Source organism: Oncorhynchus mykiss, chromosome 17, assembly GCF_013265735.2.
Source record: "Oncorhynchus mykiss isolate Arlee chromosome 17, USDA_OmykA_1.1, whole genome shotgun sequence".
In the NCBI taxonomy this organism is placed as follows: Eukaryota; Metazoa; Chordata; class Actinopteri; order Salmoniformes; family Salmonidae; genus Oncorhynchus; species Oncorhynchus mykiss.
Window position 1 is genome coordinate 55597858 of NC_048581.1, and position 64508 is coordinate 55662365.

The 64508-nt window shown below is 44.5% G+C and overlaps 2 protein-coding genes across 2 annotated transcripts; one reads left to right on the forward strand and one right to left on the reverse strand.

Annotated features, from left to right (window-relative positions):
- Positions 1-24056: 24056 nt before the first annotated feature.
- Positions 24057-27611, reverse strand: LOC110493219. The gene is made up of 6 exons (XM_021567492.2): positions 27435-27611; positions 26160-26295; positions 25816-25996; positions 25483-25584; positions 25089-25208; positions 24057-24313 (listed from the first exon to the last, which is right to left on the reverse strand). Exons 1-6 carry the CDS (start codon positions 27552-27554, stop codon positions 24223-24225), a joined length of 750 nt encoding a protein of 249 aa, XP_021423167.2. The 5' UTR covers positions 27555-27611; the 3' UTR covers positions 24057-24222.
- Positions 27612-35349: 7738 nt separating this feature from the next.
- On the forward strand, positions 35350-54683 carry LOC110493220 (cysteinyl leukotriene receptor 2-like). Its single transcript, XM_021567493.2, has 4 exons — positions 35350-35356; positions 37912-38049; positions 53359-53749; positions 53894-54683. The coding sequence occupies exons 1-4, from the start codon at positions 35350-35352 to the stop codon at positions 54681-54683; spliced, it is 1326 nt and encodes a 441-aa protein (XP_021423168.2).
- Positions 54684-64508: the final 9825 nt, after the last annotated feature.

Consider the following 64508-nt stretch of genomic DNA (forward strand, 5'->3'; position numbering starts at 1 on the left):
GTCTGACAGGAAGACCGCTTCGTTTTCCCTCTTTTACAACGTCTTTGTTTTGGGTCGCAGGCTGGGATCCATTCCGTTGTCCTGGGTGAAAGGCAGAACACAGGATCCGCTTCGCGAAAGTCATATTCTTGGTCGTACTGATGGTGAGTTGACGCTGCTCTTATGTTCAGTAGTTCTTCTCGACTGTATGTAATGAAACCTAAGATGACCTGGGGTACCAATGTAAGAAATAACACATAAAAAAAACTAAAAACTGCATAGTTTCCTAGGAACGCGAAGCGAGGCGGCCATCTCTGTCGGCGCCGGAAGTAACATCTGCAAGGGCAAAGGATTTTGTGGAGCAATGGGTAGCGATGCTTCGTGGGTGTCAGTTGTTGATGTGTGCAGAGGGTCCCTGGTTTGAGCCCAGGTAGGGGACGAGGAGAGACGGGAGCAATACTTTTTCATAGATGCTGTTGACCCGGATCACTGGTTGCTGCGGAAAAGGGGGAGGTCAAAAGGGTGAGTGTAACTGGTGTGAAATGGCTAGCTAGTTAGCGGGTGTGTGCTAATAGTGTTTCAATCAGTGATGTCACTCACTCTGAGTGCATCCTTTGAAGCATACCCTTCTCATTAACCTGTGGTGAGTTATTCACATTTTTCGATTAACAAATAATGTTGAAAAAGTAAGACGGTTAAATAAAAAGCAAAATGATTGATTGCTATTACATTATTATTTATGTCCCGGTCTTATAAGAGCTCTTTGTTTACAACCCGGCTCACGGGAAATGACAAACTCACACTCATTCTTATGTTTAATAAATGTATCGTACAGTGTGTGTGTGTGGCAGAATTACAATGAGGCAAAAAACATTTGAAAATGTGCTGACGCTGGTGCTAGAGGGGGTACGTAGCTGGAGTTTGAATGTTTGAAGGGGTACGGGACTATAAAAACTTTGGGACTCCAATTTGCCATACCGCCCCAACAGATCCACAGATGACACAATCTCAATCGCACTCCACACTGCCCTTTCCCACCTGGACAAAAGGAACACCTACAGGTGAAGTCAGAAATGTACATACACCTTAACCAAATACATTTAATCATAGTTAAAATTCCCTGTATTAGGTCAGTTAGGATCACCACTTTATTTTAAGAATGTGAAATGTCAGAATAATAGTAGAGAGAATGATTTATTTCAGGTTTATTTCTATCATCACATTCCCAGTGGGCCAGAAGTTTACATACACTCAATTAGTATTTGGAAGCATTGCCATTAAATTGTTTAACTTGAGTCAAACGTTTCGGGTAGCCTTCCACAAGCTTCCCACAATAAGTTAGGTGAATTTTGGCCCATTCCTCCTGACAGAGCTGGTGTAACTGAGTCAGGTTTGTAGGCCTCCTTGGTCCCACACGCTGTTTCAGTTCTGCCCACAAATCGTCAATAGGATTGAAGTCAGGGCTTTGTGATGGCCACTCCAATACCTTGACTTTGTTGTCCTTAAGCCATTTTGCCACAACTTTGGAAGGATGCTTTGGGTCATTGTCCATTTAGAAGACCCATTTGCGACCAAGCTTAACCTTCTTGACTGATGTCTTGAGATGTTGCTTCAATATATCCACATAAATTTCCTTCCTCATGAAGCCATCTATTTTGTGAAGTGCACCTGTCATGTATTGTCATATTATGTCTTGTTCCTGTTCTTTCTCTTCACTCCGTCTCCCTCTGCTGGTCGTATTAGGTTACCTTCTCTTCCTCTCCTTCCCCCAGCTGCTCCTCATCTTCTCTAACTACCTCGTTCACCCTTTTCCCACCTGTTCCCTTTTTTCCCTCTGATTAGGTCTCTATTTCTCTCTCTGTTCCTGCTTCTGTCTTTGTCAGATTCTCGTTTGAGTTTCTCATGCCAGAACCAAACTATCGTCTCGTTTGCTTCACCCCTGTCCTGTCGGAATCTGCCTGTTCATCTGAGGCTACGTGTGATCAGGTACCTCTGTCCTCTACAACCCAGCTATTCTCCTCTGCTGCTAGAAGGGGAACTCTTCTGTGATATTCAGAAGGACTTTATGTTTCATTTGTCGCCCTCTCTGCGGGTTGTTTATTTTGCCATCATATACATTTGAAGAGGATCTATGTCTTACCTGTGTTTTGACATTAAAGGACTCTGTTTTTGTTAAACCGCTTTTGGGTCCTCACTCACGTGCATAACAGCACCAGTCCATCCTGCAGCAATGCACCCCCACAACATGATGCTGCCACCCCCATGCTTCACGGTTGGGATGGTGTTCTTCAGCTTGCAAGCGTCCCCTTTTTTCCTCCAAACATAACGATGGTCATTATGGCCAAACAGTTCTATTTTTGTGTCATCAGACCAGAGGACATTTCTCCAAAAGGTACGATCTTTGTCCCAATGTGCAGTTGCAAACCGTAGTCTGGCTTTTTTATGCGGTTTTGAAGCAGTGGCTTCTTCCTTGCTGAGCGGCCTTTCAGGTTATGTCCATATAGAATTTGTTTTACTGTGGATATAGATACTTTTGCACCTGTTCACTCCAGCATCTTCACAAGGTCCTTTGCTGTTGTTCTGGGATTGATTTGCACTTTTCGCACCAAAGTACATTAATCTCTAGGAGACAGAACACGTCTCCTTCCTGAGCGGTATGACGGCTGCGTGGTCCCATGGTGTTTATACTTGCGTACTATTGTTTGTACAGATGAACATGGTACCTTCAGGCATTTGGAAATTGTTCCCAAGGATGAACCAGACTTGTGGAGGTCTACAATAATTTTTCTGAAGGCCAATTTCTTTTGATTTTCCCATGATGTCAAGGAAAGTTTGAAGATACTGAGTTTGAAGATAGGCCTTGAAATACATCCACAGGTACACCTCCAATTGACTCAAATTATGTCAATTAGCCTATCAGAAGCTTCTAAAGCCATGACATAATTTTCTGGAATTTTCCAAGCTGTTTAAAGGCACATTCAACTTAGTGTATGTAAACTTCTGACCCACTGGAATTGTGATACAGTGAATTACATGTGAAATAATCTGTCTGTAAACAATTGTTGGGAAAATGACTTGTGTCATGCACAAAGTAGATGTCCTAACCGACTTGCCAAATCTATAGTTTGTTAACAATAATTGTGTGGAGTGTTTGAAAAACAAGTTTTAATGACTCCAACCTAAGTGTATGCAAAATTCTGACTTCAACTGTATGTGAGAAAGTTGTTAATTGACTACAGCTCAGCATTCAACAGCATAGTGCCCACGAAGCTCATCACTAAGCTAAGAACCCTGGGACTGAACACCTCCCTCTGCGACTAGATCCTGGACTTCCTGACGGGCCTCCCTCAGGTGGTAAGGGTAGGCATCACTATGTTTGCTGATGACATAACATTTACAATGATGAGACAGCCTATAGGGAGGAGGTCAGAGACCTGACAGTGTGGTGCCAGCACGACAACCTCTCCCTCAACGTGAGCAAGACAAAGGAAATGATCATGGACTACAGGAAAAGGCGAGCCGAACAGGCCCCCATTAACATTGACAGTGCTGTAGTAAAGCGGGTCGAGAGTTTCAAGTTCCTTGGTGACCACATCACCAACGAACTATCATGGTCCAAACACACCAAGACAGTTGTGAAGAGGGCAGGACAACACCTTTTCCCCCTCAGGAGACTGAAAAGATTTGGTATGGGTCCTCAGATCCTCAAAAAGTTATACAGCTGCACCATCGAGAGAACACCGTCTGGTATGGCAACTCCTCGGCATCTGACCGCAAGGCGTTACACAGGGTACTGCGTAAGGCCCAGTACATCACTGTGGCCAAGCTTCCTGCTATCCAGGACCTATATACTAGGCGGTGTCAGACGAAAGCCCAAGAAATTGTAAAAGACTCCAGTCACCCAAGTCATAGACTGTTCTCTCTGCTACCGCAAGGCAAGCGGTACCGTAACACCAAGTCTAGGACCAAAAGGCTCCTTAACAGCTTCCACCCCCAAGCAATAAGACTGCTGAACAATTCATCAAATGGCCACAGGACTTTTTACATTGATCCCCTCCCCCATTTGTTTTTTACACTGCTGCTACTCGCTGTTTACTATCTATGCATAGTCACTTCACCCCTATCTACATGTACAAATTACGTCGACTAACCTGTACATATAGCCTCTTTATTGTTATTTTATTGTGTTACTTTTTTACTTTAGTATTTTCTTAACCAACAGTGCAGTTCAAGAATTTGTTAAGGGCTTGTAAGTAAGCATTTCGCGCTAAGGTGTATTTGGCGCATGTGACAAATAAAGTTAGATTTTAAATATCTGTCAGAAATGTTATGTTTTTCTCTAACACATGCTGAAAATGGTGTTGCTTATTAGGATAAAAAAAACTAATGATAGTATTTCTTAAATGGAATTTGGGACAGTCTGGAAGGATCTTTGGGCATATATTGTTACACACACTGGTATGTCACAGTCAAGTTCACTCCATCTTCATAGCATCTTAAATTATGGATTATTTCATTATTTCCTGCTCAAACATTAATTGAATACCTATTTTTTCAAGACCTTTCTAGGATGCCTGAAATATAAAGACATCATATTTAGTTATGGATATGATATTACAAGAGAGACACGAAATTGAATGGATAGTTTGTTAATTGAAACTTTAGTAATTAAGTAATTAAGCTTCAAGCACTCAAAAATACATGTCTAATAACCTACTTCCATGTCAAGGGGTGCATCCCAAATGTCATCCATGATGTCATACTCCAGAGGATGTTGAGAAGGCCAATCAGACTACTGTTTCCTATCACTGGTGTGCTAACAGGTCCGTATCTCCTCCTCCTTAGATCATGAGTCTAAGTCCAGTGCCAGACCTGTCATTCAATATTTAAAGAAGAATGATCAATTACATACTGTATCACATTTCTTTGCATTCAAATCTCAGGCTATATTTATGTTAGAGCAGTTAACTAATGATTAGAGATTCTCTGGTACTTTGGAATACTTTTTAGCCAGTAGTTCCGGATGAGCTCATGAGCCAAAATTGCTCCCCCAAAATTGAGTACTACGTCATATGTGCACCACTTCATTGCTCCCCCTCGCACTCTGCTGTGTGTACATGATATGCCTCTTGCTAACTCTCACTAAAATGGTGAGGGGCTGAAGCTCATTAGTTAAACTCAATTTGCTAGGAGGCTGGCCCACATGGGGGAAAATGTAGGGGAAATTACTTGATCAGGCAAATATTGTTTGCCTGATCAATAGACCCCGCCTGGTTGCGAATGATGTAGCCATCCTTGTTGAGGTCCAGAAGTTCTGTCTTGAGTAGTTCAGCCTTGCGCAGAGAACCAATGTAATAGCACGATGTGGTCACTGCAGAAATCTCCAGCACCAAGCCTAGGATGCTTACTACAACTAAGGGCCGAGCGTCCCTTTTCAGTTTCTGTTTGATGGGTTTAGCATTTGTACATGTTCCCCCTGCACCGTACATTTTGGTCATTGTCAAATCAAAACAAATCTAATTTTATTGGTCATACACATGGTTAGCAGATGTTAATGAGAGTGTAGCGAAATGCTTGTGCTTCTAGTTCCAACTGTGCAGTAATATTTAACATGAAATCTAACAATTTCAGAACAACTACCTTATGCACACAAGTGTAAAATAATTAATAAGAATATGCGCATATAAATATATGGATGTGCAATGGCCGAACGGTATAGGCAAGATGCAGTAGATGGTATAGAGTACAGTAAATATATATATACAGTGCCTTGCGAAAGTATTCGGCCCCCTTGAACTTTGCGACCTTTTGCCACATTTCAGGCCTCAAACATAAAGATATAAAACTGTATTTTTTTGTGAAGAATCAACAACAAGTGGGACACAATCATGAAGTGGAACAACATTTATTGGATATTTCAAACTTTTTTAACAAATCAAAAACTGAAAAATTGGGCGTGCAAAATTATTCAGCCCCTTTACTTTCAGTGCAGCAAACTCTCTCCAGAAGTTCAGTGAGGATCTCTGAATGATCCAATTTTGACCTAAATGACTAATGATGATAAATACAATCCACCTGTGTGTAATCAAGTCTCCGTATAAATGCACCTGCACTGTGATAGTCTCAGAGGTCCGTTAAAAGCGCAGAGAGCATCATGAAGAACAAGGAACACACCAGGCAGGTCCGAGATACTGTTGTGAAGAAGTTTAAAGCCGGACTTGGATACAAAAAGATTTCCCAAGCTTTAAACATCCCAAGGAGCACTGTGCAGGCGATAATATTGAAATGGAAGGAGTATCAGACCACTGCAAATCTACCAAGACCTGGCCATCCCTCTAAACTTTCAGCTCATACAAGGAGAAGACTGATCAAAGATGCAGCCAAGAGGCCCATGATCACTCTGGATGAACTGCAGAGATCTACAGCTGAGGTGGGAGACTCTGTCCATAGGACAACAATCAGTCGTATATTGCACAAATCTGGCCTTTATGGAAGAGTGGCAAGAAGAAAGCCATTTCTTAAAGATATCCATAAAAAGTGTTGTTTAAAGTTTGCCACAAGCCACCTGGGAGACACACCAAACATGTGGAAGAAGGTGCTCTGGTCAGATGAAACCAAAATTGAACTTTTTGGCAACAATGCAAAACGTTATGTTTGGCGTAAAAGCAACACAGCTGAACACACCATCCCCACTGTCAAACATGGTGGTGGCAGCATCATGGTTTGGGCCTGCTTTTCTTCAGCAGGGACAGGGAAGATGGTTAAAATTGTTGGGAAGATGGATGGAGCCAAATACAGGACCATTCTGGAAGAAAACCTGATGGAGTCTGCAAAAGACCTGAGACTGGGACGGCGATTTGTCTTCCAACAAGACAATGATCCAAAACATAAAGCAAAATCTACAATGGAATGGTTCAAAAATAAACATATCCAGGTGTTAGAATGGCCAAGTCAAAGTCCAGACCTGAATCCAATCGAGAATCTGTGGAAAGAACTGAAAACTGCTGTTCACAAATGCTCTCCATCCAACCTCACTGAGCTCGAGCTGTTTTGCAAGGAGGAATGGGAAAAAATGTCAGTCTCTCGATGTGCAAAACTGATAGAGACATACCCCAAGCGACTTACAGCTGTAATCGCAGCAAAAGGTGGCGCTACAAAGTATTAACTTAAGGGGGCTGAATAATTTTGCACGCCCAATTTTTCAGTTTTTGATTTGTAAAAAAGTTTGAAATATCCAATAAATGTCGTTCCACTTCATGATTGTGTCCCACTTGTTGTTGATTCTTCACAAAAAAATACAGTTTTATATCTTTATGTTTGAGGCCTGAAATGTGGCAAAAGGTCGCAAAGTTCAAGGGGGCCGAATACTTTCGCAAGACACTGTATATAAGATGAGTAATGTAGGGTATGTAAACATTATATAAAGTGGCATTGTTCAAAGTGACTAGTGATACATTTATTACATCCAATTTTTTATTATTAAAGACCCACTCCAATTAGCTTACCGCCCCAATAGGTCCTGATTTGCCTAGTCAAATAAAGGTCAAAATAAACATTTAAAAATGATGACGGAAGTGAGAGCTCAGTTACCTTAGCTTTCTTGCGAACAGAAACAATGGTGGCCCTCTTGAAGCATGTGGGAACATCAGACTGGGATAGGGATTGATTGAATATGTCCGTAAACAAACCAGCCAGCTGGTCTGTGCATGCTCTAAGGACGCGGCTAGGGATGCCGTCTGGGCCGGCAGCCTTGTGAGGGTTAACACATTTAAATGTTTTACTCACGTTGGCTGTGGTGAAGGAGAGCATGCAGGTTTTGGCAGCGGGACGTCTCAGTGGCACTGTATTGTCCTTAAAGTGAGCAAATAAGTTGTTTAGTTTGTCTGCGAGAAAGACATCGGTGTCCGTGATGGGGCTGGTTTTCCTTTTGGAATCCGTGATTGACTGTAGACCCTGCCACATATGTCTCGTGTCTGAGCCGTTGAATTGCAACTCTACTTTGTCTCTATACCGACGCTTAGCTTCCTTGATTGCCTTGCGGAGGGAATAGCTACACTGTTTTGTATTCGGTAATGTTTCCGGTCGCCTCGCCAAGATTAAAAGCAGTGGTTCACGCTTTCGGTTTTGCGTGAATGCTGCCATCAATCCACAGTTTCTGGTTGGGGAAGGTTTTAATAGTCACGGTGGGTACAACATCACCGATGCACTTGCCAATTAACTCGCTCTCCGAATCAGCGTATACATCAATGTTGTTGTCTGAGGCTATCCAGAACATATCCCAGTTCACGTGATTGAAGCAATCTTGAAGCGTGGAATCAGTTTGATTGGACCAGCATTGAACAGACCTGAGCATGGGCGTTTCCTATTTTAGTTTCTGTCTATAGGCTGGGAGCAACAAAATGGAGTCGTGGACAGATTTGCCGAAAGGAGGGCGAGGGAGGTCTTTGTATGCATCGCAGAAGTTAGAGTAGCAATGATCCAGAATTTTGCCAGCCCGGGTCGTGCATTCGATATGCTAATAATATTTAGGGAGCCTTGTTTTCAGATTAGCCTTGTTAAAATCCCCAACTACAATAAATGTAGCCTCAGGATATGTGGTTTCCAGTTTACATAGAATCCAATGAAATTCCTTCAGGGCCGTCTAGGTGTCTGCAAGTGGGGAATATACACGGCTGTGATTATAATCGAAGAGAATTCTCTTGGTGGATAATGCGGTCAGCATTTGACTGTAAGGAATTCTAGGTCAGGTGAACAAAAGTACTTGAGTTCCTGTATGCTGTTATGATCACACCACGACTCATACGATACACCCCCGCCCTTCTTATTACCAGAGAGATGTTTGTTTCTGTCGGTGCGATGCGTGAAGAAACCAGGTGGCTGTACCGACTCTGAATAACGTATCCCGAGTGAGCCATGTTTCCGTGAAACAGAGAATGTTACAACCTCTGATGTCTCTACAACCTCTGTCTACCTTGTTGTCAAGAGGCTGGACATTCGCGAGTAGTATACTCGGGAGCAGTGAGCGATGTGCCTGTCTACAGAGTCTGACCAGAAGACCGCTCCATCTGCCCCATCGGCAGCGCCGTTGTTTTGGGTTGCCTACTGGGATCCGATCCATTGTCCTGGGTGGTGGTCCAAACAGAGGATCAACTTCGGGGAAAGTCGTATTTGTGGCCATAATGTTGGTAAGTTGACGTTGCTCTTATATCCAATAGTTCTGCCTGGCTGTATGTAATAAGACTTAAGATTTCCTGGGGTAACAGTGTAAGAAATAATATATAAAAAAACTAAATGCTGCATAGTTTCCTAAGAAAGCGAAGCGAGGCAACCATCTCTGTCGGCGCCAGGTGTACAGTGACAGTCCGCCAGTGAAATGGGTTGTCAGGAATCCCTTAACTTTGTGAAAGTATCCTTAAAGTAAAACAGGAGTTCCCTGATTGGCCCTCACAATGCATGTATGTAGAGACGTGTATGAGGCATGACCTTGGAGACTGCCGAGGGAATTTGTCTTGAAATGTTCTTCTTTCAGTAGACATTGCCCCCACTCTTTTCATCTGTTTAACTGCCTGAATGAAAAGAAAGAACCAGCTTTTAGATCAAAGTCTCAAGGCAAAGTTAGTTTAGCAATCCAATCAGTTCTTCAGATCTAAAATCACTGAGAGGGGGAAGGAAAGAGAGAGAGACAAAGAGAGTTTACTTACTGCTGAGTCCCTCTATAAATAATCCAAAATCCACTCACCCATTGTTTGAAATCACTAAGAAACCTTCCAGAAGAGAAGATATAATCACTATATCTCTACAATCATTTTAGGAGATTGCCCTACTGTAACGGGGTGAGTAACTGGTTGCCGGGAAGTCAGGCGCAGGAAAGCAGAGATGGGTGATAACAGGAGAACTTTAAAATACACCCTGGCCCAAAGGCACAGGCGAGGCAGCACAAAGCACAACCACGGTAACATGAACCAGATTAAACAAAACAAACAAACCAAGGTTTGAAACAAACCTAGCGCAAGCCAGCCTGTAGCGTAACACCCTACACAAAGAACAATTCCACACACAGACATGGGGGAAACAGAGGGTAATTGTAACGACGTTCGTCTGTAGGAGGAGAAGCGGACCAAAAAGCAGCGTGGTGGTTATTCATGTTCTTTAATGGAAAACTGAACGATACATGAAATAACTCAAATCTACAAAACAACAAATGGAACGTGAAAACCTATACAGCCTATCCTGTGACAACAAACACAGTGACAGGAACAATCACCCACAAACACACAGTGAAACCCAGGCTACCTAAGTATGATTCTCAATCAGAGACAACTAATGACACCTGCCTCTGATTGAGAACCATACTAGGCCGAAAACATAGAAATGCCCCAAACATAGAAAAACAAACATAGACTGCCCACCCAACTCACGCCCTGACCATACTAAATAAATACAAAACAACGGAAATAGAGGTCAGAACGTGACAGTACCCCCCCCCAAAGGTGCGGACTCCGGCCGCAAAACCTTGACCTATAGGGGAGGGTCTGGGTGGGCGTCTGTCCGCGGTGGCGGCTCTGGCGCGGGACGCGGACCCCACTTCACCATTGTCGTTGTCCGCCTCCGTGGCTTTCTCACCATGACCACCCCTCTCAATGACCCCACTGGACCGAGGGGCTGCTTGGGACAGAGGGGCAGCTCGAGACAGAGGTGAAGCAGCAGCTCGGGACAGAGGGACAACTGCTCGGGACAGAGGGACGATAGCAGCTCGGGGCAGAGGGGCGGCTGCTCGGGACAGAGGGGCGGCTGCTCGGGACAGAGGGGCGGCTGCTCGGGACAGAGGGGCAGCTGCTCGGGAGGCCCCTGGCTGACTGGCGGCACTGGCGGCCCCTGGCTTACTGGCGGCCCCTGGCTTACTGGCGGCCCCTGGCTGACTGGCGGCACTGGCGGCCCCTGGCTGACTGGCGGCACTGGCGGCCCCTGGCTGACTGGCGGCACTGGCGGCCCCTGGCTGACTGGCGGCACTGGCGGCCCCTGGCTGACTGGCGGCACTGGCGGCCCCTGGCTGACTGGCGGCACTGGCGGCCCCTGGCTGACTGGCGGCACTGGCGGCCCCTGGCTGACTGGCGGCACTGGCGGCCCCTGGCAGACGGGCGGCACTGGCGGCTCCTGGCAGACGGGCGGCACTGGCGGCTCCTGGCAGACGGGCAGCACTGGCGGCGCTGGGCAGACGGGCGGCGCTGGGCAGACGGGCGGCGCTGGCGGCGCTGGGCAGACGGGCGGCGCTGGCGGCGCTGGGCAGACGGGCGGCGCTGGCGGCGCTGGGCAGACGGGCGGCGCTGGCAGCGCTGGGCAGACGGGCGGCGCTGGCGGCGCTGGGCAGACGGGCGGCGCTGGCGGCGCTGGGCAGACGGGCGGCGCTGGCGGCGTTGGGCAGACGGGTGGCGCTGGCGGCGCTGGGCAGACGGGCGGCGCTGGTGGCGCTGGGCAGACGGGAGGCTCAGCTGGCGCTGGGCAGACGGGAAGCTCAGCTGGCGCTGGGCAGACGGGAAGCTCCGGCAGCGCTGGACTGAGTAGCTCTCGTAGCGCCGAACAGGCGGGAGACTCCGGCAGCGCCGGAGAAGAGGAAGGCCCTGGTAGCGCCGGAGAGGCCGGAGACTCCGACAGCGCTGGAGAGGAGGAAGGCTCCGGCAGCGCCGGAGAGGCGGGAGACTCCGACAGCGCTGGAGAGGAGGGAGCCCCTGTAAGGATGGGCCGGAGAGACAGCCTGGTACGGGGGGCTGCCACCGGAGGGCTGGTGCGTGGAGGTGGTGACGGATAGACCGGGCCGTGAAGGCGTACTGGAGATCTTGAGAGCAGGGCTGGCACCAACCGCCCTGGCTGGATCTTCACCCTAGCCCGGCAGATGTGGGGAGCTGGGATGTAGCGCACTGGGCTAAGCACGCGTACTGGGGACACCGTGCGAACAACTGCATAACACGGTGCCTGACCAGCACCACGCCCGCCACAGTTAGCACTGCTAGGAGCACTGTAGTGCTGAGATGGCACAGGACGTGCAAGGCTAGGGAGATGCACAGGAGGCCTGGTGCGTGAGGCTGGCACAGTCTTCACCAGACCCCTCGCACGCACCTCAGGATGAGTATGGAGAGCTGACCCCGGTGCCATTAAATCCCTGACACGCTCCGTCGGGCGAATGTCGTGCCTCATGCACCAAACCAGCATGTCCCTCATATCACTCTCCTCCAATTTCCCCATTAACTCCTTCACAGTCTCTGCTTCGCTCACCTCCAACACCAGCTCTGGTTCTGAGCTCCTCCTTGGCTCCTCACGATAAACGGGGGGAGTTGGCTCAGGTCTGACTCCTGACTCTGCCACACTCCCCCTGTGCCCCCCCCCCAAGAAATTTTTGGGGCTGACTCTCGGGCCTCCATCCGCTCTGCCGTGCTAGTTCCTCATAATGCCGCCTCTCTGCTTTTGCTGCCTCCAGCTCGGCCTTGGGGCGGCAATATTCTCCTGGCTCTGCCCAGGGTCCTTTCCCGTCTAGAATCTCCTCCCAAGTCCATCTCTCCAAGTAGTGCAGCCTCTCCCACTGCTGATTTTGCTGCTGCTGCTGTTGCTCCTCCTGCTGCTGCTTTTGCTGCTGCTGCTGTTGCTCCTGCTGCACCAGTCGCTTCTCCTGCTGCTGCTGTTGCTGCTGCCTCTGTTTACCACGCCGCTTGGTCATTGGTGGGTGGGTGATTCTGTAACGACGTTCGTCTGTAGGAGGAGAAGCGGACCAAAAAGCAGCGTGGTGGTTATTCATGTTCTTTAATGGAAAACTGAACGATACATGAAATAACTCAAATCTACAAAACAACAAACGGAACGTGAAAACCTATACAGCCTATCCTGTGACAACAAACACAGTGACAGGAACAATCACCCACAAACACACAGTGAAACCCAGGCTACCTAAGTATGATTCTCAATCAGAGACAACTAATGACACCTGCCTCTGATTGAGAACCATACTAGGCCGAAAACATAGAAATGCCCCAAACATAGAAAAACAAACATAGACTGCCCACCCAACTCACGCCCTGACCATACTAAATAAATACAAAACAACGGAAATAGAGGTCAGAACGTGACAGTAATATACATTTAGTCTGATGAGGGAATGTGAACCAGGTGTGCGGGAAAACAAGACAAAACAAATGGAAAATGAAAGGTGGAGCGGCGATGGCTAGAAGACCGGTGAGGTTGACCGCCGAATGCCGCCCGAACAAGGAGAGGGACCGACTTCGGCGGAAGTCGTGACACCTAAAGCAATACCAACGTGTTTGTTTTGTTCATACATACCTGCTTTTTATGCAAGAAAGGAAATGGCTACACAGACTATTTGTATTGATCCCCCCTTTTTTTACACTGCTGCTACGCGCTATTTATCGTCTATGTATACCCTTTACCCCTACCTACATGTACTGTACATATTACACAAATTGGCTCGGTACTGGTACTCCCTGTGTATAGCCTTGTTATTGTTCTTTTATTATGTTATTTTTAATTTAGTAAATACTTTCCTAACTCTTATTTTTCTTAACTGCATTGTTTGTTAAGGGCTTGTAAGTAAGCATTTCATGGTAAGGTTGTATTCGGCACATGTGACAAATACATTTGATTTGAGGTAGATTTTGCAATAGAGCTGCAATATGAATTCAGGCCTACTCTGGGTGTTTTGTTTCAAAATTCAACAAAGCCAAAGAGTGGCACACATACAAAACTCTGTGTCCCGCTAAGTCCTTAAAAAGATGGGTGGGGCTAATGCTTAAGAGGGTGTGAATGATGCCGAATGTGTGTAGACAAAGAAGAGCTCTCCATTAGGTTTGCCAAAACTATTCAAGGGCCATTTTCTCAAAAGTGGGGCTACAAGTTGATCGACTTTCAAAGCAGATTTATTTTCCCATTGTTCTTCAACCGCAGTGTATGCTATACTGTTTTCTAGCTCTGAGTCTCCACTGTTATCCAATGTAAAAACACAACTTCACATTTTGCTGCATAAGACCAAATTGAGGCAGTCAGTCACATATAATGGCCATCATGGAACCTTTGCCCACATTAGTGCAACTTAAGGGAAATGTGTAACCAAAGCAACAACTCCAATCAGCAATGGGGGTATGGTGGGAGGAATGATCAAACCAGGAGACTGGGAGCTTGGCAATGTGCCAACTCATCTGTAAACACACAGAAGCTTCAAACAGACACACACCTATACACACTCACTTACACTAGAAACCGCAAGGGTCTACTGAGCTAGGCCAATACAAAGCAGGGTGGTTCTGGGTAATTACATGGCTGATGTTAGTTATCAGGGCAAATCAGGAGAGAAATTCAATTTAAGATGCACCAGGCCCAGGGATTTCTGTTCCCTGCCTCTCTCTGAAACCTCTTGCGTGCTGACTTTTATTCCTAACTGCTCTGGGCCTTCATAGCCTGCCTTGGCTGCTGTAGGGTCGATAATGAAGGATGCTTGTAGTTAATTAGCAATCTAATGGTCTAATTCTGTGTTCAACCAGCCTTGCTATAGATTTTTCCCTCAACGGCAACGCTAACCAATCTTGAAGGGTAAGTAGTGGATTTTACATCAACAGGCTGTGGCTCCCAGACACAACATAGCACAATTATTAGCATACAATTAGGCCTACATGTGATACCAAAGGTTATAACAAAAAAATGCATGAAGTCATGTTTTTTAGTCAATGGCCTGTGAAGGTTCTGCATATTAGTTATTTCAGCTGATTTACTATCAGCTAGGCTTGTGCAAATGTCTGCGTGAAATAAAGAAAAAAGTCCTGACACGAAACCTGAATGTTTCACTAGATATACAGTGCCTTCAGAAAGTATTCATACCCCTTGACTTTTTCAGAATTCTGTTGTGTTACAGCCTGAATTTAAAATTGATTAAATGTAGATTGTTTTTGTCACTACATACAATATCCCATAATGTCAAAGTGGAATTATGTTTTTAAATAGTTTACTTATTGATGAAAAGTGAAAAGCTGAAATGTCTTGAGTCAATAAAGTATTCAACCTATTTGTTATGGCAAGCCTAAATAAGTTCAGGAGTAAAAATGTGCTTAACCAGGCATATAATTATACAGTGGGCTCCAAAATTACTGGCAATGCACAAACAATACTTAAAAAATATAAACAATGTAATTCTAGAAACTCAAACTACCAACGTGAGAAATACTGTGATTTAATGTTTCAATGGAACCCACCAAAATCATACAATTATTTAATACAAAATACATTTCACCAAAATCAAGGTTTAATAATTATTGGCACTCGTCATATAGTGCAACCACCTCTGGCAAGGATAACAGCGTGGAGTCTATTCCTGTAATGTTTTACAAGGTTAAGGAACACATTTGGAGGGATTTTGGACCATTCCTCTATGCAGATCCTTTCAAGATCCTTCACTTTCTTGGGTTTGCGCTTATCAGCTGCCCTTCTCAACTCAGCTAACAGGGTTTTTGATTGGATTGAGGTCCGGCGACTGAGATGGCCATGGCAGAACATTGATTTTGTTGTCACAAAACCATTTCTGTGTGGAACTTGAGTAATGTTTTGGGTCATTGTCTTGTTGGAAAGTCCACCTATGGCCAAATCCCAGCCTTCTGGCAGAGGTAACCAGATTGTCAGCCAAAATTGCCTGATACGTGGGGGAATTCATTATGCCATCAATCTTAACCAGTGCCCCTGGACCTCTGGAATTAAAACAGCCCCAAAACATCACTGATCCACCAACATATTTCACTGTGTGTATGAGGTGCCTCTCCTTGAATGCATCTCTGTTGACGCCAAAGATGCCAAATCTGACCAAAACGTTCAATTTTGGTCTCATCTAACCAGAGCATCTGTCTCTTTTGAGCTGCCAGTTCTTTTGTTTTCATCATGGTGGTTATTGCATGCGTGTTACCCCATTTTTATACCCTAGTGAAACAGGAAGTGATGTAATGGCTCAATATAGTTCCTTAAGATTTATATAAACTTAAATAAGTGACATTTAATTCCTGGTTTAATTTTGGAAGATGTCATTTACAATAATCTTTAAGGGTGACATTAATTGTGAAACCTTGATTTGGAGGACATTTATTTGTTAATTAAATCAATAAATTATTTTGTTGGGTCCCATTGAAACATTAAAGTATATTTGAAACCAAATATTAAGTTCTGCTTTTCTGATGTATCAAATATTTATGTCATGCAATAAAATGCAAATTAATTACTTCAAAATACTTAAAAATCATACAATGTGATTTTCTAGATTTTTGTTTTAGATTCCGTCTCTCACAGTTGAAGTGTATCTATGATAAAAATTACAGACCTCTATGAGCAGGAAAACCTGCAAAATTGTCAGTGTATCAAATACTTGTTCTCCCAACTGTGTATATAGATATATATATATATATATATGTATTTTTTTAATTGAATCTTTATTTAACTAGGCAAGTCAGTTAATAAGAACAAATTCTTATTTACAATGACGACCTACACCGGCCAAACCTGTACTACGTTGGGCCAATTGTGCGCTGCCCTATGGAACTCCCAATCACGGCCGGTTGTGATAGAGCCTGGATTCGAACAAGAGTGTCTGTAGTGACACCTCTAGCACTGAGATGCAGTGCCTTAGACCGTGTGTTTAACAAGATTTTTTAACAACTACCTCATCTCTGTACCCCACACATACAATTCTCTATAAGGTCCCCCAGTAGAGCAATGAATTTCAAACACAGACTCAACCAGGAAGGTTTTCCAAAGACTCGCAAAGAGCCCCTATTGTTAGATGGTAAAAAAGGCAGACACTGAATATCCCTTTGAGCATGATGAAGTTATTAATTAAACTTTGGATGGTGTATCAATACACCTAGTTACTACAAGATAGAGGCGTCCTTCCTAACTCAGTTGCCAGAGAAGAAGGAAACAGCTCAGTAATTTCACCATGAGGCCAATGGGGACTTTAAAACAGTTACAGAGTTTAATGGCTGTGATAGGAGCAAACTGAGGCTGGATCACCAACATTGACAGAGTGAAAAGAAGTCTGTACATAAAACAAATATTCTAAAACATGCATCCTGTTTGCAACAAGGCACTAAAGTAATACTACAAAGAATGTGACAAAGCAATTGTCATTTTGTTCTGAATAGAAAGTGATATGTTTCAGGAAAAATCCAATACAACACATTACTGAGTACCACTCTCCATATTTTCAAGCATTGTAATGGCTGCATCATTTTATGGATATGCTTGTAATCGTTAAGGACTGGGGAGTTTTTCAGGATTAAAAATGAATGGAATGAAGCTAAGCACAGTCAAAATCCTAGAAGAAAACCTGCTTCAGTTTGCTTTCCACTAGACTCTAGGAGATGAATTCACATTTCAGCAGGACAATAACCAAATACACAAGGCCAAATCTACACTGTAGTTGCTGACCAAGAAGACAATGAATGTTCCTGAGTGGCCGAGTTACCGTTTTGACACAAAACTACTTGAAAATCCTGACAATGGTTGTTTAGCAATGATCAAAACCAATTTGACAGAGCTTGAAGAATTTTGAAAATAATAATGGGCAAATGTTGCACAATCCAGGTGTGGAAAGCTTATAGAGACCAGAAAGAGTAACAGCTGTAATCGCTGCCAAAGTTCCTTCTACAAAGTATTGACTCAAGGGTGTGAATACTTACACTATCGTTCAAAAGTTTGGGGTCGCTTAGAAATATCCTTGTTTTTTAAAGATAAGCTCATTGTTTTGTCCATTAAAATAACATCAAATTGATCAGAAATACAGTGTAGACATTGTTAATGTTGTAATAGACTATTGTAGCATAGGCGTACAGAGGCCCTTTATCAGCAACCATAGGAACACTGTATATAGATTTTTCTGTTGTGTTATCGACTGTCCTTTTGTTTATCCCATGTGTAACTCCGTGTTGTTGTTTTTTGTAACACTACTTTGCTTTATCTTGCCCAGGTAGCAGTTGTAAAGGATAACTTGTTCTCAACTGGCCTACCTGGTTAAATAAAGGTGAAATACATGTTTGTTTTTTTAAACATCCCTCCTATGTTCCAATGGCTCATTGTGTTAGCTAATCCAAGTTAATCATTTTAAATGGCTAATTGATCATTGGAAAACCTGTTTGCAATGATGTTAGCACAACTGAAAACTGGTGTGCTAATTAAAGAGGCAATACAACTGGCCTTCTTTAGACTAGTTGAGGATCTGGAGCATCAGCATGTCACGTATACTCCCTCTTCGGCCTCTAGGTCATCAGGCTGCTGATTATCCCGCACACCTGTCACCATTTTCTCGCTCACCAGCGCCTCATGATACTCACCTGGACTCCATCACCTCCTTTATTATTTTACCTATATCTGTCACTCCCCTTGGTTGTTTCCTCAGGTGTTATTGACTGTTTTCATGTCGGTGCATTGTTTGTGGTTCGTGTTTATTATTTATTTTATTTATTAAAACACTCACTCCCATTACAAAATAACACCTCACCTAAGGGAAGCATCAGGGAGTGTTTTTTTAAAATTGTGTCAGAGTAATGATGTTGGGTCCGGGAACTGCTACAGGCTCTCATGCCTCAACCAGATCGCCAGGCTCCCCTGCTTCTTCCGATCTGTCAGGTTCCCGCGTGACAGGTTCTCGTGCATCAGCAGGGGTGACCGGTCCGCTCCTGATCCCTGGGTTTGTCCCCTTTGACAGCGTCCTGTGGCTGGAGCCGCGCGTCAGGGAGCGGGTACTGTCACATATACTCCCTCTCCAGCCTCTAGTTCATCAGGCTGCTGATTATCCCGCACACCAGTAACCATCGTCTCCCACACCTGAGCCTGATGACACTCACATGGACTCCATCACCTCCTTGATTTTCATCCCTATATCTGTCACTCCCCTTGGTTCTTTCCTCAGGTGTTATTGACTCTGTTTTCATGTCGGTGCATTGTTTGTGTTTCATGTTTATTGTTTCTTTTATTTATTAAAGCAATCACTCACTGAACTTGCTTCCCGACTCTCAGCGCACTCGTTACACAGCATTTGTCGGTTCGATTAGAGGCTCAAAATGGCCAGAATCAAATACTTTCTTCTGAAACTCGTCAGTCTATTCTTGTTCTGAGAAATGAAGACTATTCCATGCAAGAAATTGCCAAGAAACTGAAGATCTCGTACAACGCTGTGTACTACTCCCTTCACAGAACAGAGCAAACTGGCTCTAACCAGAAGAGAGGACAAGTACATTAGAGTGTCTAGTTTGACAAGTACATTAGAGTGGCTAGTTTGAGAAACAGATGCCTCAAGTCCTCAACTGGCAGCTTCACTAAATAGTGCCCACAAAACACCAGTCTCAACGTCAACAGTGAAGAGGCGACTCCGGGATGCTGGCCTTCTAGCAGAGTTGCAAAGATAAAGCCATATCTCAGACTGGCCAATAAAAGATTAAGATTGGCAAAAGAACACAGACACTGGACAAAGGAACTCTGCCTAGAAGGCCAGCATCCCAGAGTCGCCTCTTCACTGTTGATGTTGACACTGGTGTTTTGCGGGTACTATTTAATAAAGCTGCCCTGCAAGTGTATACTTGTCATGATACGTCCTCAGAATTGTCCACTTAATTTGACGACTGATGGGATAGGGTGTCTATTTTAAGTGTTTGGAATGCAGCCCTGATCGTGTCTGGTGTTGGCGGACAAAATCAACATGCGCACGTGAGCGGTCTGGTCAGCATGTTAGGTAATTCAAGCGTATGAAATGGTTGGATGGAAACCTGGTTACGATTATCCAAATAACTATCCTTCCTCTGTTACTAAAATCAGACAATACTGTAATTGCCCCCCACCACAAAGTATCTTGCCCCAGAGGGAACAAACAAAGTCTCTGAACCGATCCAGAGGTCTCCTTTGCCTGCGTGGCCATGATGTTCGCAGAGTTTCCAGATGTGAAACAGGGGGCTTAGTATGTGGCTGGGGGCTGCCCCTCTGGGGCCCAGGGGATGAAGGCAGGGACATGGGGGACAAGGATGAGGGAACAGGGAATACAATCTGTAACTCCGGGGAATCATGCAGTGACACAGGGAGGGAGACTGGTGAAGTGGGCTGTCTGGAGCCTTGTCTGCAGCATCTGGGGAATGTAATTGCCAGAGAGGGGAATTGTGGGAATCCCTGGGGTTTGGGGAGAAGAAACCTCTCTATATAGGTCTAAACTGTCCCAGTGTCTCCCCCTGGGAGAAATCTGTACCCGGTAAAAAACCTCCCTTCCCCTCTCCAGGATTCTGCAGGGCCCCACCCAGTGGCTGTCCAACTTGGGGCATCTGCCTTTCTTTCTCAGAGGGCTGTAGACCCAGACCAGCTCCCCAGTCACAAAGTACCTTCCCCGGGTGTACACGTCATAGTTCCTCTTCTGCCTCGCACCTGAAATCACCAGCTGCTCTCTGGTGAAGGTGTACTCTGGAATACTCTGACCCCAGGGGAACAGGAGGGCTATCTAGGGGCCTACCAAACGCCATCTCTGCAGGGGTGCGGATCTCTCTGCCCAGCATGAGAAGAGCAGGCGTGCAGGAGGTGGAGTCTTGGACAGCGGAGCTGCACGCCATGAGGACCATAGGCAGGTGCTTGTCCCAGTCATGCTGGTGTTTGGCAGAGATGATGGCCAGCTGCTGTCCAAGCATTTTGTTGAAGCGCTCCACAAGGCCATCACTTTGAGGATAGAGAGGAGTAGTACAGGTGCATACCCAGCCTCTCACACATGGTGGCAAACACACAGGACTCAAAGTTTCTGCTTTTGTCTCTGTGGATGGACTCCGCAGCTCCAAACCTGCTGAACGTCCCCGCTGCCAGGGTGTCGTCGATGGTCTTTGCCTCCTGTAGCATGCCATCAGCCAGCCGCAGTCTCTCAAACTTTGACCACAACTCTTTGGTCGCGAGTGAGAGCGCTGCAGCACTGTAGCACTGGCTGTAGGTCTGTGTCCCGTCCCTGCTTCTGCCCTCATTCATCCACGTCGACAGTCTGCAGCTCACAGCAGACAGGCCCGCTCACCCGACACCCCCTCCTCCTCACACAGCTCTCTCTCACAGCCCTCTCTCGTCTCACAGTGGCGGCAGCCATCTGCAGTACAGGGCCGACGGGACATGGCGTCGATGTTGGAGTGGCGTGCCGCTGCCCTTTGCACCACTGTGAAGTTGCACGACTGAAGCTCCTGCAACCAGCGTGCAACCTGCCCATCTGGCTCTCTGAAAGACATGAGCCACTGAAGAGCAGAGAGGTCAGTCCTTACAGTAAAGGGCAGGCCATCCAGGTAGTACTTGAAGTGTTTGTTGGAAGCTACAACAGCAAGGAGCTCCCGCCAGGTGACACAGCGGCGCTCATGTTTGTTGAATGTTTTGCTGAAGTACGCCACCACTCTCTCCCCCTCTGGCCCCACCTGGGCCAGCACCCTACCCATGCCCACATTGCTAGCGTCTGTGTCCAGGATAAAGGGCAAGGTGAGGTCAAGGGGGGGGGGGGGGAGCACAGGGGCCTCGATCAGTGCATGTTTGAGGGTGTTGAAGGCCTCCTCGCACGCCACTGTCCAAGTGAAGGACTTGTCCTTCAGCAGCAGGCGGTTCTGTGGAGCAGCGATGCTTGAGAAGCCCCGTACAAACCTCCTGTAATACGAGGCCAGTTCCAGGAAGCTCTTCAGCTGATGCTGGTTGTGGGGGTGGGCCAGTCTGGCACCTGCCAGTAGCCAATGCGGAGGTCTAGTGAGGAGGACCCCCTAACCAGGTCCAGCGACTCATCGATACGTGGTATGGGGTATGAGTCCTTCCTGGTTACCTCATTCAGCCGCCTGTAGTCAGAACCCCAGCTCGCTGCTCAAGGGCTGTCTGAGGGCTCGATGAAGTCTGCCCGCTGCATCGCTAACACAGCCTTGTCTGCCGCCTCCTGGCGTGCCAGCGGGATACGGCGGGGACGCATCTTGATGGGCCGAGCATCACCTGTGTCGATCTCGTGCTGCACCAGATGAGTCTGACCCACCTCTTCCTCACTCAGCGCAAAGCTGTCTCTGAATTTAAACAGCAACTGCAACAACCGTTCCTGCTGCTCAGGGTGAAGACCAACACAGTTCCTCCCCCATATCTCCCTCATTGCAGACAGTGTCCTCTCCTCTCCCATCTGGGGTAGCTGGGGGGGGGGGGGCGTGGCCCGGGCTCGCGGAGGGATGTGTCATGGTGGTAGCTGGGGGAATGTAACACACAGGCTTAGGTGACAAGAGGCTGGGGAAAAGTCAGGGGCAGCCATGAGTCTCTGCTGCTTTAACTGTTGGAGTAAAGGGGTTGTTGGGTTGTGTGAATGTGACATTAGGGGTGGCCATGGTGACAGCCGGCCCTCCCTGGAAGCTCAGTGTAACCCCTTCAGGTCTAACTGGCAGCCTGTGCTCCTAAGAAAGTCCAACCCCAGGATACAAGGGTCCTGCACAGTCGCCACCCACACAGGATGACGCACAGTCCTGCCCCCTACTGTCAGAGTCATTATTCCCTTCCCTTTCATGGGTGCCAGCTCACCTGTGACTGTGCGGCGCTGCACAGTTGTGGGCTCAAACTGAGTCCAACCTGGCACAATATCTGGCCTCACCAGGGTTACTGTAGACCCAGTGTCCACCAGTGCAGAGCAGGGCATCCCCTCCACAGTGACAGGGACATGACAAAAGTCCCCAACACAGATCCGGCCCACCACAACAACAGGCTCCACTTGCCCTTGTCGGTGGGCTCCTCCTAAAGATGGTGGTAGTTGGGAAATAGAGCCAGGGTTCCGCACTGCTCCGTCTATGCAGACCCCGAGCCGTTTACCTGAGCTCTTGGGGACATGGGGCAATCCCGGCGCAGATGGCCTGGCTGGCCACACCCCCAGCAGGCCCTGGGACTAGGGGGTGTGTTTCCTGCAGCCTGTAGCGACTCAGCACAAATGAGTTCAGTCATTTCAGCCACCCATGCAGGCATTTCCAGCTCTGGGCTGCTCTGCCCCCCAGCCTGCGCAGTGGGTCAGTCTCCCTGAAGCCCCAGCTGAAGCCTCAGCCCACACCAGCTCCCTCTCCAAAGCCATCTCCAAGGCTATCTACAATGACTCAGGATGAGCCAGCTGGGTCTGTATGCGCAGCTCCGTAGGAGAGAGCGCCTGTATGAACTGGTCACGTGCTAGCTCACTCTGCACAGATGGGGGCATGTGAGCATATGCCCGCCGAGAGAGGCTCTCAATGTTATTAGCTAGCACCCGTAGTGGCTCACCAGGCTGTCACTCGGTTCAGAGTGCAGCAGCCCGGGGTGTACACACTGTCCAAAGCACCACCTCAGTGCTCCCACGAAAGCCCCATAATGACGTCTGTCTCCGGGGCTAATCAATATCAAACACGACAAAGCATCATCTGTGAGGCACAAAGCCAACTGCAATGCCCTTTCTTCATTCTACCACCTTCCAAAATGAGCTAACAGTTCAAACTGAGCATGAAAAGCTTCCCAATCCGCCTTACCGGAGTACTTCAGAGTCTTAGAAGATATGAACACAATCTGGAACTGTGCGCCACCATGTTTGCTTACATCCTGAGCCCCAGATTCCTCGTCCGCAGCGTCTACGTCACCCCTTCGGTCCGTTCATCAGAATCCGCGCAAAGCACAGTCGACGAAGCACTCATGCCCGCTTCAGCCTCCATCATTCTAGCGGTCTCCCTCAAGCATTCTTACTTCTGACACCAATGTAACGACCTGGCTAGATCATAAAGGAGCAATTGTTCCGACAGAGGCTTGAGGTTACGAATTCACGGTTTATCCACGCAGCCGACTGTTTGGCCGGAGCCCACGCCAAATAAATGAAAGATATCCATATAAAAAAAACATGACCTTCTCTTGTGAACACCAGACACAAGAAAGAGAACAATAGCTAAAACCCTTCTGTATTCTCTTGGTATGAACTCACTCATGCAATACTATCTGTTTACCACTTGGTGGTGGAACAGCACAGCAGAATCAGACTAAGCTGTAACAAAGTTACAAGCGGACAGAGTTGATATATGCTTCCTTTATTTACATTTGAATGACTTGAATTTCAGGTAACATTACTTTACATTGTTACTTTACATTATAAATGAGTTATGAATAATGCATTAAATTAATCAGCTGTCAAGATCAAAACACAGCAGAAGATCTCTAATAAATCCAGTACAGTTCATTGAACATGTGGTTAAACTTTCAGCGTAGGCACTCAGACACAAATTCTGGATGAATGATGTAGTATGCAGCCTGGTAAGGTTTCACCACGTTGAAACAGCTGTATCCACCACTGTAACATAAAAACAAACTATACATTTGATATACTATGTGTCGACTGTAGCTGCAATGGCATGCAGTGGTGGAAAAAGCACCCAAATGTCATACTTGAGTGAAAGTAAAGGTACCTTAATAGAAAATTACTCAAGTCCCCTAGTAAAATACTACTTGAGTAAAAGTCTAAAAGTATTAGGTTTTAAATATACTTAAGTATCAAAAGTAGAAGTATAAACAATTACAAATTCCTTATATTAAGCAAGCCAGATGGCACCATTTTCTTGTTTTTTATTTATTTATGGATAGCCAGGGACACAAGTTAAGCATGTGTGTTTAGTGATTCCACTAGATCAGAGGCAGTAGGGATGACCAGGGATGTTATTTTGATAAGAGCGTGAATTTAACAATTTTCCTGTCCTGCTAAGCTTTCAAAATGTAACAAATACTTTTGGGTGTCAGGGAAAATGTATGGAGTGAAAAGTACATTATTTTCTTTAGGAATGTAGTAAAGTAAAAGTAAAAGTTGTCAAAAATATAAATAGTAAAGTAAAGTACAGATACCAAAAAAAACTACTTAAGTAGTACTTTCAAGTATTTTTTACTTTACACCACTGATGGCATGGAACTACATTCACTATATACCCCGACTGTAAATTTGGCTACAGTATTGTGTGTTGCACTTCACACTTGAAACTGTGGATAGTTCAATATCTTTATATAGTCTGTAGTGGGCTATTCAAAACAATGTGTTACTGAGAACATGTACTGAGATGTAAGAGCATGTACTGTACCATGAATCCAGTGTAGTATTGGAGCGAGACCTCCGGTAGTGGGCCTGTGGTAGGAGGTGCCTAACGCCTGGGAGGCTGCCATTTTGAAGTCCATTCCGATGTTCAATGCCTGAGTTTCTCCTGTCAGAAACAAAAACGATTTGAATTTCCCAACAAACTAATGCATATAAATTGGATATGCCCTTTCAAATGAATTAAGTGTTTACAGTATGGTATTCAAAAGGGTAACAGCTAAACAGATATTTTGTATCCGTCAAAAATTAATTGAGACTATGGTTTTTCTATGGGGCTCATACATTGACATTCATAATTTGTCCATCTTTTTTTCCATGTGTAAAAATGTAAATGAGCTTGAACTTGCCTCAGGAGGTCAGGGTTCAAAGGTCACTCTCACCTCAGTCCCTGTGATGAGTGTGGATGGTCACCCCGGTAACACTGGACATCAGTCAGGTAGCAAGCTGGCCTCTGTTGTAATGACTTGGAGGAATCCATGTTGCTGTAATCAACATCAAGTCGTATTAATCGCAATAATTATAATAATCTCCATTGGAATAAATCCCAGAAAAGAACAGAGAGATCACAATCTTGATTTCAATTTCAATCAGAGCCACATATTTCAGGTCTGTGGCAGTATACACTGCATCATTATAATAATGCATGCACTGGATGACTGATTTGGATTTTAAAAAAACTAAAAGACATAAGGAGTGAAGACCTCATACTTTACCTTTGTATGTTTTTTAGGAGTGGTTGGAGTTGCATGTCTCTGATGGAGGGGTCAGTCATGTGTGGTTTGTGTAGCCAGCCTGCAAGTGGCAGCATGTGCTGTGTTGTTCTGGATGGGCTGAGGGGTGGCATGCGTGGCGGCTCTGTGTCCACAGCACTGAGAGAGCGTGCACGTTTGCCATCTTGTGGAAGAAGAGCCACATAAGATCATGCAAAACAAATGTACCACTATGTACACACGTGCAGGCACGCACGCACACACACACACAAACAACGAGGGAGAGATGAGATGATGATAATTCAATGATTGGTTGAACAGGTAGAATGGAGCACAGAGTGTCATACCTGAGTTATGCTGAAAAGACAAGTGCCGGACAGGAAGGAAAAGTGGACGGCCGTTGTTTACAGGAGCAGTAGCAACCTGGAACACTGACCGGGAGGCCCTGTGGCTATTCTGCAGTTTCCTGGGCAACAGGAAGTCCTGTATGGGTAGTTGGGGAAAGAGAGGAAATAAGACACCCGTCCCTCGACTCTGAGCACTGAAGATAGATGGATGGTTGGCTCAGGTGACGCATTCTGGATAATTATGGGGATAGTAGTGTAAGAAGACGATTTGGTAACACTTTACTTGAAGCCTGCGGGTATAATGCATAATAATGTAGTTATAGTGCATTGTAAGACTTGTCAAAAGCATGTATGCCCTCCTCCTTCTCTGTCATAATGATACTGGCTAAATAACAGCCATTTTTGGGTCAGTTGAAGATGTCCTACTACATAGACAGACCTAACATAACATATTATGATGAGACATTCTAAAGGCTCATACATGCCTATAACAAGTAATAATGCATTACAGAAAATTGTTACATTTGCTTTTTGTGTCTCTACTGTCCCGGGCCAAAAAACACATCCGGTACTATATCTAGTATCTATGTGTTACTGTATACACACAATCATTAAGCATTATGTCATGGGTAGGAAAGGTAAAGCTTCCTCGTGATTCTGTTTACATGCCACCTCACGAGGGGAGAGAGGGAAGCATTGAATAATAGATGACATGCAGCTTTCACCCTGTAGAGATGTATGTAGACAACGGCCCTCCAATTAGCGTAAGAGGATTTAGGCCTCATGAAGAGGGGAAGTGTATAGGGGACAAAGGAGGCAAGAGGAAAAAGTAGCAAACCCACAGGGGGATTTTTTTGTCATCTGAAACATCATCCAATCAATTATTAAACTACTGATACAATTCAGACATCGAGCATGTGCCATTCTCAGAGTGTTGACCAGGCAGATGTGTATAGAATGTAGACAGCTGCTATTAAATATGGGTATCCGAGTATTTGAAGAGAACCTGTACAAGGACTTCATAACACAACATTCATAATATAAACCGAATGCATTCATAAGTAGAAGACATTACACAAAATATTGTGAAATATACCGGTATATGAACTTTCAATGCTTATGTCAACAACTGCAAGTTGATATTTCTGTTATGTCAGAGTAATATCACGTATACTGCAATTAGCATCCACATCAACTACACTACATTACTCTTAACCTGTCTATGTGGTTTGTCCTGGCTGTTTACAGTATATTACTATATGTCCTGGTTCTTACCGGTCTGGGGTGGGGGTTATTTCTGCGGTGGGCTGAGGACGGTCTCGGTTGAGTTGGTTTGCCTTGTCCAGGTGAGCTGAACTCCTCTGTGTATGTGCTGATTTGGAGCTGGAGAGACATCTCCCCAGGAGCCCCAGTCGCTATACAGTACCTCTCCTACAAAGAGCTATGTGAATCTCAACCTTTCCAACCCAAGCTGAATCCTCCCTCTCTCTGTCATCTGCTCACTCCTCCCTTGCATTATTTCTTTCCGTTACCTCTATCCCTCTACCTCCCTCTCTAGTTCGCCCTCTTTTCATTTATCTTCAAGACATACTGTTGTAGTCTGTCTCTGTCATTGACAATCCTTTTAACTGCACTCAATTCTGAGATAATTTGCAACAGGACAATAGTTGGAAAGGAGCAATACAAATGTAGGATCTTAATTTGAGCCTGTTTGCTGCAGCATGAAAAATATCCTGCAGCAACAGGAAATGTGAATTATTATGTGGATTATAATTCATGGACATTTTTGTAGGGGTTGAAAATCAAGTATGAAATCTCAGTGGAAATTACCATTTTTTAAACCTCAAATACACTACAAGTTTAAAATGTCCTGCGTTGCAGGAAAGTTATCCTACAACATGGTTATCAAATTAAGTGGTGGAAAAAGTACCCAATAGAAAATTACTTTATGTTTAGTGAGTCCGTCAGATCAGAGGCAGAAGGCATGACCAGGGATGTTCTCTTGAGAAGTGCGTGAATTGGACAATTTGCCTGTCCTGCTAAGCATTCTAAAAGTAATGACTACTTTTGGGTGTCAGGGAAAATGTATGGAGTAAAAAGTACATTATTTTTTTCAGGATTGTAAGTGAAGTAAAAGTAAAAGTTGTCCAAAATCAAATAGTAAAGTAAAGACAGATACCCCCAAAAAACTACTTAAGTATTACTTGAAAGTAGTTTTACTTAAGTACTTTACACCACTGATGACATGAAGATCCTGCCTCTGTAGGCTAATGTGTTGGGTTAGCTATTCAGTTGTTTTTAAATCTAACACGCGGTCATGTGTTGAATCCTTTGGATCCTTTCAACTTTCTACTGCAAGCACATTGTAGAGTTGGTGCCTCAACCTCCCTTATACTGTATGTGGCAGTTGTGAGATGAGCAGCACCCAAGCCAAGAGGAACCAAAGCACTTCTCTCTCTCTCTTTCTCTCTCTGAAATCTGAGCAGCCTTCCTTCAACGGGTTCTAAGCTCTCACAGCTCACTGGCCTTGTCTGTCACCCAATGGTCTCTCACCCAATGGCCTGTCACTCAGTGGCCCCTGCTTAGATCTCAACCAAGGTTCACCTCTCTACAGTCACCGCTCTTCACATTCATCTATTATTCAGCCAGCGGCTGCAGGGTGTCTTTGTGTCCCACTGCACCCCCCTGACATGGTCTTTCCAGGTCATTTTCCCCAGAGTGACAGGATCGGGTTAGCCAATTACAATCCAGTCAAAGCAGACAGGTGCACAATGGTGCCAGAACCCGGAAGGCAGTCATGATGAATCTGTTGGACCCTTACAACCTCATTTCAGCTCAATGTACCCTAAAAGCATGAGGATCCACTCAGGTTATATCTAAAAATGTAGTGACCCAAGATTTTTCAGAGATATACGGCGACTTCAGAAATTATTCATACCCCTTTACTTATTGCACATTTTGCTGTGTTACAGCCTGAATTCAAAATGGATAAATATACAGTACCAGTCAAACGTTTGGACACACCTATTCATTCAAGGATTTTTCTTAATTTTTTACTATTTTATACATTGTAGAATAATAGTGAAGACATCAAAACTATGAAATAACAAAATACTTTATTTTATATTTGAGATTCTTCAAGGTTGCCATTGCCTTGATGACAGCTCTGCACATTCTTGGCATTCTCTAAACCAGCTTCACCTGGAATGCTTCTCCAACAGTCTTGAAGGAATTCCCACATATGCTGAGCACTTGTTGGCTGCTTTTCCTTCACTCTGCAGTCTCCCATAGTACAAAAGTTTATCCTATTATATTCTGTGAGAGAAATAAATATTCCAAACATAGTCTGGGACAGTTGTGGGATGCGATAGACACCAAATTAATACAACCACTAGCATTAAAAAAAACTTTTTTACGCAATATGGCTGACACAACAGATCAGAACATTTAGCTTAAAATGTTGATTAACTATTAGGCTACATGAGATGTGCGACAATGACTTGCAAAAGTTGCCAAAAAAAGGCATTGTTTCTTGTGCTGGGTATCATTCATGGGTATCATGTGCGGCAGGTAACCTAGTGGTTAGAGCGTTGGACTTGCAACCGATTGCAAGATCAAATCCCCGAGCTAACCAGGTGAAAATCTGTCATTCTGCAGCTGAACAAGGCAGTTAACCCACTGTTTCTAGGCTGTCATTGAAAATAAGAATTTGCTCTTAACTGACTTGCCTAGTTAAAAAAATACAAATTCAGAAGTGAGAATATATACGGTTGGAGTCATTAAAACTTGTTTTTCAACCACTCCACAAATTTCTTGTTAACAATTTATAGTTTTGGCAAGTCGGTTCGGACATCTACTTTGTGCATGACACAAGTCATTTTTCCAACAATTATTTACAGACAGATTATTTCACTTATAATTCACAATTCCAGTTGGTCAGAAATGTACATACACTAAGTTGACTGTGCCTTTAAACAGCTTGGAAAATTCCAGAAAATTATGCCATGGCTTTAGAAGCTTCTGATAGGCTAATTGGCATAATTTGAGTCTATTGGAGGTGTACCTGTGGATGTATTTCAAGGCCTACCTTCAAACTCAGTGCCTCTTTGCTTTACATCATGGGGAAATCAAAAGAAATCAGCCAAGACCTCAGAAAAACAATTGTATACCTCCGCAAGTCTGGTTCATCCTTGGGAGCAATTTCCAAACGCCTGAAGGTACCACGTTCATCTGTACAAACAATAGTATGCAAATATAAACACCATGGGACCACTCAGCCGTCATACTGCTCAGGAAGGAGACGCGTTCTGTCTCCTAGAAATTAACGTACTTTGATGCTGTGTGTTTCGGGTCGTTGTCATGCTGGAAGATCCAGCACGACCCATCTTCAATGCTCTTACTGAGGGAAGGAGGTTGTTGGCCAAGATCTCGCAATACATGGCCCCATCCATCCTCCCCTCAATACGGTGCAGTTGTCTTGTCCCCTTTGTGTCACGCCCTGATCTAAGTATTTTGTGTTTTTCTTCATGTATTGGGTCAGGCCAGGGTGTGGCATGGAGTTTTTGTATTGTGGTGTGTTTTGTCTTGGGGTTTTGGTGTGTATGTATTGGGATTGTAGCTAGTGGGGTTATCTAGCAAAGTCTATGGCTGTCTGGAGTGGTTCTCAATCAGAGGCAGGTGCTTATCGTTGTCTCTGATTGGGAACCATATTTAGGCAGCCATATTCTTTGAGTTTGTCGTGGGTGATTGTCCTTAGTGTCTTGATGTCCGTGTTCTGTGTATGTGCACAAGTATTAGGCTGTTTCGGTTTTCGTTACGTTTATTGTTTTGTAGTGGTTGTATTTAGATTCGTGTTGCTATTGTTAAATAAACATGGATCGCAATCCATACGCTGCAGTTTGGTCCGACTCTCCTTCACCACACCTAGAAAGCCGTAACACTTTGCAGAAAAGCATCCCCAAAGAATGATGTTTTAAGGGCTTCGAAAATAAAAACTAAGGTGATCAAATATTTATGTCATGCAATAAAATGCAAATTAATTTCTTAAATCATACATCATACATCATGTCTCTCACAGTTGAAGTGTACCTATGATAAAAATTACAGACCTCTACATGCTTTGTAAGTACGAAAACCTGCAAAATCGGCAGTGTAAAAAAATACTATATATTATTGATTTTAACGGAACGGTTTCGACCTTTACCATTCCTGGTGGTGAAAATATTAAATCGTCTTCGTCACGTTTTAGTTTTGAAATCGGATCCCCTGTCTTACACTCCGTCATGTTTGCTTGTTTTCATAATATTTGTCGATACATTTCTCTCGTCTTCAAATTTGTTTTGTGTTATTATCCAGATTGAAGGTTATCACCCACCAGATTGTGTAGTGCTAAAATTTAGTCTAACGTGCCGATATTGAATACTACGTTTTAATCTTGAGGTACATAACTACGTTCAGCCCACCATTACCAGCACACAATTTTAGAGAAATTAAGTTTTTGTGCCAATGGAACATATCAGGGATTTGTTTTTCTTCATGAAATATGGGACCGACACTTTACATGTTGCATTTATATTTTTTCTCAGTGTACTTTGCATTCCTCATTTACTCAAGTGTTTCCTTTATTTTGTCAGTTACCTGTACATTTTTGCAAAATAGATTTTAATATTATTCCAAAATTTCTGGCTCTGACAGGCCCATTTATATATTACAGTAGTACTATTATTGTAAAACACTGTATGACCTAGGTCCTAGAGTAGACACACGTTGGCATATCAAAACAAAAAGATTGTGTGTGTGTGCATGTGTCTGTTCCAATGTTTGTGTTGCTTCACAGTCCCCGCTGTTCCATAAGGTTTTTTTTAATCTGTTTTTTAAATCGAATTTCACTGCTTGCATCAGTTACTTGATGTGGAATAGAGTTCCATGTGGTCATGCGCTTTATGTGCATCCCATAGTCTGTTCTGGACTTGAGGACTGTGAAGAGACCTCTTGTGGCTTGTCTTGTGGGGTATGCATGGGTGTTCGAGCTGTGTGCCAGTAGTTTAGAAAGAGCTCGGTGCATTCAACATGTCAATACCTCTCATAAATACAAGTGGGGATGAAGTCAATCTCTGCTCCACTTTGAGTCAGGAGAGACATGCTCTCTATTAGCTCTCTGTGTACATCCAAGGGCCAGCCGTGCTGCCCTGTTCTGAGCCAATTGCAATTTTCCTAAGTCCTTTTTTGTGCCACCTGACCACACGACTGAACAGCAAAGGTGCGACAAAATTAGGGTCTGTAGGACCTGCCTTGTTGATAGTGTTGTTAAGAAGGCAGAGTGGCGCTTTATTATGGACATAATTCTCCTCCTCTTAGCTACTATTGTATCAATATGTTTTGACCATGACAGTTTATAATCCAGGGTAACTCCAAGCAGTTTAGCCATCTCAACTTTCTCAATTTCCACATTATTTATTACAAAATTTAGTTAAGGTTTAGTGAATGTTTTGTCCCAAATACAATGCTTTTAGTTTTAGAAATATTTAGGGCTAAATTATTCCTTGCCACCCACTCTGAAACTAACTGCAACTCTTTAAGTGTTGCAGTCATTTCAGTCGCTGTAGTAGCTGACGTGTATATTGTTGAGTCATCTGCATAGATAGACACTCTGGCTTTACTCAAAGTCAGTGGCATGTCATTAGTACAAATTGAAAAAAGCAAGAGGCCTAAACAGCTACCCTGGGGAATTCCTGATTCTACCTGGATTATGTTTGAGAGGCTTCCATTAAAGAACACGCTCTGTGTTTTGTTAGACAAGTAACTCTTTGTCCACATTATAGCAGGGGGGTGTAAAGCCCAAACACATATGTTTTTCCAGCAGCAGATCATGATCGATAATGTCAAAAGCTGCACTTAAGTTTAACAAGACAGCCCCAACAATCATTTTATCATAAATTTCTCTCTGGCCAATCATCAATAATTTGTGTAAGTGCTTGTTGAGTGTCCTTCCCTATAAGCGTGCTGAAAGTCTGTTGTCAATTTGTTTACTGTGAAATAGCATTGTATCTGGTCAAACACCATTTTTTTCCCAGAAGTTTACTAAGGGTTGGTAACAGGCTGATTGGTCAGCTATTTGAGCCAGTAAAGGGGGCTTTACTATTCTTGGGTAGCGGAGTGACTTTCGCTTCCCTCCAGGCCTCAGGAAACACACTTTCTAGTAGGCTTAAATTGAAGATGTGGCAAATAGGAGTGGCAATATCGTCTGCTATTATTATCTATCACTCCAATGTTAATGCGAAATTGTAATTATTTCACCTCCATGGCCTATTTATTGCCATACCTCCCTACTCTTCTACATTTGCACACACTGTACATAGATTTTTCCACTGTGTTATTGACTGTACATTTGTTTGTGTAAATCTGTGTTTTTATCACACTGCTTTGCTTTATCTTGGCCAGGTCACAGTTGAAAATGAGAACTTGTTCTCAACTGGCCTACCTGGTTAAATAAAGGTGAAATAAATAAAAAATTGCTACCACTGTATCATCGAAAGTATTACCTTAGTGAGTTTCAGAGATAGTCAGAATTATTTATGAATGTCATCTGTTACAAGCAAGTTATTGACTTCATGGACCTTGTTTCTCAGGCTGCAAATGTTAATATGGGCTATTTTTAGCACTTTTCTGGGTTGCTTGATTGTTTTTCATGGGAAGCGTATCAGAAGTAGACTTACTCATGTTATTTATATTGGAGCTGATTGTGCAGCTCACCCTGCACTAAGTGGTCTTCCTTCTAGGGCAACACCACCTCAGTGCTAACAGTGTAACTCTGGTTCATAGGCTCATGATTACTGCATACAAGAGTGTTTGCCAGAGTTACACTGTTAGCAGTCAGGAAGTGTGCCCTAGTAGGAATATCCCTTTGTGCAGCTCACCCTGCACTATCAGCAGAAGTATTCAGTGCAATTAGGGGAACATAAATTAAGTTACTTACATTATGTTTGCCATTGCCCCTAGGATCATGTACATTTGATGCAGCATCATGACGACTCATTGTCACAATGGTAGGGATTAACTTCGTTGGTCTTTGATCATTGAACAGTCATTGTTTCAACTCAGCCTTGAAATATGTGGACAGAGTCCAGGAGCCAAGATGATTTGGATTGACCCTGTCATTCCTGTAGAGTATCTTCTGTTTCCAGGAGGTGTCAACGTTATCTATAAAAGTGTGTAGATGGGTGAGAGAGAAACATTTTATTTAATCCCATTTGACTGTAACACAACAAAATGTGGAATAAGTCAAGGGGTATGAATACTGTCTGAATGCACTGTGCTGTACATAGAGAGATAGTTAAACACCCGGGTTAATTTGACCTCTTGTATGGATCATTTGTCCTTGCATGCACAATCGTTCTCACAAACTCCCGATCTCTTGCACTCTAGTACCCATCTCATGCTGGAGCCTACAAGTCTGAAGTCATAACCTATGATATCTTGATCATTATCTCACCTAGGTGTTATTACCCTTAATTAGTTGCCAGCTGCCCAATTACAATGGCACAGGGCTCAGCTCAATAGTAGGTCCTTAGCCCAAGGTTTCACATTAAATAATCACCAAAACACACCTATCTGACTTTTCCAAAGAACACTGACACATTTCCCAAAAACTAGCCAGAGGCAGGAATGACAGTCAATAATTAAGTCAGTATCTTTCCACCTCTCCCTCACTCTCCCTCTCTCTGTATATATTTGCATCTGACAAACAAAGCACAAACCACAAAGATGGTTTCTAATATCTTATCTGCATACTTTATGTTTTGACAAACAGGGCAGACTGAACAGAGAGAGCCGGGTCGGTAAGTTGGTACTCAGCCCAGTAGTTATACTGGTTTGGTTCCATGGAAGTCAAGCAAAAACAAAGAATCACTTGAAGTGTGCATGAACAGTGCACAAACTATTTAGACCCAAACTTACACAACCGCCAACGTGTCTAGTGAGTGGAGAGGAAAGAGAATTTTAATGGTGACATCATTTCTACTTGTGGACTCCGAAGACTCCAAACGTGTGTAGTGAGAGGAAAGGAAGGGACTTCTAACATTAATCTACAAGTACTGTAAGATCTGAAAACACAGCAAAGATCAACATAACTTTTTTCTGATGTCCCGTGGAGGGTGTACAGCAGAATCCAGCAGCATGCGATACTGACAGAATGACAGGTGAGTGAGTGAAACTCTTTCACACAGAACTGTTTAAAAACAGTAGCCACAGGGAATCAGGGGCTAGTGCAGACCTGACCTGACAAGCCCATACCTGATTTTGCATCAATGGAAGCTGGGTGCATTTTTATCCAATTATGGATCAGTTAGGGAATTTTGACTGAAATGTTCAATGTGCTTCCCGGCAAGAGCTGTGTCAGTCAAATCAAATCAAAGTTTATTTGTCATGTGCGCCGAATACAACAGGTGTAGAACTTACAGTGAAATGTTTACTTACAGGCTCTAACCAATAGTGCAAAAAAGGTATTAGGTGAACAATAGGTAGGTAAAGAAATAAAACAACAGTAAAAAGACAGGCTACATATACAATAGCGAGGCTATAAAAGTAACGAAGCTACATACAGACACCGGTTAGTCAGGCTGATTGAGGTAGTACGTACATGTAGATATGGTTAAAGTGACTATGCATATATGATGAACAGAGAGTAGCAGTAGCGGAAAAGAGGGGTTGGCTGGTGGTGGGTGACGGGACACAATGCAGATAGCCCGGTTAGCCAATGTGTGGGAGCATTGGTTGGTCGGCCCAATTGAGGGAGTATGTACATGAATGTATAGTTAAAGTGACTGCATGTATGATAAACAGAGAGTAGCAGCAACGTAAAAAAAAGAGGGGTTGGAAGAGCACATAATGCAAATAGTACGGGTAGCCATTTGATTACCTGTTCAGGAGTCTTATGGCTTGGGGGAAAAGTTAAACCCTATGCAACCTGGCCTCAGGACGATTTATACGTTTTGGAACGTAAATGTGAGTCCCTTCAATTCGTATGATGTATTATGTTACCAGACGGAGGTACACAAATTTACACTCCAAAGTTTATATCTGTTTAAAACTTTGTCAGGATCGGTGTCCCGTCCACGGGACGGTTGAGCTAACGTAGGCTAATGCGATCAGCATGAGGTGGTAAGTAACAAGAACATTTCCCAGGACATAGACAAATCTCATATTTGCAGAAAGCTTAAATTATTGTTAATCTAACTGCACTTTCCAATTTACAGTAGCAGTGAAATGACACCATGCTATTGTTTGAGGAGAGTGGACAGTTTTGAGCTTGAAAAGTTATTAATAATTAATTCGTTAGGTACATTAGGGCAGTCTTGACACAACATTTTGAACACAAATGCAATGGTTCATTGGATCAGTCTAAGATTTTGCACATTCGTTGCTGCTATCTAGTTGCAACTGGCCTGGAATAATACATTATGGCCTTTCTCTTGCATTTCAAACATGTCATTTTAGGCAAAAATAGAAAAAACGGGGTTAATCCTTAATGTGGCCAGGTTGGCCTATGGCAAGGGTCCCAACCTACAGTACATCCAGCCACAGGACAATTTTTTTCTGGAGCGTATGGTCGATGCCGGAACATAATAAATCATATGTGCACTGAAATTGATCGCAAAAAGTCCAAACAGTCAAAAACATTGAAACATAATTTCAAACCTTGATTAAATTACATCTCTTTTTAGGAGTGGGAATACTTTAAGCTGATTTCCTGGAGAAGTATTTATTTTTGCTCAATTTTTTTTTTGTTAACCTTTATTTAACTAGGCAAGTCAGTTAAGAACACATTCTTATTTACAATGACGGCCTAGGAACAATGGGTTAACTGCCTTGTTCAGGGGCAGAAATACAGATTTTTACCTTGTCAGCTCGGAATTCGATCTAGCAAACTTTCGGTTACTGACCAAACACTCTATCCACTAGGCTAACTACCTCCCCGACTTGGGGGACCAAATCTCCCGCGGTCCGCCTGTTGAAAACCCCTGCCCTATGAGCTGGTACTACAATGAATTTGCCCTTGAGAAATTTAGGGACAGTTTCCCTGACACAGATTAAAGGGGAGTGTCGCGCCCTGATCTGTTTCACATGTCTTGTGCTCGTCTCCAACCCCCACCAGGTGTCTCCCATTTGTCCCCTGTGTATTTATACCAGTGTTTTCTGTTTGTCTGTTGCCAGTTCGTCTTGTCCCATCAAGTCCTACCAGAGTGTTCCAGTGTTTCCTCTGCTCTAGTCTTTGCTTTTTCTAGTCTTCCCAGTTCTGACCTTTCTGCCTGTCCTGGCCCTGAACCTGCCTGCCGACTCTGAGACTCGTACTATTCGCCTCCTGCATCTGAGTCTTAGCCTGAGCCGTGATAGTACGAACTGGTCATGACTGAGCCAGCAGACTCGGACCAGCTCCGAAACGCTGTCTCCTCCCATGGAGCCACCATTAGAAGACACGAGGAGTTACTTCACAACCTTATGGAAGGATTCCAGACATTAGTGGAATGCCACAAAGTGCTGTCCATACATTGCTGGAGCAAGTCCGTGGATTGGCTACTAGGCACCCAGCCATTATCGTAATTCCCCTGACTCTCAGCAACCCTGCCACCAGGCTTCTTCCCAGCCTACCCCGGTGTCCCGAGAACCTCACTTACTTCCTCCAGAGTGCTACACTGGAGATTCTGGAACCTGCCAGGCTTTTCTCTCCTAGTGCTCCCTCATCTTTGATCTGCAGCCTTCTTCGTTCACCTCGGACCAATCGAAGATAGCGTAACTCATAACGCTGATGTCCGGGAGGGCTCTTGCCTGGACTACGGCGGTGTGGGAGCAACAGTCCACCGTTTGCCTCAGTCTGGAGGAGTTTTTGGCGGAGGTACAAAAAGTGTTAGATTCTCTATTGTCTGGGAGAGAGGCTGCTCGTAAGCTGCTCCAAATAAATCAAGACTCCCGTAATGTGGCAGACTACGTGGTGGGTTTTCCTGAGATTGCATGGAACCCGGAAGCCCTGTTCAACACATTTTTCCACAGATGATCAGAGGTGATTGCCCATGGAGGGAGCTGCCCAAGGACCTTGACTCCCTCATAGCCTTGGCCAACCAGATCTATGGGTGGCTACGGGAACGTAGGAGGGAGAGGGAGTCTGTTCCTCAATTTCCACCTCATCTCTGCGGAATCCCGGAAATCCCAGAAGTCCACACTTCCGAGTGAATCCAATGACTCCCGAGTTCTCTCGGAAATCACAGAGGGTGCATACTCTCCTCCTCTGGAGCCAATGCAACTTGAGAGCTAGATTGTCTCCTGCCGAAAGGTTACACAGACCGAACACCAAGAGCTGTCTGTATTGTGGGACTAAAGGTCATTATGTTTCTATCTGTCCTGTAAAAAGACCCGGCTCATCAGGAGGTATGAGTATGCTGGTGGGAATTACGGAGAATGTCCGGTCTCCCCTTACTCGTAACACTCTCCATGCCATCCCACTGTGGGGTGAACAGTTAAAATCTCTCCGGGTACTCATTGACTCTGGGGCTGACAAGAGTTTTATGGACGCTACCCTGGTGTCAGAGTTGGGAATCCCCACTCAAAACCTCTCCATTCCCATGGACGTCAGAGCGCTGGATGGGCATTCTATTGGCAGAATCACCCACAACACGGTTCCTATCAACCTGTGAGTGTCAGGCAACCACAACGAGTCAATCCAGTTTCTACTTATTGAATCCCCTCAAGTACCCATTGTGTTGGGGTTTTCATGACTCCAGAGACACAATCCCCTTGTGAACTGGACTGGAGCCCATTCTGCCACGCGCATTGCCTGATGTCGGCACAGGCTGTCCCGGGACATTGGGTAAAGCCTCTGATGTCACAACCGTTCCGACAGAATACCAGGACCTCCAGGAGGTTTTCAGCAAGGCCCGTAAAACCTCACATTTTTATTTTTATTTTATTTCACCAGGTAGGCTAGTTGAGAACACGTTTTCATTTACAACAGTGACCTGGTCAAGATAAAGCAAAGCAGTGTGACAAAGATAACAACACAGAGTTACACATGGAGTAAACAATAAACAAGCCAATAACACAATAAACAAGTCAATGACACAGTGTGTGCAAAAGTCATGAGGAGGTAGGCAATAAATAGGCCATAGGAGCAAATAATTACAATTTAGCAGATTAACACTGGAGTGATAAATGAGCAGATGATGATGTGCAAGTAGAGATACTGGTGTGCAAAAGAAAAGAAAATAAAAACAGTATGGGGATGAGTGTTTTATGAGTTGATAAAGTTAGTGATTATATTTCTGGCATTTGGATAACAATCTAGATAATTATAGACATTTGAGAAATAGATGCGTTGGGCCAAACTTGCTATTTTTGTCTCCCGCGTTTCAGAACCGGGTAGCGTTGGTCATTATTAATTTAGAGTGAGGACACAGAGCCAGCCGATTGAAATTTGAGGAGATATTAGCTGACCAAGCGATAATTCTCAGTTCCCCACATTTTCAGTTGCGTGGATAGGACACAGGCGTATCTTCTTCCTACAATTACAATGAGTTCCAGTAACTTAGTGCTAGCAAAGAAGAATGATGAAAATGGTTTGAATGTAAGATGATTACTAGTAAAACTGTTTCCTTTTTTAAGGATGTTATGCTTGAAAGTGTACAAAGTAGAATTAGCTTACACAAGATGCTAAGCTAACATAGGAAGAGAAGCCATTTTGTTTTTCCTCTGTCACGTTGAAATTCCTCCGTCTTGGTGACAGAACTCCCACCCCTTTGTACTTCCGTTTGATTTTAGCTTTCTGCGATCAGTGACCCCTGTTGGTGAAGAATCACCAGTACATTTTTGATACATAATTATTTAGGTGACACCCAACGTGTATCACGTTTAACAAGTGGTTACTTATGATATCCAGCCAGTCTCAACTGATTGGATATCGATGTCTCATTCAATTGAACTAATAAGTAAATGTCAGACTTACCTTTTTCAAATAGACATTTGAAATATTATCCAAATTGATTGGTTTCTACAAAAAGAGACAATTTAAACTTTTCCACATTAACCTTGATACAGCAACGCTATCAGGTTAATTCAAGTTTAATTCCCAAATAGCCTATACAGGTTTGATTAATCAGTCACATTTGCTTTTGCAAAGCTTATTCAGTACTACCCAGTACTGAAGGAAGTCCCGCCTTCGGCTTTATGAATAAATAACCCTAGTGGTGAAACTACCCTAACGTTTGAACTACGGTTCACACTTATGATAATTCAGCTAATCTCAATTGATTGTATGTAATCTTCTCATTCAATTTAATTAGGTAAATTGTCAAAAATACCTTTTCAGGTTCTTCCAAGTAAATGAGACATTTTAAACTTTTCCATATTAACCTAGATGAAGCAACGCTTTCAGGTTAATTAAAGTTGAATTCCCAGATAGCCTATCCAGGTATGATTAATCATTATCATTGATTAATCAATTCAATTTGCTTTTGCAAATTCATTCACGTTCAACTCCCACATTACGGATAGAGTAATGATAGTTCATTAACGTCTATAAAGAGATTAAAATCGTCTTTGTAGCTTCCATCGTATTCCAAAACCCATTTAAATGTTTTTAATGTTCTAATAATGTGCAAGCTATCAGAGGGGGTAGTCTCCACTCCCCCGCTAATTAGTGAATCCTCACCCATAAATGGATTGATCTCCGACCTCAGCAGCGATACAAACCCTAATTATGCCATTAGTGGAAAAACAGCTGAAATTGCGAACAACGTTCTCCAAAATCTATCATCAAACGCAGGCTTTGTAACGGTTCTCTCCACTTTGGCCCTTATGTATCGCCATCACAGATTAGCATTGGTCCAGTACCGCAGTGCTCAGCCGAAACACATGCAAGACATGGCTGACATGAAGGGACAGGTGGAGAGAACCGAGCAACTATTGAAAAAAGCAGGAAATTAAAACATTCTGCAAGCTGAGGAACTGCGTTTGAAATAGGAACAATTAAAAGTAACTGCAAATACTTATGATGATGAACGAGCACAAAATCTTCAACAAAATAGTTTTCTACAGGAATAACTTGATTTAGCCAAAAATAAATACGATGTAGTCCACTCCAAACTAGATAAATCTTTCAAGTTATCTACAAACAGGAGCACGAAATGTGATAACATACAGGCAGTTGTGTTGAATGTTACTCAAAGTAACAATGTTCTACTTCAAATGCTGCAGAGCAAAGACGATTAGTTAATGAACACAATAACTAAGTTGGATGACAAAACAGCAGGACTCATTGAAGTAGCTAACCAAATGAATGAGGAGAGAACTCAAGTGATGAAGATGGAAATATTGATTTCTAAGCAAAGGGAGGAAATCTCATCACTGAATCTCTCGCTCCGTACTCAAGACCTCTGTCTGCAAACCATGACAAATAGGTATGAGACCGAAAGGAGCAATTGCGACACTCATGTGTCCAAAATCAGTACTCTAATGCAATGCAGCAGAATACCACCCTTAGGTACAATCTGGTGGAATTCCAGAATGGTCATGTGCTGCAGCGTGACTACCCAACCAAGCAACCAGAGCCCGGTATTCAAAGGAGTGAAGACGATAGAAGGTTTCAGATTTTGCCTCCCTCATGTCCCTCAGTCTTCTCCTCTTGGCCATTCGGCAATGAGTAATATGGAGCATCTTCGCTGCCAAAGCTTGGCTTCTCCTCTTGGCCTTTCAGTCCCAATTTCCCCACAGGATGAAGCCAACCCTTTCCACCCGCTTAGCGTGAAATTCCTTGACAAACTAGTCAAAAATTTCCCCACCTTTGACCCCGTTCTAGGTCAGCCAAACGATACTGAGACGTTCCTACCTGACAAAGAGGAGGCATTGGATGGCTACCTGAACACTACGGGTTCTAACAGGGTTTACCTGTTGAAGTAAGACCAGCTGGCTGGTGTGTTTACGGACATATTCAATCAATCCTTATCCCAGTCTGCTGTTCCCACATGCTTCAAGAGGGCCACCATCGTTACTGTTCCCAAGAAAGCTAAGGTAACTGAGCTAAACGACTACCACCCGTAGCACTCACTTCAGTCATCATGAAGTGCTTTGAGAGACGAGTCAAGGACAAAATCACCTTCACTCTACCTGACACCCTAGACCCACTCCAATTTGCTTACCGCCCCAATAGGTCCACAGACGACGCAATCGCAACCACACTGCATACTGCCCTAACCCATCTGGACAAAAGGAATACTTACGTGAGAATGCTGTTCATCGACTACAGCTCAGAATTTAACACCATAGTACCCTCCAAACTTGTCATCAAGCTGGGTCTCGATCCCGCCCTGTGCAACTGGGTACTGGACTTCCTGAAGGGCCGCCCCCAGGTGGTGAGGGTTGGTAAAAACATCTCCACCCCGCTGATCCTCAACACTCGGGTCCCACAAGGGTGCGATTTGAGCCCCCTCCTGTACTCCCTGTACAACGGAACATTTAATAAGGATTTATGCTCGGATCACTTAAAAAGGTACTCTTAGGCCTTTTGACTCCACAGCTACAGTACTCACCAGTTTCTTCACAGAGGTTCATATGTCATCCCGGTAGACTGACCGAAACTGGTGCCTTACAGCTCTAGACTTATCATGTACAGTTGAAGTCGGAAGTTTACATACACTTAGGTTGTAATCATAAAAACTCATTTTTCAACCACTCCACAAATTCTTTGCTAACAAACTATAGTTTTGGCAAGTCAGTTAGGACATCTACTTTGTGCATGACACAAGTAAGTTTTTCAACAATTGTTTACAGACAGATTATTTCAGTAATAATTCACAATTCGAGTGGGTCAGAAGTTTACATACACTAAGTTGACTGTACCTCTAACCAGCTTGGAAAATTCCAGAAAATGATGTCATGGCTTTAGAAGCTTCTGATAGGCTAATTGACATAATTTGAGTCAATTGGAGGTGTACCTGTGGATGTATTCCAAGGCCTAACTTCAAACTCAGTGCCTCTTTGCTTGACATCATGGGAAAATCAAAAGAAATCAGCCAAAACCTCAGAAAAACAATTGTAGACCTCCACAAGTCTGGTTCATCCTTGGGAGCAATTTCCAAATGCCTGAAGGTACCATGTTCATCTGTACAAACAATAGTGCACAAGTATAAACACCATGGGACCATGCAGCCATCATACCGCTCAGGAAGGAGATGCGTTCTGTCTCCTAGAGATGAACGTACTTTGGTGCCAAAAGTGCAAATCAATCCCAGAACAACAGCAAATGACCTTGGGAAAATGCTGGAGGAAACAGGTACAAAAGCACCTACATACTGTATATCCACAGTAAAACGAGTCCTATATCGACATAACCTGAAAGGCAGCTCAGCAAGGAAGAAGCCACTGCTCCAAACCGTCATAAAAAAGCCAGACTACGGTTTGCATCTGCACATGGGGACAAAGATTGTATTTTTTGCAGAAATATCCTCTGGTCTGATGAAACTGTTATGTTAAATTGTTATGTTTGGAGAAAAAAAGGGTAGACTTGTAAGCCAAAGAACACCATCCCAACTGGGAAGCAAGGGGGTGGCAGCATCATGTTGTGGGGGTGCATTGCTGCAGGAGGGACTGGTGCACTTCACAAAAATAGATTGCATGATGAGGAAGGAAAATTATGTGGATATATTGAAGCAACATCTCAAGACATCAGTCAGGAAGTTAAAGCTTGGTCGCAAATGCGTCTTCCAAATGGACAATGACCGGAAGCATACTTCCAAAGTTGTGTCAAAATGGAGGTATTGGAGCGGCCATCACAAAGCCCTGACCTCAATTCTATAGAAAATTTGTGGGCAGAACTGAAAAAGCATGTGCGAGCAAGGAGGCTTTACAAACCTGACTCAGTTACACCAGTTCTGTCGGGAGTAATAGGCCAAAATTCACCCTATTTATTGTGGGAAGCTTGTGGAAGGCTACCCAAAGCGTTTGATCCAAGTTAAACAATTTAAAGGAAATGATACCAAATTCTAATTGTGTATATGTCAACTTTTGATCCACCGGGAATGTGATGATAGAAATAAAAGCTGAAATAAATCATTCTCTCCACTATTATTCTGGCATTTCACATTCTTAAAATAAGTGGTGATTCTAACTGACCCAAGACAGGGAATCTTTACAATAATTAAACGTCAGGAATTGTGAAAAACTGAGTTTAAATGTATTTGGCTAAGGTTATGTAAACTTCCGACTTCAACTGTGACTATATCTCTTAAGTTTACATTTCCCAGCTATCAGGTTTACATCTGAAGTGTGTATAAGATGAATGAATAAGTATAAGAATACTTTTGAAAAGATAATGTGATTTAGTCTTCTAAATGAGAATTCATTGTTTTATGATAACTAATGCAGAGTCAGTAGCCACGCCTAGGTAGGCACAAACATGATGAGATGGCCCTTTTCTACCCAAGTATGAACACCCTCGTGACACAATTCACACCAGACCACGCAAACCACGGTTTAAGCTAAGGTTGCAAATGGTTGAATTTCTAAGACCAGAAAATATGAAGCGTTAGCTACATGCTGAAATGGTTGGCACTACAACTCTACCAAAGGACAAGACCAGAGAACGTGGAGATCATTCCCACGTTGAAATGGCAAAGACATCTACAAACTAAAGAACAATTATGCAGACTGCAGCTGTTTAAATAGTTTAGTCTGGTAAACGCTTCCAATCTAAGAACAGTTCCGAATGGTACTCTGAAGTAGCCATTATAACAACTACGACAGACTGTGACTCCTGGGGAACGCAAACAGAGACTTTCTGTTGATTGACTCTCCAGCAGACGGACCGGCGACCACAGAGAAAGACAAGACATACACTCTTAAATATGTAAATTGCAATTTATTTAAAATGAGCGGTCGTTCATGTAAGGTATTAGAAATGCCTGAGTGTAGTTATCAGCTATGAGTTTCCCATTCTTAAGCCGTCCACATCCCCTTTCCTTTGTCTACTAAGCCGTCATATCGGTTTCGTCTACTAGGGACTTTTTCTTTGTATCATGTAATGCTCAATGTATGAACTAACTGGGTGTGTGTTTCATGTATTTCTGTGATATGATTATTTAGTTAGTAAATAAATAATTAAGCCGATTTGTATATCGCTGATAATTTATTTATAATTTATTCTCGGGTTCGTGCAGATATCCAAGGGTTTGCGACATTCAGTATTGAGAACTGATGAGGTAATGAAAGTATATTAATACAAGACTGTACACAATAAGATATGAAAATATCTGAAGAGTCGATTCGGAAAATAGAGACTCTATAAACATTTTCCCATGGTTCCCCGACTTCCTAGTTAAAAGTTTACGTGATTAGTTTAATCACATAATAATTACTAATAGAGAATTGATTTGATAAAATACCAGTCTTCACATTTAATGATACTCACAGACATTACACAGGCGTCACTGTGCACTCACATGTAATCTAATGCAATCTAATGATCAAATAGCTTGCACACGCACGAGCGCACACATACACCAAATTTTCTCCTGGCTATTTCAGACTAGGCAAACACTCATCTAACGGCCATGCTGCTTTATGAACACAAACAAAAACAATTATTGATACTGTCACTGAATGCAAAGAGAACTGGGGTTTAGCCCCTGTCAGTCTGCCCTCTGAATTTGCTTTACGTTCTGCTGCATAGACTAGGCGAACACCTTGCAAGAAAGCTGTGCATAATGGGAACTATTAATGACCTTATCCATGGTGCTTTACTAGCAGTAGTATTTCCCCCTTATGGTAACTGTCCTTCTAACAATAGGGTAGTGGGCTACGTGAGCACACCCAGTAAAACAAGTTATCTTGGGATCCCGGAGACCAGGGGCTATGCATGTGTATGTGTCCCATATCAAACTGCTCTCCAAATCCACTACAACACTGCTATTTTCAGCACCCTATAAACAAATAGTCGCCAACAAGATTGAGTACCTTAACCTGTAGGCTAATCTTACATTACAGTGGACAAGTGAAAATAAATGATAGGTCTATCCAATGGCTGCGGTAGGAATGATAAATGAAGAAGGGGTTTTATGCAAGTATCACGATTTCAGGTAAGATCCAACTGCAGACTGAAGTAACAACACTTGTAACAACTTGTAACAACACAAGTAACAACTTGTAGAGGTCTACAATTGTTTTTCTGAGGTCTTGGCTGATTTCAGAGCTCCAGAATTCCTTTGTGGAGATGGGAGAAACTTCCAGAATGACAACCATCTCTGCATCACGCCACCAATCAGGCCTTTATGGTAGATTGGCCAGACGGAAGCCACTCCTCATTAAAAGGCACATGAAACTCCGCTTGGAGTTTGCTAAAAGACACCTAAAGGACTCTCAGACCATCAGAACCATGATTCTCTGGTCTGATGAAACCAAGATTGAACTCTTTGGCCTGAATGCTAAGTGTCACATCTGGAGCAAACCTGGCACCATCCCTACGGTGAAGCATGGTGGTGGCAGCATCCGATGTGGGAATGTTTTCTAGCAGCAGAGACTGGGTGACTAGTCAGGAACGAGGGAAAGATTAACAAAGCAAAGTACATAGAGATCCTTGATGATAACCTGCTCCAGAGGGCACAGGACCTTAGACTGGGGTGAAGGTTCACCTCCAACAGGAAAATGACCCTAAGCACACAGCCAAGACAATGCAGTAGTGGCTTTGGGACAAGTCTCTGAATGTCCATTAGTGGCCCAGCCAGAGCCCGGACTTGAACCCGATCAAGCATCTCTGGAGAGACCTGAAAATGGCTGTGCAGCAACGCTGTGCTTCCAACCTCACAGAGCTTGAGAGGATCTGCAGAGAAGAATTGGAGAAACTCCCCAAATACAGGTATGCCAAGCTGGTAGCATCAAACCAAAGAAGACTCCAGGCTGTAAACACTGCAAAAGGTGCTTAAACAAAGTACTGAGTAAAGGGTCTGAATACTTATGTAAATGTGATATCATTTTTTTTAATACATTTGCAAAAAGTTCTAAAAACTGTTTTTGCTTTGTCATTATGGAGTATTGCGTATAGATTGATGAGGGGGAAAACAATTGAATATGTTTTAGAATAAGGCTGTAACGTAAAAAAATGTGGAAAAAGTCAAGGGGTTGCGTGTCATTATTCTCGAAATATTGGCACTTTATTCTTGAAATGTTGTCACTTTATTCTGGAAATATTGCCCCGTTATTCAGAAAATTTTATTTCGACCTTATTGCAGCTTTATCTCTAAATATTGCCACTTTTTTGAAAGTATTGGCATGCAAAAAATTATAATCTTTGTACCACCACCCCTCGCTGTTTTTGTTTTTTCACTTGGCCTTAATACTCTTCTACAGACCAACACTTTACATATTTTTGTTCCGTTTATAAAGCGATCTATAATGACGTGTAACCCCGCAACACTTTAGGCTAAAAACAAACTTTACATTTCACAAGAAAGACAGGATTCCGATGCACATGTGGATATATTTGGTTTATTGACATTGAGGCTGAGTTATGACCTTCTAAAGTCGAGGAGACAAAACAATTGACTTTGCGTGGGAAGTAATCGAATGCGTGGGAAATAAATGAGAACTTGGGGCTTTACCTAGCAGCGTGACTGTCGCCATCAATTGAGCTAATCACTTTTTGAAAAAGATGAACTAAATTAATACTTGAGTGTTGAAATAAATGAGGCTACAATATATTTGTTAGTGGAATAACATTTGTAAAAAAAATAGTATAGACTTTTTTTCTCCCATACTTATTGTCATGAAATTGCTTACGCAACTGAAAAGATTTGGCGTGGGTCCTCAGACCCTCAAAAAGTTCCACAGCTGCACCATCGAGAGCATTTTTGTTTTATTTATTTCACCTTTATTTAACCAGGTAGGCTAGTTGAGAACAAGTTCTCATTTGCAACTGCGACCTGGCCAAGATAAAGCGTAGCAATTTGACACATACAACAACACAGAGTTACACATGGAATAAACAAAACATACAGTCAATAATACAGTAGAACAAAAGAAAACAAAAAGTCTATATACAGTGAGTGCAAATGAGGTAAGTTAAGGAAATAAATAGGCCATGGTGGCGAAGTAATTACAATATAGCAATTAAACACTGGAATGGTAGATCGGCAGAAGATGAATGTGCAGGTAGAGATACTGGGGTGCAAAGGAGCAAAATAAATAAATACAGTGCCTTGCGAAAGTATTCGGCCCCCTTGAACTTTGCGACCTTTTGCCACATTTCAGGCTTCAAACATAAAGATATAAAACTGTATTTTTTTGTGAAGAATCAACAACAAGTGGGACACAATCATGAAGTGGAACGACATTTATTGGATATTTCAAACTTTTTTAACAAATCAAAAACTGAAAAATTGGGCGTGCAAAATTATTCAGCCCCTTTACTTTCAGTGCAGCAAACTCTCTCCAGAAGTTCAGTGAGGATCTCTGAATGATCCAATGTTGACCTAAATGACTAATGATGATAAATACAATCCACCTGTGTGTAATCAAGTCTCCGTATAAATGCACCTGCACTGTGATAGTCTCAGAGGTCCGTTAAAAGCGCAGAGAGCATCATGAAGAACAAGGAACACACCAGGCAGGTCCGAGATACTGTTGTGAAGAAGTTTAAAGCCGGATTTGGATACAAAAAGATTTCCCAAGCTTTAAACATCCCAAGGAGCACTGTGCAAGCGATAATATTGAAATGGAAGGAGTATCAGACCACTGCAAATCTACCAAGACCTGGCCGTCCCTCTAAACTTTCAGCTCATACAAGGAGAAGACTGATCAGAGATGCAGCCAAGAGGCCCATGATCACTCTGGATGAACTGCAGAGATCTACAGCTGAGGTGGGAGACTCTGTCCATAGGACAACAATCAGTCGTATATTGCACAAATCTGGCCTTTCTGGAAGAGTGGCAAGAAAGCCATTTCTTAAAGATATCCATAAAAAGTGTCATTTAAAGTTTGCCACAAGCCACCTGGGAGACACACCAAACATGTGGAAGAAGGTGCTCTGGTCAGATGAAACCAAAATTGAACTTTTTGGCAACAATGCAAAACATTATGTTTGGCGTAAAAGCAACACACCATCCCCACTGTCAAACATGGTGGTGGCAGCATCATGGTTTGGGCCTGCTTTTCTTCAGCAGGGACAGGGAAGATGGTTAAAATTGATGGGAAGATGGATGGAGCCAAATACAGGACCATTCTGGAAGAAAACCTGATGGAGTCTGCAAAAGACCTGAGACTGGGACGGAGATTTGTCTTCCAACAAGACAATGATCCAAAACATAAAGCAAAATCTACAATGGAATGGTTAAAAAATAAACATATCCAGGTGTTAGAATGGCCAAGTCAAAGTCCAGACCTGAATCCAATCGAGAATCTGTGGAAAGAACTGAAAACTGCTGTTCACAAATGCTCTCCATCCAACCTCACTGAGCTCGAGCTGTTTTGCAAGGAGGAATGGGAAAAAATGTCAGTCTCTCGATGTGCAAAACTGATAGAGACATACCCCAAGCGACTTACAGCTGTAATCGCAGCAAAAGGTGGCGCTACAAAGTATTAACTTAAGGGGGCTGAATAATTTTGCACGCCCAATTTTTCAGTTTTTGATTTGTTAAAAAAGTTTGAAATATCCAATAAATGTCGTTCTACTTGATGATTGTGTCCCACTTGTTGTTGATTCTTCACAAAAAAATACAGTTTTATATCTTTATGTTTGAAGCCTGAAATGTGGCAAAAGGTCGCAAAGTTCAAGGGGGCCAAATACTTTCGCAAGGCACTGTAAATACCAGTATGGGGATGAGGTAGGTAGATAGATGGGCTGTTTACAGATAGGCTAAGTACAGGTGCAGTGATCTGTAAAATGCTCTGACAGCTGGTGCTTAAAGCTAGTGAGGGAGATGTGAGTCTCCAGCTTCAGTGATTTTTGAAATTCGTTCTAGTCATGGGCAGCAGAGAACTGGAAGGAAAGACGACCAAAGGAGGAATTGGCTTTGGGGGTGACCAGTGAGATATACCTGCTGGAGCGCGTGCTACGAGTGGGTGCTGCTATGGTGACCAGTGAGCTGAGATAAGGTGGGGCTTTACCTAGCAGAGACTTGTAGATAACCTGTAGCCACTGGGTTTGGCGACGAGTATGAAGCGAGGGCCAACCAACGAGAGCGTACAGGTTGCAATGGTAGGTAGTGTATGGGGCTTTGGTGACAAAACGGATGGCATTGTGATAGACTGCATCCAGTTTGTTAAGTAGAGTGTGGGAGGCTATTTTATAGATGACATCACCGAAGTCGAGGATCGGTAGGATGGTCAGTTTTACGAGGGTATGTTTGGCAGCATGAGTGACGGATGCTTTGTTGCGATATAGGAAGCCGATTCTAGATTTAATTTTGGATTGGACTTGCTTAATGTGAGTCTGGAAGGAGAGTTTACAGTCTAACCAGACACCCAGGTATTTGTAGTTGTCCACGTATTCTAGGTCAGAGCCGTCCAGAGTAGTGATGCTGGACGGGCGAGCAGGTCGATTGAAAAGCATGCATTTAGTTTTACTTGCGTTTAAGAGCAGTTGGAAGCCACAGAAGGAGAGTTGTATGCCATTGAAGCTCGTCTGGAGGTTAGTTAACACAGTGTCCAAGGAGGGGCCAGAAGTATACAGAATGGTGTCGTCTGCGTAGAGGTGGATCAGAGAATCACCAGCAGCAAGAGCAACATCATTGATGTATACAGAAAAGAGAGTCGGCTCGAGAATTGAACCCTGTGCCACACCCATAGAGACTGTCAGAGGTCCAGACAACAGGCCCTCCGATTTGACACACTGAACTCTATCAGAGAAGTAGTTGGTAAACCAGGCAAGGCAATCATTTGAGAAACCAAGGCTGTCGAGTCTGCCAATAAGAATGTTGTGATTGACAGAGTCGAAAGCCTTGGCCAGGTCGATGAATACGGCTGCACAGTAATGTCTCTTATCGATGGCGGTTATGATGTCGTTTAGAACCTTGAGCGTGGCTGAGGTGCACCCATGACCAGCTCTGAAACCAGATTGATTAGTGGAGAAGGTATGGTGGGATTCGAAATGATCAGTAATCTGTTTGTTAACTTGGCTTTCGAAGACCTTAGAAAGACAGGGTAGGATAGATATGTCTGTAGCAGTTTGGTCTAGAGTGTCACCCTCTTTGAAGAGGGGGATGACCGCGGCAGCTTTCCAATCTTTGGGAACATCAGACGATACGAAAGAGAGGTTGAACAGGCTGTAGGGGTTGGAACAATTTCGGCCGATAATTTTAGAAAGAGAGGGTCCAGATTGTCTAGCCCGGCTGATTTGTAGGGGTCCAGATTTTGCAGCTCTTTCAGAACATCGGCTATCTGGATTTGGGTAAAGGAGAAATGGTGGGGGCTTTGGCGGGTTGCTGTGGAGGGTGCCGGGCAGTTGACCGGGGTAGGGGTATGACTGGCATCATGACTGGTTGCATCACTGCCTGGTATGGCAACTGCCCGGCCTCCGACCGCAAGGCACTACAGAGCGTAGTACATCACCGGGGCCAGAGGAAGGCCGTAAAAATAAAAAAATTCCAGCCACCCTAGTCATAGACTGTTCTCTCTGCTACCACACGGCAAGCGGTACCGGAGCGCCAAGTCTAGGTCCAAAATGGCTTCTTAACAGCTTTAAATGGCTACCCAGAACATTTGCATTGCCCTCTTACCCCCTCTTTTATGCTGCTGCTACTCTCTGTTTATTATCTATGCATAGTCACTTTAACAACTCTACCTACCTATAACTCTATGCACATATTACCTCAATTACCTCGACTAACCGGTGCCTCAGCACATTTACTCTGTACCAGTACTCCTGTATATAGCCTCTCTACTGTTATTTTACTGCTGCTCATTAATTATTTTTAACTTAACACTTATTTTTCTTAAAACTGCATTGTTGTTTAAGGGCTTGTAAGTAAGCATTTCACTGTCAGGTCTACTACCCCTGTTGTATTCGACACGTGATAAATACAATTTGATTTGAAAAGATGTAATGGGTCAAGTTACACTACGTTGAATTACAGGAAATTCTCTTCAAAACAACATAGAATTTCTACATATTTCTACAATAATTAAAGTAGGCCCAAATACAGGCTCCGGTCAGCATTCTTGCCTCCAACCTTGACCACGCAACAGCATTCTTGCGCCCACCCTTGATTTCACACACATCTTTAACTTATTTGGTCTTTCACGCTATCTAGTGTAAGTCAGTGGAACAATTCATATTCCCTACAATGGGCTAAATATAGAGTAATTAGTGTGTTTGTGTACTGGAAGAACACTACTGTTATTTTCCATACTTCTTTTATTCCACTTCTTCCCAGTTTTGCCGGTGCAACTAGGCCTACTTATTTGAAGTCTGATATTGTAACGGATTTCCTCCTCTTGTCTGAGGAGGAATAAGGATCGGACCAAAGCGCAGCGTGGTTAGTGTTCATCTTATTTAATAATAAACAAAACTGAACAACAAAAAAACAACCGAAACAGTTCTGTCTGGTGCAGACACACAAAGACTGAAAATAACCACCCACAAAACAAAGGAAAACAGGCTACCTAAATATGGTTCTCAATCAGGGACAACGATAGACAGCTGCCTCTGATTGAGAACCATATCAGGCCAAACACAGAAATAGAAAATCTAGAAAAACTAACATAGACTGCCCACCCCAACTCACGCCCTGACCATACTAAAACAAAGAATAAAATAACAGAACTATGGTCAGAACGTGACAGATATATATGGTAATAGTTCTCTTTGAAAAAACATTTAATGACGGCATGCATTTTTGTAGGCATTTCATATCAGCTGTGTTCTGGACATTGTTGATTGTAAGTCATAAAACATTTGAAATGAACATATTGAAATGCCCCTTGCCTCAAGTATCTTGTTTAGTCCTTTTAGTACTTCAAACCAATTGGTCAAGTTTTAAATATTCATTCAACGTTCAAAGCATCCTGAATACACCGGACTTGTGATTGTATTTTCATTCCATTCTGGTCAAAATCGTATATGTTCGCTTTGCTATTTTCTAATACTGAACATAGCATACCCCTTCTTAACATTTAACAAGTTGACCCCTGGTTATGATAGTGATAATAATGTGTCTGTGTCTTTCCCCAGCTCCGTGGCTTGAAACTTCCCACTGGCTTGACTCCACCCTTCCACCAGTGATTCTTCCCCTTAGCAACCACACGGTGAAGACATTGACTAGCAACCAGTCCTGTAGTGGTGAGGATGAGGTCTTTAAATACAGAGCCTACACCGTCACCTATCTACTTGTGTTCCCTATAGCATTGCTTTTCAACAGCGGAGCGCTGTTCGTGTTCCTGCGACTGAAGTCCAAACGCTCTCCCTCTTCCATTCTCATGACCAACCTTGCCCTATCAGACGCATGCTTCTCCCTTACCCTGCCGTTTCGATTGGCCTACTACTTCAGGGGCGCTCACTGGGACCTCCCTGATTGGCTGTGCCGACTCTGTGTGTTCTGCTTCTACCTCAACCTCTACACCAGGTACGCATGTGCACACACACTGCAAAACAGCTGTTCACTAAAAAACACACATACACACACACAGTTATTATAATGTGAGGTGACCCTGCTTGACCAGAAAGGCACCTAACTAATAAGCTATATTATTATTCCCTTTCCCTATAGCATTCTCTTCCTGACTGGACTGAGCGTGCTCCGTTGGCTGGCCGTGCTGAAGCCTCTTCATCATCGAGCCTTGGCCACGCCCCACCGAGCTTCATTGGCCTGTTTGGGCATCTGGTTGTTTGTGGGTGGAACTTCGGTACCCTTCCTATTTTCGGGGACCAGGGTGAGGGCGGGACTAACACGCTGCTTCGAGCCCCGTAACTCCGCCTCCTGGAAGAGGATCTTCATTCTCAACTATGTGGGCGTGACATTTGGCTTCCTGATCCCATTCATCACCATCCTTGGTTGCTACGGCAGCATCATCCGCCGACTGACAGCTACAGCCATAAGCCAGACGCTACAGACAGGAAGCCTGAAGAGTAGCCATGGGAGACGTCATCGCCAGTCTCTGTGTCTAGTCGCCATGGTGACCTGCACATTTCTACTGTGCTTCCTGCCCTATCACGTGGCTCGCTCGATGCACCTGCACGCGGTGGTGGGCGGGTGGGGCTGCGTTGTTACTGCAACACAGCAGCGGGTGTTGGTGGTGACGCTATGTCTGGCGGCGGCCAACAGCGTGCTGAACCCTCTGTTGTATTACTGTGCCGGGGAGTCCTTCAGAACGACCATACGCAATGCCTCGTCACGACGACGGTCCCTCTCCTCCCTCACTCAGGGCAGCTTGCTGAACTCTCACAGGAAGAGGAGTATTCCAACAAAACTCACAATGCTAGCCACACCCCTCGCTCAACCCCTATCCCTTCCTGAGTCCATACCAGACACACTCAGCCCTGTGAACAACAGTCCATAAAGGATTCAAAACCTCTCCAGAATCAGAGACACTTTTCTGCATGTGTAAAATGGAGCCCTGAAGCCTGAACCAGAAACACACACACACCGAAGACTGAACCCTAACATCCTCTGGGAACATAAGACACTAAAGGTTACTACTGTACAAGTGCCACTCTGTTGATCTACGTGCGTGCATGCACGTGGGTGGTTGGATTCTTGGAGTGGCAGAAACATTTTGGTAACATGATATCCCAATTCCATTCACAAGGGGACGATAGAAATGTTTTTTTATTTGTTTATTTTAATTTTGTAAACAACAAGGAAGAGTCACTTTCCCTTGCTAATAGTAGCCAGCCATTACCTAGCTGGCAGCCTGGCTAGCTGGCTTTTGCCTGGCTAAAAACATAGCAAGCTAGCCTTTTTAGCTTTCTCATCTTCATGTGATATAAATCAGAAAAAGTCACATGGCTAGCTAGTTGGCTACTGTCACGACTGTCCTGTGAGGATCACAAAGGGTCAGATCAGCTTGGCAATGGTTGACAATAACCAGACCTTATCTCACCCACAGAAGAGGTGAGGGGGAACTGGGCCGGTTTGACAGTTCACACCCTGTTGTAAGTTACAGGAGAGGGGGGGGGGTCTCGTTCTCCCCCTCCAATAAAATCCACAAGAGGAATGTCTTTGTTAACAGGCTTTTCCTGACGAAACTCTAACAGGGTCAAAAGTGGATACTGGAACAATAATTCTAACATAAGAATGTGGGTAATGGTCAGTGGGGAGCTAATGAAAACTAATGTCATAATGGTTTTGATTTTGTGATGTCGTTAAAAATCATATGGACGAAATACTGTAACTTGGAAAGTATATCCCCTTTATCTGCCAAGTTTCCATCCAATACGTTGTGCATATAATATGAAAAGATGAAAGTATTTTTTGTTAAGATAGGGACATGAAAATAGTTTTACATAACTTTGTGCATAGTAAGTAGCCACGCCCCAAGTGAGGTCAGAGAGCATGTCAGACTGACAGAACTGTCCCCTTTGGTCAGAGAGCATAAAAGGACTGCTAACAGAGATTAACATTAGACCAGGAAAGACAGGGAGTTGCAGCCCACATCTAAAGTGGTATAAAAGCTGAATCTCAGAGACCAGGAAATGTGAGGCGGGAGCTACATGTTTGAAATGGTTGCAACATTGAACCTGAATACGAGGTGAAGAAATAAACTCACCTTCCTTTAGACCAGAGAGAAGGCGAGCTGCAGGTCATTTCCATCGTGGTGCGAATCCTGAATAACAACATGAGGGGGAAAACAAACTCCCCTCTCAGACAATCACTGAGACAGCTGATTAGCTATCTTGAGTCAAATATCTAGAAAAGCAAAGTGAGACTATCCTACTACGCTCATCACCAATGGGAACTGTCGACATGTCTGGCTAGCTATCTTCCAGAGTGAACAACAGTAGAAAAGGGGGAAAGGGAAGATCCCTTTCGGACAATCAGAGCCATACAGCTTGCCAATGAAAAGCCAACAACCTTCCCAAGGAGGGATGGTTCCGACCGATAAAAGGCTCTCACATGTAAATACATTCATGATTTCTTGTTCAAAATGGGCAGCGGTTTGTGTGCAAACTATATGATTACTGTGAGAATAGTTCTGAAATGTATTGACGATATGTGTCTTTTTCTCTCCCTCTCTCTTCCTCTCCATGTCGTTGTGTAAAAAGCCACCATATTGTAAAAGTCCGCTAGGGACCTTTGTCTCATGTATTAAGTGTGTATGTTAGCCTGTTATTATTTAGTTAGCTAGTAAATAAATAATTAAATCAATTTGTGTAGTACTGAATCATGAGTAAGGCTGGGTTTTTGCAGATGCATGAGCTTCCGAATTAGGATATGATAAGATGCCCTGATCTGTTTCACCTGTCTTTGTGATTGTCTCCCCCCCTCCAGGTGTCGGCCATCTTCCCCATTATCCCCTGTGTTCGTCTTGTTTATTCAAGCCTACCAGCGTTTTGTGTCTCAGCTCCTGCTTTTTCCAGTTTCTCTTTTTCTCGTCCTCCTGGTTTTTGCCCTTGCTTGTCCTGACCCTGTACCCGCCCGCCTGACCACTCTGCCTGTCCCTGAGCCTGCCTGCCATCCTGTACCTTGGCCTCTACTGTTACGGTGCGTGAATGAGGACCCAAAAGCGAATCAACTTAAACAGAGCTTCTTTAATTACCAAACATAGGTAGGCTCAGATGGACCGGCAGATTCCGACAGGACAGGACAAGGTTACAGCAAACATGACGGCAGTCTGGTTCAGGCATGAATGACACAAACAAACAAGAATCCGACAAGGACAGGAGCAGAAACAGAGAGAGATATAGGGACCTAATCAGAGGGAAAAAGGGAACAGGTGGGGAACGGGGTGAATGGGTAGTTAGAGGAGACAAGGGACAGCTGGGGGAAAGCGGGGGAGAAAAGGTAACCTAACACGACCAGCAGAGGGAGACAGGGTGAAGGGAAAGGACAGAGACAAGACAACATGACAGTACATGACAGTACCCCCCCACTCACCGAGCGCCTCCTGGCGCACTCGAGGAGGAAACCTGGCGGCAACGGAGGAAATCATCAATCAGCGCACGGTCCAGCACGTCCCGAGAGGGAACCCAACTCCTCTCCTCAGGACCGTACCCCTCCCAGTCAACTAGGTACTGATGACCACGGCCCCGAGGACGCATGTCCAAGATTTTACGGACCCTGTAGATAGGTGCGCCCTCGACAAGGATGGGGGGGGGGGGGGGGAGACGAGCGGGGGCGCGAAGAACGGGCTTAACACAGGAGACATGGAAGACCGGGTGGACGCGACGAAGATATCGCGGAAGAAGAAGTCGCACTGCGACAGGATTAATGACCTGAGAGATACGGAATGGACCAATGAACCGCGGGGTCAACTTGCGAGAAGCCGTCTTAAGGGGAAGGTTCTGAGTGGAGAGCCAAACTCTCTGACCGCGACAATATCTAGGGCTCTTCGTTCTACGCTTATTAGCAGCTCTCACAGTCTGCGCCCTATAACGGCAAAGTGCAGACCTGACCCTCTTCCAGGTGCGCTCGCAACGTTGGACAAAAGCCTGAGCGGAGGGGACGCTGGACTCGGCGAACTGAGATGAGAACAACGGAGGCTGGTACCCGAGGCTACTCTGAAAAGGAGATAGCCCGGTCGCAGACGAAGGAAGCGAGTTGTGGGCGTATTCTGCCCAGGGGAGCTGTTCTGACCAAGACGCAGGGTTGCGAAAAGAAAGACTGCGTAAGATGCGACCAATAGTCTGATTGGCCCGTTCTGCTTGACCGTTAGACTGGGGGTGAAAGCCGGAAGAGAGACTGACGGAAGCCCCAATCAAACGGCAAAACTCCCTCCAAAATTGAGACGTGAATTGCGGACCTCTGTCCGAAACGACGTCTGACGGAAGGCCATGAATTCTGAAAACATTCTCGATGATGATTTGTGCCGTCTCTTTAGCAGAAGGAAGCTTAGCAAGGGGAATGAAATGAGCCGCCTTAGAGAACCTATCGACAACCGTAAGAATAACAGTCTTCCCCGCTGACGAAGGCAGTCCGGTGACAAAATCTAAGGCGATGTGAGACCACGGTCGAGAGGGAATAGGAAGCGGCCTGAGACGGCCGGCAGGAGGAGAGTTACCGGACTTAGTCTGCGCGCAGACCGAACAAGCAGCCACGAAACGTCGCGTGTCATGCTCCCGGGTGGGCCACCAGAAACGCTGGCGAATGGAAGCAAGCGTACCCCGAACGCCAGGGTGGCCGGCTAACTTGGCAGAGTGAGCCCACTGAAGAACGGCCAGACGAGTAGGAACGGGAACGAAAAGAAGGTTCCTAGGACAAGCGCGCGGCGACGGAGTTTGAGTGAGTGCTTGCTTTACCTGCCTCTCAATTCCCCAGACAGTCAACCCGACAACACGCCCCTCAGGGAGAATCCCCTCGGGGTCAGTGGAGGCTACTGAAGAACTGAAGAGACGAGACAAAGCATCAGGCTTGGTGTTCTTAGAGCCCGGACGATAAGAAATCACGAACTCGAAACGAGCGAAAAACAGCGCCCAACGCGCCTGACGCGCATTAAGTCGTTTGGCAGAACGGATGTACTCAAGGTTCCTATGGTCAGTCCAAACGACAAAAGGAACGGTCGCCCCCTCCAACCACTGTCGCCATTCGCCTAGGGCTAACCGGATGGCGAGCAGTTCGCGGTTACCCACATCATAGTTACGTTCCGACGGCGACAGGCGATGAGAAAAATACGCGCATGGGTGGACCTTGTCGTCAGAGAGGGAGCGCTGAGAAAGGATGGCTCCCACTCCCACCTCTGACGCGTCAACCTCGACAACGAACTGTCTAGAGACGTCAGGTGTAACAAGGATAGGAGCGGATGTAAAACGATTCTTGAGGAGATCAAAAGCTCCCTGGGCGGAAACGGACCACTTAAAGCACGTCTTGACAGAAGTAAGGGCTGTGAGAGGAGCTGCCACCTGACCGAAATTACGGATGAAACGACGATAGAAGTTCGCGAAGCCGAGAAAGCGCTGCAGCTCGACGCGTGACTTAGGGACGGGCCAATCAATGACAGCTTGGACCTTAGCGGGATCCATCTTAATGCCTTCAGCGGAAATAACAGAACCGAGAAATGTGACGGAGGAGGCATGAAAAGTGCACTTCTCAGCCTTCACAAAAAGACAATTCTCTAAAAGGCGCTGGAGGACACGTCGAACGTGCTGAACATGAATCTGGAGTGAAGGTGAAAAAATCAGGATATCGTCAAGGTAAACGAAAACAAAGATGTTCAGCATGTCTCTCAGGACATCATTGACTAATGCCTGAAAGACAGCTGGAGCGTTAGCGAGGCCGAAAGGAAGAACCCGGTATTCAAAGTGCCCTAACGGAGTGTTAAACGCCGTCTTCCACTCGTCCCCCTCCCTGATGCGCACGAGATGGTAAGCGTTACGAAGGTCCAACTTAGTGAAAAACCTGGCTCCCTGCAGGATCTCGAAGGCTGAAGACATAAGAGGAAGCGGATAACGATTCTTCACTGTTATGTCATTCAGCCCTCGATAATCTATGCAGGGGCGCAGAGACCCGTCCTTCTTCTTGACAAAAAAAAACCCCGCTCCGGCGGGAGAGGAGGAGGGGACTATGGTACCGGCGTCAAGAGCTACAGACAAATAATCCTCGAGAGCCTTACGTTCGGGAGCCGACAGAGAGTATAGTCTACCCCGGGGGGGGGTGGTTCCCGGAAGGAGATCAATACTACAATCATACGACCGGTGTGGAGGAAGAGAGGTGGCCCTGGACCGACTGAACACCGTGCGCAGATCGTGATATTCCTCCGGCACCCCTGTCAAATCACCAGGCTCCTCCTGTGAAGAAGAGACAGAGGAAACAGGAGGGATAGCAGACATTAAACATTTCACATGACAAGAGACGTTCCAGGAGAGGATAGAATTACTAGACCAATTAATGGAAGGATTATGACAAACTAGCCAGGGATGGCCCAAAACAACCGGTGTAAAAGGTGAACGAAAAATTAAAAAAGAAATGGTTTCACTATGATTACCAGAAACAGTGAGGGTTAAAGGTAGCGTCTCACGCTGAATCCTGGGGAGAGGACTACCATCCAGGGCGAACAAGGCCGTGGGCTCCTTTAACTGTCTGAGAGGAATGTCATGTTCCCGAGCCCAGGTCTCGTCCATAAAACAGCCCTCCGCCCCAGAGTCTATTAAGGCACTGCAGGAAGCTGACGAACCGGTCCAGCGTAGATGGACCGACAAGGTAGTGCAGGATCTTGAAGGAGAGACAGGAGTAGTAGCGCTCACCAGTAGCCCTCCGCTTACTGACGAGCTCTGGCCTTTTACTGGACATGAAGTGACAAAATGACCAGCGGCACCGCAATAGAGACAGAGGCGGTTGGTGATTCTCCGTTCCCTCTCCTTAGTCGAGATGCGGATACCTCCCAGCTGCATGGGCTCAGCACCCGAGCCGGCAGAGGAAGATGGTAGTGATGCGGAGAGGGAGGCGACGGAGAGCGCGAGCTCCTTTCCACGAGCTCGGTGACGAAGATCAACCCGTCGCTCAATGCGAATAGCGAGTTCAATCAAGGAATCCACGCTGGAAGGAACCTCCCGGGAGAGAATCTCATCCTTTACCTCTGCGCGGAAACCCTCCAGAAGACGAGCGAGCAAGGCCGGCTCGTTCCAGCCACTGGAGACAGCAAGAGTGCGAAACTCAATAGAGTAGTCTGTTATGGATCGATTGCCTTGACATAGGGAAGACAGGGCCCTGGAAGCCTCCTCCCCAAAAACAGATCGATCAAAAACCCGTATCATCTCCTCCTTAAAGTCTTGATACTGGTTAGTACACTCAGCCCTTGCCTCCCAGATTGCCGTGCCCCACTCACGAGCCCGTCCAATAAGGAGAGATATGACGTAGGCGACACGAGCAGTGCTCCTGGAGTAAGTGTTGGGCTGGAGAGAAAACACAATATCACACTGGGTGAGGAACGAGCGGCATTCAGTGGGCTCCCCAGAGTAACACGGCGGGTTATTGATTCTGGGCTCCGGAGATTCGAAAGCCCTGGAAGTGGCCGGTGGATCGAGGCGGAGATGGTGAACCTGTTCTGTGAGGTTGGAGACTTGGGTGGCCAGGGTCTCAACGGCATGTCGAGCAGCAGACAATTCCTGCTTGTGTCTGCCTAGCATCGCTCCCTGGATCTCGACGGCTGAGTGGAGAGGATCCGAAGTCGCTGGGTCCATTCTTGGTCGGATTCTTCTGTTACGGTGCGTGAATGAGGACCCAAAAGCGAATCAACTTAAACAGAGCTTCTTTAATTACCAAACATAGGTAGGCTCAGATGGACCGGCAGATTCCGACAGGACAGGACAAGGTTACAGCAAACATGACGGCAGTCTGGTTCAGGCATGAATGACACAAACAAACAAGAATCCGACAAGGACAGGAGCAGAAACAGAGAGAGATATAGGGACCTAATCAGAGGGAAAAAGGGAACAGGTGGGGAACGGGGTGAATGGGTAGTTAGAGGAGACAAGGGACAGCTGGGGGAAAGCGGGGGAGAAAAGGTAACCTAACACGACCAGCAGAGGGAGACAGGGTGAAGGGAAAGGACAGAGACAAGACAACATGACAGTACATGACATCTACTCTGGATTATCGAACCCCTGCCTGCCTTGACCTGTCCGTTTGCCTGCCCGTTACAATAAACATTGTTACTTCACACAGTCTGCACTTGGGTCTTACCTTGGTACCTGATATATACCTTAGTTTAATTTTTGAGATGGTAACTGTTTAAACAACCTCTTCCGTGGTGTCTCAAATCCTAATGAGTTAATTGTTACATGATTCATTTAATTGGGTAACAATTAAACATAGTGGATTAAATAAATAAGTCATCAGATTAATGAACATAAAGTCACGACACCACAGCAGGTTCTACCATTTCACAATAGCCTGTAATCACTAGTTATTACATGTATTATTATTATTAAACAAAATACATTTTTGGGTGGATTCTTGTTATCTTCTCATTTGTGGTGAAAGCAAAAGAATGGTCTCTTGTCCTCCATTGCTTACAAGTTTGCTAAACACTGCAAGCTAGCTAACCTTTTTGCTTCCCATATCGCCATGTGAAATAACCAGATTTATAATGAAACATACAGTATGCCCTGGCAAATATTCTTATACAATGAGTGTACAAAATACCTGCTCTTTCCATGACATAGACTGATCAGGGGAATCCAGGTGAAACTATGATCCTTTATTGATGTCACTTGTTAAATCCACTTCAATCAGTGTAGATGAAGCGGAGGAGACAGGTTAATGAAGGATTGTTAGGCCTTGAAACAATTGAGACATGGATTGTGTATGTGTGCCATTCAGGGGGTGAATGTGCAAGACCAAATATTTAAGTGCCTTTGAACAGGGTATGGTAGCAGGTGCCAGGTGCACTGGTTTGTGTCAAGAAATGCAACGCAGGGGCCTCTCGAGTGGCACAGTTGTCTAAGGTACTGCATCGCAGTGCTAGAGGTGTCACTACAGACCCGGGTTCAATCCCAGGCTGTGTCACAACCGGACGTGATCGGGAGTCCCATAGGGCGACACACAATTGGCCGAGTGTCGTCCTGGTTAGGGGAGGGTTTGGCCAGGGGGGGCCTTACCTGGCTCATCACACTCTAGCGACTCCTTGTGGTGTGATTTTGGTTGTTAGTTGAATGGTATTTCCTCCGACATATTGGTGCATCTGGCTTCTGGGTTAAGCGGGCGGTTGTTAAGAAGCGCAGCTTGGCGGGTCATGTTTCGGAGGACTAATGACTCGACCTTTGCCTCCCGAGCCTGTTAGGGAGTTGCAGAGATGAGACAAGATCGAAAAAAGGGGTAAAACATTTGTTTTGGTATTCGCGCTTAACAGTTTCCAGTGTGTATCAAGAATAGATATTATTAAATCTGCTTAAAACAATATGAGCATTTTCCCACCTGAGACGTGTTTCCAGTGCAGATAGTAGTGCAGATAAAAATAACTTTTGCTGTTAAATTCCCATGTACCGAATGAAAAATACACGTTAAATGGGTTTCCATTGCATTTTCAACTATAATGATAGTAACAAAAACTGTTGCGTTACATTGCGAATGTCTTGGAATGTCTTTGGTCTTGGAACATGGGCTTTAGCCAACAGCTCGCAGATACAGTGCGGGTAGACTACCTACATGCTGAGACTATTATGAATAAGAGCGATATTATTTGCATTTGTCAAACTTCAGCCAAGCATCAATCATCATGACACCAGAATAGGAGCATCAAGCTCATCACCTTGCACATTCACTACCCTCTGAAGTTCATCACAACTTATTTAATCTGTAACCTAATAAACTGCATGGTTTCCAGAGTCGTAGAGGGAGGACAACATAACATATCATCACGTGACTTTACTTCGATATGAAGGTTATTAGATCAATATTTGCGCATAAAGGTGTTTCCACCACAATTTCTCACATAATTAATTGTAATTAATTTTACCAACACAAATAGTGAATAGATCCTTGCGACATGGGGCCGTGCATTATCATGCTGAAACATGAGGTGATGACAGCGGATGAATGGTACAACAATGGGCCTCGGGATCTCGTCATGGTATCCCTGTGCATTCAAATAGCCATCGATCAGCAAACTGCTCGCCCACACAAACATTGGCACAGACACATGCATACACACACACACACACACACACACACACACACACACACACACACACACACACACACACACACACACACACGATAACATACGCACTATACATACACATGGATTTAGTACTGTAGATATGTGGTAGTTGTGGAGTAGGGGCCTGAGGGCACACAGTGTGTTGTGAAATCTGTGAATGTATTGTAATGTTTTTAAAATGGTATAAAGTGCCTTAATTTTGCTGGACCCCAGGAAGAGTAGCTACTGCTTTGACAGCAGCTAATGGGGATCCATAATAAATACAAATGCACAATGCCATACATGGTCTGCGGTTGTGAGGCCGGTTGGACCTACTGACAAATTCGCTAAAACGATGTTGGAGGTGGCTTTTGGTAGAGAAATTAACATTTAATTATATGGCAACAGCCTTGGTGGACATTCCTGCATTCAGCATGCCAATTACACGCTCCCTCAAAACTTGAGACATGTATGGCATTGTGTTGTGTGACAAAACTGTGCATTTTAGAGTGGCCTTTTAGCACAAGGTATACCTGTGTAATGATCATGCTGTTTAATCAGCTTCTTGATATGCCACACCCGTCAGGTGGA

Bases quoted from the DNA above. Each gene is read 5' to 3' on its own strand.
- LOC110493220 (XM_021567493.2), top strand. The intron at 38,050-53,358 runs GTACAAAAAGTG...GTCTTTCCCCAG, and splicing joins TGGAGGAGTTTTTGGCGGAG to CTCCGTGGCTTGAAACTTCC. The intron at 53,750-53,893 runs GTACGCATGTGC...CTTTCCCTATAG, and splicing joins TACCTCAACCTCTACACCAG to CATTCTCTTCCTGACTGGAC.
- LOC110493219 (XM_021567492.2), bottom strand. From the start codon at position 27,554: ATGTCTCTCCAGCTCCAAATCAGCACATACACAGAGGAGTTCAGCTCA. The intron at 25,997-26,159 runs GTATGACACTCT...TTCTTCCACAAG, and splicing joins GTCTTTTCAGCATAACTCAG to ATGGCAAACGTGCACGCTCT. The intron at 25,209-25,482 runs GTGAGAGTGACC...TGTTTCTGACAG, and splicing joins CACTCATCACAGGGACTGAG to GAGAAACTCAGGCATTGAAC.